The sequence below is a fragment of the Narcine bancroftii genome, chromosome 6, assembly GCF_036971445.1.
Source record: "Narcine bancroftii isolate sNarBan1 chromosome 6, sNarBan1.hap1, whole genome shotgun sequence".
In the NCBI taxonomy this organism is placed as follows: domain Eukaryota; kingdom Metazoa; phylum Chordata; class Chondrichthyes; order Torpediniformes; family Narcinidae; genus Narcine; species Narcine bancroftii.
Window position 1 is genome coordinate 35,378,447 of NC_091474.1, and position 72,089 is coordinate 35,450,535.

At 42.9% G+C, this 72,089-nt stretch overlaps 1 protein-coding gene across 2 annotated transcripts; it reads left to right on the forward strand.

The window, feature by feature from the left end:
• The first annotated feature begins 13,155 nt into the window (after positions 1–13,155).
• LOC138735940 (protein-glutamine gamma-glutamyltransferase 2-like) lies at positions 13,156–55,536 on the forward strand. Of its 2 annotated transcripts, none has more exons than XM_069884625.1 (13): positions 13,156–13,361; positions 34,194–34,382; positions 34,867–35,109; positions 36,322–36,440; positions 37,424–37,552; positions 42,308–42,485; positions 43,265–43,400; positions 44,985–45,088; positions 46,082–46,324; positions 49,160–49,429; positions 49,930–50,090; positions 52,648–52,784; positions 54,562–55,536. In XM_069884625.1, exons 1-13 carry the CDS (start codon positions 13,349–13,351, stop codon positions 54,728–54,730), a joined length of 2,091 nt encoding a protein of 696 aa, XP_069740726.1. In that variant the 5' UTR covers positions 13,156–13,348; the 3' UTR covers positions 54,731–55,536. The 2 variants fall into 2 exon arrangements, with proteins under 2 accessions (XP_069740726.1, XP_069740727.1); XM_069884626.1 differs by lacking the exon at positions 13,156–13,361 and adding an exon at positions 24,809–24,912.
• The last annotated feature ends 16,553 nt before the right edge of the window (positions 55,537–72,089 follow it).

Consider the following 72,089-nt stretch of genomic DNA (forward strand, 5'->3'; position numbering starts at 1 on the left):
AAACTCACAAAATTAGAATTAGAAGTCCAAGTGGAAGATATGGAAGTTATTAGGTTTTGAATCGAAGGAACTGACCCACACAGAGTTAATCGAAATAGAAGAAGGAAGAGTTCCAAAACAGGAGAGGAGGAAAGAGGAAGAGCCACAGAAGAAGTTCACTGTAAAGGGGTTGGAAAATGTGTTTTCCCAAGTGAATAAAGCCCTTGCCGATTTGGAAAGCATGGACCAGAATGCTGAAAGTTTGCCAAGGTTAATCAACAAATTCAGGAAGCTTTAAATTGCTATCGTGGGAAAAAAAGAAGCAAACAATGCAAACAAATTTAACCGTCTTCTTCAAACGTGTATGGCATTAGGATTAGGTGGTCAGAACCTGTGGAGCAGCGATGTGTCTCCACTTCCTGGTCTCTTAGGTCTGCACCAGTGGTAGCACCACAGTTAAAGCAGCACTGTTATTTTTCTCTTTTTCTCATTCCTATTTACAAGTTTATGGTTTGAGTTCATTCAGGTAGGTCTGGAGCCATCATATAATTTGAAGCACTTTTATTGGAGGAGCAGCATATCCTGTGAACATCCATTCCTTTTACCTTCCCATCTTGAGTTCCCCTATTAACTACAGCTACACAATCCTTTATCCGGATATCTAAAATCTGGAAAGCTCCAAAATCTGGCAATTGGGGAGAGTTACGGCAGCACGAGTCAGGCGGGCGAGGTGGGGGGGGTGGGGAGAGACCGGCAGCGCAAGGGAGGGGGTGGGGAGATGGCAGCGTGACTGGAAGGGGGGCAGGGTTGGATATGGCAGCGCAATTCGGGTGGAATTAAATCTGGCTTTCCGAAATTCAGAACACACCCTACACTGGCAGTGTTAAAACACATCTCCCCACTAACCTTTTGTCAATTATCTTCACAGGTTACTGAGCCTCCTGCCATGGCTGAGAGACAAACATTACCTCCAGTCTAGCTGTTTCTTGCACCCTTTGTGTTGTTGCTTTCATTGAACACTTGGCTGTTGACTTAGGAAGGTTTATTAAATTGCATTACCAATTCCTTGCACCTCTAGTTTGAGGCACTTGCTTGTTTCTGCATTAGGACACATCGCACAGGTATTGGGCTAACTAGGGAAGACGTTAGCCAGGATACCGGGAGAAGCTCCAGCTCTTTGTCGAGGCTTGTGCACCCAGAGAGAACTGGCGCTCACAGTGAGTTAATACAAGAAGCTGTTTGCCAAGACTCAGCAACCACATGCACTTCAGATAAAGGATTGTGTACCTGTACTAGTGGTGCTCTTGGTTAAGGAATTTTCCTTGTGTATCACCTGATGTAGCGTTAAATTCTGCGCTATACTTAATACTTTCTCCTGGTCCTGATTTTGAAAACGTTTATGATTGCACCATTATTTGGCTGAATGTTATTAACTTTTATCCTACTGAATGTCAGGAGAATGCAAGTCTTTTTGGAATATTACCTAAATAAAGGATTCTTGCTTCACAATGTTCCTGAAGACACTGCAGCAAACATGCGTGGGCTGTATGATGATTAAAAACACAGAAATGCTGGAGGAACACTGCAGGCCTAGTAGCAGCTAAAGGAGGTGAAGGTATACGACTGACATTTCGGGCCTGAGCCCTTCTTCAAGATATAAGTGAAAAGCAAGCTGGTGCCTGAATTCAAAGGCTGGGGTGTTAGATGTGAATTGTGGAGAAACGCATGGCCTCAATGCCTGTCTGGAATATTGTGGGATTGCAGATGGCCACGTGTCCTCCCTGTCTGAAACTTATTTAGAAGTCACATCACCTGTCCATCAAGGTTGGACTCCAGCCACCCATTAGTACACACCTTGCTGTTAGCTCATTTAAATTATCTTGGATCATTATTAGCTAGGCCAGATCAGAACTGAATATAATATCAATACACAGTACATTCTTTCTCTCTGCCTTGTGCTCCAAGCCACAGACATTGCTCCATGCCAGGTCGCTACTGTGGACATCACTAGAAGTGTTGCAGGTAAGGTGTGCACTACACTTGAGCGGAGTCATAGTACACGATAGATCAGTGTGTGCAGAGAGCGCTGATATTCCATTGGTACAGAAAAGCCGGAGCATGTGTTTAAGTCCTTGTCTTGTTAGAGCGTGTTAGTAACTGCATGTTACTTAACAGTGAGCCACACCCTGAGCTACAGTGATCGGAAGTGTCTGCTGCAGTGCCTGTCTTGTTAGACTATGTTACTAACCATATATTACTTAACTCTGAGCTGCTCCCCAAGGGACAGGGATTGGGAGTGTCTGCTGAATTCCCTGTTTGTGGGTGAGCAGAAGATAGGTGGCCACTAGTATTAGAGTCCAACCTGGGTCCGATATTGTTGTTAGTAATATCGTAATTGAGTATCGTTAACATTCTCCCTGTTTGTCTCCTGTGTGTTGATTAATGTTGCCTGTGATTGTGTCCACACTCATCTCTCTCTGAACCCACTGAACATGATACCCTTGCAAAACAGAACAATTGGCACTGTGAGCATGGTTCAAAGAGTTTTGGTTGGACACAAGTAGAGTACTAACCATGTGGGATATCATACTAATGAATGTGTGTGCGGGTTTCCTGTTGGATGCATGAGTTATTCTGTACCTGATCACCAATGGGGGAAGCAGGAGGCGACCCAGGGGTCAAAATATAAAATCCTTGGGTGGACCGATGACTGTCAGGGGTTCATCAATGTGGCTGGCAAGCCACGCCATGCCGTTTGACTGGATTGAAAGGCTGGACCCCCATGGAGAGAAGATACTGCACCACATGGTCTCCCTCCTGGAGAAATAGAGGGATGGGGAGTTCCTGACACCAGGGGGAGTCATGCAGGAGCCCAATAATTACTGATATCCCTACTTAGGCGCCAATGGGGTATCACGTCCGATTTAACTAATCAGCGTGCCCAGAAAGATGAGGAGGTTGAATCCCGGCAATATCGCTGTTGTGCACTATTGGAGGCAGTGCAGACTGCCCGAGTGCAAATGGCCAACCTAGAAATTAAAATCATGGAGGCAGCTTCCAAGCTGATTGAAATGCAGCAGTTGCAAAGCTTTCTGATCTATTTGACAGCTTGGCCTAGGCAAAGTTCAAGCCTTTGTCCAGTGGCGGAGGGTATCGACACATGGCTGGAGGATGGGTATGTGTGGATGGATGGTGATGGCCCATTCTAGAATGGGGCCTACACCGCCAACTGCAGTGACACATCATTGGCGTGGGGACACGGGTTGTTTGGAGTGGGCACTGATCATGGGTATTTACGGGGGTGCCTGTGAGCACAACATTGCAGGGAGGCTACTGATGCCTTGGTGGACTATTTAGTCACGACCACACGCCTAAACCTTAGGGGGTGGGGGGATGATCTAGCCTCTCATGGGGCTGGCGACTGGGAAATATGTCTGGGAAGCCAATAACCTCCTGGTCAGATTGGAGTACATGGAGTGCGGAGCACCCACTCAGGTTTGCTGTGTTGAGGCATAGTTTGGCAAAGCCACCCTGCTGGTGACTCACAGAGACATGTATGGTCTCTGAAGAGTTCATTGTGGGGGTAAGTCCCGTGGGGGTGGAGCTTCCAATGCACAATGCCCACTGACCTGGACCAGCCTCCCCTCTGGTCCTCTCCCACAGAATGTGACCCCTGACTAATCTATCTTTTGAGCTCTCCACACCATCACCCCCCCCAAGAGAAGACTATCCTTCAAGTTGTTCCTCTTCTCCTATATAAGTGTCTACCAAATGATCATCGAAACAGACTGCTGAGATTCCATAACTGATTCCAACCATCATCACATCATTCTGTTTAACCAGTAATGAGCTGTTGTCACTTATTATGCACAGAACATTTAAGGAGACATGGACAGCTTTTGCCATGGAAATGTCATCATTGAACTCTTGAGCTCAACAACAACCACATCTTTTGTTATGCACATTCCCAGTGCATTTTTTGTAAATGGACCTTTTTTTTTCTCTCTCTTTTTTTAATTTGCACCCTGAGTTATGGTAATGGTGTCTCTCAGTATATTCAGGAAATTGGAGTTACCAATCACTATTACAATGTTTCAGTTTGCTAGGTGAGTATTGTGTGTGTTTTGTTTCCACTCGACAATGGGAGTGGCCCTTCAGCTCTCCAATTAGCAGAAACTCATTCCTAATGAGTGCTTCAGGAACTTTTATTTAAAAACTACTAATTTGCCCATCTTTCAGTCCTGACTCCTCCTGGCTATTGCTACAGGGAACCTGTGGCACCCATTTAAAGGGAAGGCAAGCAGGAATGACATCTTGGTGTCAGATGAAAGTCCAGAAAAATGGGGCACCCCCAGGAGATAAAGGTACACCCTGGATATATGCCTGCTGGCCTTCCCCCTGACCCACCATGGGATAGCACAGCAAAAGGCTCTGGCATCACATGGATGACCCTGCACAGCCTGCTCACAGATGTTGGTAGCAAAGGTGCACACACATTTGCAATCAAGCTAGAGAAACCAAGCATGCCAGTCAGTGGCCAGACAATTTTCTTTCCCTTCCCTTACTTCTGACACTGGCAAGGAGCTTCCACAACAGCCTGCTCCATTGGGAACTCAACGATCCTATTTGGTCAGGGGGTGGGGAACTGGTGAGGCGCTGTTATTGAGTTTGTTTAAGTGCCTTGTCCAGCATATGGAAGGCACTTGTCTATATATTGATCCTCTTGGTTTGCAATGTTTTTAAACACATTTTTTTCTCTCTTTTCTTTTGTTTTATGTATATATAGTTATGTACATAGAGTTTATTGTTTAAAAACCAGTTATTGATTGTCTTTGCAGTAATTGCAAAGTGATGTGACTTCTGAGGGGTGGAATGTTATATATGGATTGTGGAGAAATATGGAGCCTTCCTGCCTGTCTGGAATATTGTGGATTGCAAGTGGTCACATGTCCTCCCTGTCTGAAACTTATTCGGAAGTCACATCACCAGTCAATCAAGGTTGGACGACAGCCACCCATTAGTACACATCTTGCCATTGGTTTGTTTAAATATCCTAGGATCATTATTGGCCAGGCCAAATCAGAACATCAATGCATAGTTTATTCTTTCTCTCTGCCTTGTGGTCCAAGGCCCAGATATCACTCCACACCAGGTCGCTACAGTGGACCTCACTAGTAGTGTCGCAGATAAGGTGTGCACTGCGCTTAAGCTGAGCCGTAGTACTGTGATAGATCAGTGCGTGCAGAGCGCTGTATCCCCATTGGTACAGGAAACCAGGAATGTGCGTTTAAATCCCTATCGTGTTAGAGTGGGTTGGTAACTGTATATTACTTAACACTGAGCTGTGGCCCAAGGTACAGGGACCGGGAGTGTCTGCTGAAGTCCCTGTGTGTGAGTGCGCAGAGTCCAAACTGGGTCTGATGTGAATATCTGTAGTCTTCTTTCTTTGGCTTGGCTTTGCGGATGAAGATTTATGGAGGGGTATGTCCACGTCTGCTGCAGGCTCGTTGGTGACTGACAAGTCCGATGCGGGACAGGCAGGCACGGTTGCAGCGGTGGCAAGGGAAAATTGGTTGGTTGGGGTTGGGTGTGGGGTTTTTCCTCCTTTGTCTTTTGTCAGTGAGGTGGGCTCTGCGGTCTTCTTCAAAGGAGGTTGCAGCCCGCCGAACTGTGAGGCACCAAGATGCACGGTTGGAAGCGATATCAGCCCACTGGCGGTGGTCAATGTGGCAGGCACCAAGAGATTTCTTTAAGCAGTCCTTGTACCTCTTCTTTGGTGCACCTCTGTCTCAGTGGCCAGTGGAGAGCTCACCATAGAACACGATCTTGGGAAGGCGATGGTCCTCCATTCTGGAGACGTGACCCACCCAGCGCAGTTGGGTCTTCAGCAGCATGGATTCGATGCTTGCAGACTCTGCCAGCTCGAGTACTTCGATGTTGGTGATGAAGTCATTCCAATGAATGTTGAGGATGGAGCGGAGACAGCGCTGATTGAAGCATTCTAGGAGCCGTAGGTGATGCCAGTAGAGGACCCCTGATTCAGAGCCGAACAGGAGCGGGGGTATGACAACGGATCTGTACTCACTGATCTTTGTGTGTTTCTTCAGGTGGTTGTTTTTCTGGACTCTTTTGTGTAGTCTTCCAAAGGTGCTATTTGCCTTGGCGAGTCTGTTGTCTATTGCATCCGATGAAATGGTGCAGCCGAGGTAGGTAAACTGGTTGACCGTTTTGAGTTCTGTGTGCCCGATGGATATGAGGGGGGGCTGGTAGTCATGGTGGGGAGCTGGCTGATGGAGGACCTCAGTTTTCTTCAGACTGACTTCCAGGCCAAACATTTTGGCAGTTTCCGCAAAACAGGACGTCATGCGCTGGAGAGCTGGCTCTGAATGGGCAACTAAAGCGGCATCATCTGCAAAGAGTAGTTCACGGATAACTTGATCTTGTGTCTTGGTGTGAGCTTGCAGGCATCTCAGATTGAAGAGACTGCCATCCGTGCGGTACCGGATGTAAACAGCATCTTCATTGTTGAGGTCTTTCATGGCTTGTTTCAGCATCATGCTGAAGAAGATAGTGAAGAGGGTTGGTGCGAGGACGCAGCCTTGCTTCACGCCGTTGTCAATGGAGAAGGGTTCGGAGAGCTCATTGCTGTATCTGACCCGACCTTGTTGGTTTTCGTGCAGTTGGATAACCATGTTGAGGAACTTGGGGGGGCATCCGAGGCACTCTAGTATTTGCCAAAGCCCTTTCCTGCTCACGGTGTCAAAGGCTTTGGTAAGGTCAACAAAGGTGATGTAGAGTTCTTTGTTTTGTTCTCTGCACTTTTCTTGGAGCTGTCTGAGGGCAAAAACCATGTTAGTAGTTCCTTTGTTTGCGCGAAAGCCACACTGTGATTCTGGGGGGACATTTTTGGTGACACTAGGTAATAGTCTATTAAGGAGAATCCTAGCGAAGATTTTGCCTGCAATGGAGAGCAGCGTGATTCCCCTGTAGTTTGAGCAGTCTGATTTCTCGCCTTTGTTTTTGTACAGGGTGATGATGATGGCATCACGAAGGTCCTGAGGCAGCTTTCCTTGGTCCCAGCAGAGCATGAAAAACTCATGCAGTTTGGCATGCAGAGTTTTGCCGCCAGTCTTCCAGACCTCTGGGTGGGGGGGGGGATTCCATCCATACCTGCTGCTTTGCCACTTTTCAGTTGTTCAATTGCCTTATATGTCTCTTCCCGGGTAAGGACCTCATCCAGCTCTAGACTCAAGGATTGTTGAGGGAGCTGGAGCAGGGCGGAATCTTGGACTGAGCGGTTGGCTCTGAAAAGAGATTGGAAGTGTTCTGATCATCGATTGAAGATGGAGATCTTGTCGCTGATGGGGACTTCGTCATCTGAGCTGCACAGAGGGCTTTGGACTTGGGGTGAGGGGCCGTACACAGCCTTTAGTGTCTCATAAAAACCCCTGAAGTCGCCAATGTCGGTGCTAAGCTGGGTTCGTTTGGCGAGGCTAGTCCACCACTCATTTTGGATCTCCCGGAGTTTGCGCTGAAGATGGCTGCATGCGAGACGGAAGGCTCATTTTTTTCTCTGGCCAGGAAGGCTTTGCAAGGTGAGCCTGGTGGGCAGATCGCTTCTTTGCCAGCAGCTCCTGGATTTCCTGGTTGTTTTCATCAAACCAGTCCTTGTTTTTCCTGGAGGAGAAGCCCAGTACCTCTTCAGTGGATTGCAGTATGGCCATTTTCAGCTGATCCGAGGGTTTCAGGAGATGTGTCCATGAGGCAGTTTGCATCCTTGAGCTTTGCTTGCATAAAAATATCTGTATAGTTGTTTGGTAATATAATAATTGAGTATTGTTTGTCATTCTTCCCTGTTTGTCGTTCTCTCTGTATGTCTCCTGTGGGTTCATTAAAGTTACCTGTGATTGTAATGCTTGCGTTCACATGTCTCTCTGTGAACCCACTGAACCTGATACTCTTCTAAAAATAACAACATGGGAGAAGGAAAGAAAAGGCAAAGGGAGGACAACAGACAATTTGTTAATTGGATATGGATAGGAGGACAGGGGAGGGGAAAGATGTCACAGGAGTTTCACACAGCTGATAATTTCTGTAGTTTTCAACAATACACTCCCTTCTGGTGTCTGCAGACGCACTGGCAAAAATGGGATGTCCTCACTTTTTCTTTCATTTAGTCTTATTACATTCTTTGTGGTGTTAGGTACTATCTCACTACAGCACAGGGAAGGTCATGTCAGAAGGCAGTCATGCTCTCACCAATGTTACGAGGCAACTACATTCTCACCCAATTCATTAGTCTTTTGTTAAACAGATTTGTTATACTTATTCTTTCATATTTCTTCCTTTTTTCATTCCATGATAGCCTTAGATAAACTTGAGACAGGAGTATAACGTGCAAAAACAGGATAATTACAGAGCTGCAAGTAGAATGATTGCTAATATGCATATCCTCTGGATAAAAGTGGCCCACCACCCTTTGAAGGTCAACAGGAGGGTCCTGAGGGGTTATAATTGTGAAACTATTTTGCTACCCTTTGAACATCTTGTATTTATTCCTGTTTACGGTTGACGAAATGAATGATACTTTCGGAGGGATATAGATACAACATTCATATCCCACTACTGCACACGTGTCTCCCTTCTCAAGCAGGCCTAAAGCCAGATTAAGATATTAAGATGTTGCATGACCTGTAGCAAATATTTTAAAGGGGCCGGCTGACGCATGCACGGTGAGGGAGGGTGGGGGAGAACTTGCACTGAAATTACACTGAAATTGCACCCCTATCCTCCCCTGTTAAACCTACTTACACATTTGGTTAAAACAAAACTTACAGCGAAGGTGGCTGCGGGTGGCATGCGAGATCAGTGACTGTATTCGTTACCCATAATTCCCCCATGCAGCTAGAACCATTCTGCGCTTCCCTGGCGCTGATACTGGCAGAGCGGTTCCAGCTGCATGGGAGATTATGGGTAACCAAGACAGCCATTGCCCCTGCATTGAGCCATCGCTGCGAGCTGCTGGGGAGAGTCTGTGTTAAGAACCTCAATTAAATTTAAGGTTAGCGATTTTAGCCAATTATCACCTTCAATCAGGGTTATTAACACAGACTCTCAGTGGAGTCTCAGAGATGCTGCACAAAGATGAAAATGAAAATGCTTCTCATAATCATGGGGGCATTGGCTACTCTCGCTACTAAGTTAATCCAGCCCTGTCTAAAGCCATCTGGTTTTGCATGGCTACCATTCTCAGAGCCACCATCTCTGCAGTGAGCTCATGCTTCGGTACCTGAATATTCTTTTCAATTATAGCAATGACATTGGCCAGACCTTCCAAGGCAATGGCCATAACCATTAAATGTTTTCAGGCCAATATGGTTCTGTAACTGTGGTTGTTAATTGTTTAATGGAGAATGTAATCTTTGAAATGTAAGCTCTTTGTTGCTTACATAGTTGTACAAGAAAAAAACATGCTATTATCTTTCATCTAAACCAGCATCCTCCTACAGATTTTACACAAATAATTATCAGGATATTCACATCATGGAAACGTTTTTTTAAATAACTTTTATCTTTAATCTGTTCATTTTTTTCTGTTATGGACATACAAAATTTTGTTCTTAAGAATCAGAAAGTCAGCTGCAAAGCTAAAAATCATGAAAATCATAGAACATTACATCTTTCTTCTTTGGCTTGGCTTCACGGACAAAGATTTATGGAGGGGGTAAAAGTCCACGTCAGCTGCAGGCTCGTTTGTGGCTGACAAGTCCGATGCGGGACAGGCAGACACGGTTGGAGCGGCTGCAGGGGAAAATTGGTTGGTTGGGGTTGGGTGTTGGGTTTTTCCTCCTTTGCCTCTCAACATTACATTACTGTACAGAAAACAGACCCTTTAGCCTTCTAGTGTGTGCTGAATTATTATTATGCCTACTCCCACTGACCTGCACCCATTCCATATCATGGCTTTGTGGTTGTGCCTCACGAGCTAAATAGAGTTTTTTGAGGAGGTAAGAAAAGAAATTGATAAGGGTAGGGTGGTAGATGTGGTCTATATGGATTTGAGTAAGACATTTGATAAGTCCCTCATGACTCATTCAGAAAGTCATGAGGCATAGGATCCAAAGAACCTTGGTTGTGTGGATTAAAAATTGACTTGCATGTAGAAAACAGAGAGTAGAAGTGGATGTAAAGCATTCTCCTTGGGGTTGATGCATTTAAGAAGATCAAGCCACAAGGCTGAGTACGGTGTTAATTGTTGGACATGAACAGAGGGAACTTTGGGACCAAATCCATACATCTCTCAAGTTTGCCGCACAGGTTGATAGGATTGTTACGAAGACCTATGGGATGTTAGGCTTTATTAATAGGTGGATTGAGTTCAAGAGTCGAGAGGTCATGTGGAAATTTTACAAGTCTCTGATCAGACCACACAGAGAATTGTGTTCTGTTCTGGTCTCCTCATCAAAGGAAGGATATCTGTAAGTCAACCCACACTGAAATAGAATAAACAGCAGAACCCATTAAGTAAACAGCTATCTCCTTTATTCAGCCTTGTTAATGCTAGTGGGAGTGAGGGATACAAAGAAAGAGTTCCGTAACTCGTTCTCTACACTGATCCCTACTCAAAGCGTACATTCATCCCATTTTTACACACCCTACAAGTTTCACATGAGTTCACACAGCTGGCGATTTCTGTTTTTACAACAATATATTACCTTGTAGTATCTCCAGACAAGCTGGCGAAAACAGGATATCCTCGCTTCTTCTTTTATTTAGTCTCACTACATTCTTTGTGGTGTTGGTTACAATCTCACTACAGCACAGGGAAGGTCGGTCATGTTAATGAACCCGTATCCGACTTCCACAATTGCCCTGCTATCCTCTCCTACTGCCATCAGATGAACTTGAAGAACTAGATTACGATTATTTACAGCGTAACCATTTTTTGACTTTGGCATGACGAGATTTAAAAGGGTCCCATTGATGGAGCTATGACTTGGTTTGTTAATGGGTCAGCTTTTGTTGATGATACCAGTCACTGCTGTTCAGGTTATGCAACTGTCCAGAATGCAGATGAAGTAATAGAAATGGCTGCCTTCCACCATCCATTGTCTGCACACCCATCTGAATTGTTTGCTCTTATTACAGACTGCATAAAAGGGAAAGTAATGTCACTTAATATTCATATGGGCTCTCATATGCCTTCAGTGTAGCATATGATTTTAGAGCCTTATGGCAACATCAGGGATTTTGATATCCTCAGGGACACCACTTCTGTTGTCCACCTGCTGAAGTCACTCTCTCAGCCTACCCACCTCACAATTATAAAATGCGAGACCCATACCAAGGCCCAGGACCCTGCATCCCTTGGGAATTCTTACACAGATGCAACTGCAAAAGCTGCTGCTATAACCAGTCTCCCCACCATTTATTCAGGAAGCAATAAACTGCTTGTAAATACAGTGGAATGGTCTTGCCTGATATGGGGGAAGTAGCAAAACATCAGGGGGATGCCCCTGTGAATTTGACAGAAACTCAATTATGGACCACTCCAGCTGGACAAGTTTGTGTACCTGTTGCATTTTTATCTGTGTTGCTTACCTATAGACAAACTATGAGCCATCTTTGCAAGGAGAGAATGGTGAAAGTAGCGCTTCAGATGTGGTGGCACCTAATTTAAATGCAGATGCACAGAATAAGGCATCTGAATGTACTATTTGTCAGAAAAATAACCTTGGTAAAGCTGTTAAATGTATGCTGGGAAAGGCACAACTGTCTCAGCCATGTTTGTAAGCCTGAAAGGCATCCTAAGGAACTCAAACAAACCAAACGGTGTGATGATGGCGGTTTTAGCAATGTCCTCTGCATGGACTGTGATTTGGTAATAACCACTGATGAGGCTGACCTTGGAGAATATCCGTGCTCCTTGTAAGTTTGCAGTAAAGTCCTGTATGTGGGGCACAGGTACCTGTCTGATGTGGTGACCTCGTTGAGGCGGTGATAATCCATGCATGGCCTCCCAGCTCTTTCATCTTCCAGAACTCCTCCTTTACGAGATTGAATTTCTCGGAGGGGGGGGAGGGGAGGAGGTGGCATGCCCTGACATGTAATGGGGGGCCCCTTAGCGAGGATGTGGTGTTGTAACCCGTGTTTTGGTTCTGTTGAGGTAAACTGTGGCCCCACAATGGAGGGCAATTCTGCCAGGATATGTGTGAACTCGTTATTGTTGGCAGTGACAGAACATGTGTGAGGGGCTGGTAGCTTGGCCTCCCCTAGGGAGAAAGTTTGTAAAGTCTTGGCGTTCCCTAACCACCGCCCTTTGAGGTCCACCATCAAACAATATGCCCTGAGAAAGTCTGCCCCCTGTAGTGGTGGTTGCACTGCTCCCTGGGTGAACGTCCATGTGAACCAGCTGTTCCCAAAGCAAAGTGGAATGATCTGGATGCCGAAGGTTCGGATGTTGGAATTATTTGCGTCCCTCAGGGCTGGGCCTGGTTTCCTATTGCAGGAGTCACAAGTTGAGGGTGGCAGGACACTGAGCTCGGCCCCAGGAACTGTGGCCCTGATAAGGAGTTCCACATGTGGAGAAGGCTGTCTCGTTGGTTGGCTGCTACAATCACTAGCGACAGTTGGCCGTGGCATTTCCCTGAAATGCGCAGGGAGGGCAGCATCGACGGACCTCTGAACCCCACCATTAGAAACAATACTGCTCGCTGAATGGGGGGAGGGGGGTGGGGTCCATTGGCCTGCTGGTCAGCTGTGGCAATCTAGTCATCCACTGCACACAAGGCTTTGCAATTTGGTCTATCTCGATGCTGGAGCCTCTCATCACTCCCAGAGAACATCTACTCGAGCTGCAATTTTCCTGGGGCTTCTGAAATCCTCCTCAGTGAGCAGCAGTTGGATGTCCTCTGGTAGTTGCTCCAGGAAGATCTGCTCAAAGAGCAGGCAAGGTTTGTGGCCATCGGTTAATGCTAACACACCATTCATGAGAGCGGAAGTGGCCCCATCCGCCAAACTGTCCATGTGCCAGAGTTGTGCTTGCATTTAGAGAGCCTGAAAGTATGGGTTAATAACTCCTAGATGGCTCCAGAGGCTGCCGGAGGAAGTCAACGACCTGGTGGCTGTGTCCTGGTTGAGCGAGCTCAGCATGTAATAATATCTTGTGGCGTTGTCTGTGATCTGTCAAATCTGGAACTGGGCCTCGGCCTGCTCAAACTATACCAGCGGCTGCAAAGTCCAGAATGTTGTCAGTTTCAGTGAAACTGCATGGCGTGTTGCTTGTTCCTCCATCGTTGGATCCAAAGTGCCGTTTGAACCAGTCGGGGTCACCAATGTAGCACTTGCTACAGCACGGCATGAAAGTAAGATGCTGACACGAGGTGAGTCTAGTGAAAACTGATTTATTGACAGTTTCCCCTGCTTAATATAGGCCCACTGGGCCTAGTTGACCCACCACTTCCAGCGGAAATGACGTCACTGGCTTGCTGTCCGCTGTTAGGCCAGTGTCCCCACCAGTGCTCATTGTGCGGCCTGCAACCTATGACAAAAGGCCATTTCATCAGCATGGCCCTTGCAGGATTGCCACGTTCAGCTGCCATCTTGTGTGCTGGGATGCCTATCAGGTAGCGGGCCTCCACAACAGATTGATTTTATTGAATTACCTAGAGTACGTAACTATAAATATGTTTTGTGTTGCTTGATCTTTTCAGTAGATATATAGAGGCTATCCCCACTCAAAATGCCACAGCTGAAACAACAGTAGGTGTTATTCTGCAAGAAATAATACCAAGGTTTGGGTTGCCAACCATTATCAGCTCCAATCATGGATTTTACAGCTAGAGGATACGAAGATTTATTCAAACATCTCAAGATTGAACAGCAATTTCACTGTGCCCACCACCCATAAGCATCAGGGATGATAGAAATGGCAAATGGGTCTTTGACAAATAAGCCTGTTAAACTAGCTGAGGAGACAGGATTGAATTGGCTAAAAGTACTCCCCTGGCTCTCTTTGAAATGAGAATTACACCTCATGGTGGTACAGGATTAATTCCAGCTGAAGGTTTATTTGGGAAACCATTATTACCCCTTGGGCAGCTGGTAAGAATATAGAAGCTTGTTTGGATTTTCATGTCCTGGGTGAAAGATGATTAGCTATGTTCGACAACTAACTGAAATTCTCCAGACTTGACATTTAGAGGTTCTGAACACTCAAGGAAAGGAAGTCGAACTGGGAACAACGTTACCTGGTATCCAGCCAAGAGATTATGTTTTGGTCAGGAATTTGGGACAGAGGAAGTTGGTACCTAAGTGGAAGGGTCTGTTCCGGGTATTACTTACCACACCCACGGCAGTATAGGCCGAAGAGCAATCCAGGTGGGTACAGACTGTAAGAGGATCAGCAAGAGAAGTTAGAGCTCGTGAAACCTGTCACTTATAAACAGGACACCATGGACATTGTATATATTGATGGGATTGCGGAGCTTTATTCTGGGACTTTTTTGATCATATTTCAAGTAGTAGGGAATGCGGGGGACAAGCAAGGAAGGAATAACACATATTTGCATATGTCTCTCATATACGTTAAGTCTATGGGAGTGTCTCAGTGTTGGGTTTGTTCTCAATTATCATCCCGTAGTGGTCAGGGAGTTCCTATGATGGTAATACCATTTCATCAAATGGAGCACTGAACTTGGAGGCATCACAATAATCTCGACAAAAATGAAATGAGCTATTTCTGAAACTGAATAATACATTATGATCCTTTTCCCTAATTATGGGGTTGAGAAAGCTGCCCGGGAGTTAATTAATATGGCCATTGTCTTGGAAGATCTGGCCAATGTCACTGCTATAATTGAAAAGAATACTCCGATATAGATCCATGAGCTCACAGCAGTGATGGTGGCTCTGAGAAAGGTAGCCATGCAAAGCCGGATGGCTTTTAACCTCCTGCTTGCAGAGAAGAGTAGCACATGTGCAGTAGTGGGACAGGAATGTGGTACCCATATCCCCGATGCCTCCGAAAATATCATTGATATGGTCAGCCATATACAGGAATAAATACAAGATATTCTAAGGGTAGCAAACCAGTTTTACAATTATAACCCTTCAGGACCCTTCTGTGTCCTTCAAAGGGTGGTGGGCCACTTTTATCCAGGGGTTATGCGTATTAGCAATCATTCTACTTGTAGCTCTGTTGTTATCCTATTTTTGCAAGTTATACCCCTGTCTCAGTTCCATAATGTTATCATAGAATGAAAAAAAGGAATGCGAAAGAATGATGAATATAATTAACAAAGGGTTAATGAATTGGGTGAGAATGTAGTTGCCTTGTAACATAAGGTGAGAAGGTGACTGCCCTCATGACCTTCCCTGTGCTGCAGTGAGATAGTAACTAACACCACAAAGAATGGTAGTAAGACTAAATAAAAGACTTTAGAACATTCTGTTTTTGCCAGCTTGTCTGAAGACACCACATATTGTAAAAACAGAAATTTCCAGCTGTGTGAAACTTGTAGGGTTTCATGCAAACCCCTGCTTGAAGGAACTGTGCATGCTTTGAGCGGGGATCAGTGTAGAGAATGAGTTACTGAACTCTTTTTTTTGTGTACCCCTCACTCCAGCGAGCATTAGTAAGGCTGAATAAAGGAGACTGTTGTACGCTTAATTAGTTCTCCTGTTTATTCTATTACCGTGCGGGCTGACTTTCACAGATATGGAAGCTATGCAGTGGGTGCAGAGGAAGTTTACCAGGATGTTTCCTGGATTGGAAAATAAGTCTTATAAGGCAAGGTTAGCAGTGCTGGGACTTCTCTCTTTGGAATGAAGAAGGATGAGAGGAGACTTAATAGAGGTCTACAAGATTCTGAGCAGCATAGACAGGGTGGACAGCCAGCACCTTTTCCCCAGGGCATGAAGAGCAAGCACCTGAGGACACATGCACCAAGTTAAGGGAGGGAAGTTTAGGGGAGACATCAGGGGTAAGTTTTTTTACACAGAGAATTGTGGGCAACTGGAATGCCTTGCCAGAATCGTGGTGGAGGTAGAAACATAAGGGGATTTAAGAATCTCGTAGGCACACAAAAGAAAAATAGAGGATTTAGTGCTTTTTTAAAATATAAGAATATATGGGTCAGCATCACATCGAGGGCTGAATAGTCTGAACTGTGCTGTAATGTTCTCTGTTCCATGATCTATGTTCCCATCCATATACCTGTCCAAATTTTTCTTAAGTATTAAAATTGAGCCCAAATTCACTGCTTAGCTGGCAGCTCGTTCCGTACTCTCACAGTCTCTGTGTAAAGAAATTGCCCCAGTGTTCCTCCTAAACCTCCATGCTTTCAGCTATAACCCATGCCTTCTGGTTTGTATCTCACATAACCTCAGTTTAAAAAAAATCCTACTTGCATTTACTCTACACCCATTATAATTTTATTTATCTGTGTGAAATCTCCCTTCATTTTTCTACATTCCAGGGAATAAAATTCCTAACCCGTTTAACCATGCCCTATTATGAAGTTGCTCATGTATCAGCCACAACCTAATAAATCTTTTCTGCACTCTTTCAATTTTATTGATCATGTTTTCTGTAGTTAGGTACCCAAACTACACAATATGCCAATTTTGTCCTCACCAATCTCTTCTTCAACTTTACCATAATGTCACAACTCCTATACTCAAATCTTGGATTTATGAAGGCCAACATACCAAAAGCCCTTTATAACCTGATCTACCTGTGACACCATTTTCAAAGAATTATGGATCTGTATTCACTACACTCCTCAGTGCCATACCACAGACTGTGCATGTCTTAACTTTGTTTGCCCTTCTGGAATGCAACACTGCACTGGTCTTCATTAAGTTCCATGTGCCATTTTGTAGCCCACTTTTCCAGCTGGTCCAGATCCCTCTGAAAGCCTTCCCTGCTGTCCTCCAATTATTGTGCCATCTGTAAACTTGCTGATCTAACTGACCACATTATCATCTAGATCATTGATATAGATGACAAACAACAATGGGTCCAACACCAATCCTTGAGGCACACCACAAGTCACAGGCCTCCAGTCAGAGGCAATCCTCCACTACCACTTTCTGGCTTTTCCCCTAAATGTATTGTTGAATCCTTACCATGAATACTGATCAGTTGAAGTTTCCTGACTAACCTCCCACGTGGGACCTTGTCAAGGTCTTACTAAAATCCATGGAGAGAGCATTCACAGTCTTTCCTTCATCAAATTTCTTGGTAGCTTCCTCAAAAATCTCTATAACATTTATTTAACACAACCTACAATGCACAAAGCCATGTTGACTTACCTGAATCAGTCCCTGACTATACAAATACTTTTCGTATTTGATCTCTTGGAACATCTTTCAATAATTTACCAATTACAGATGTCAATCTCACTGGCCTATAATTTCCTTAGTTCTTTTGGGAACTTTTTTTTAAACAGTAGAACAATATGAGCTACCCTTCCTTCCAATCCTCTGGCACTCCACCTGTGGCGAAGGACATTTTACATATATCTGCCCGGGCCCATATTCTGGCCACTGCCTGAGTTTTGGGTTCTGTCCTGAAACACTGAATGGCTACTTTTTTTCTGTGGATGGTGCCTGTGACCTGTTGATCTCCTCCAGAAGTTTGTGCATTGGCTTTGAATCAGTTTATTGTCATTAAGAAAATGTCATCGGTGTTCAACCATCATCATGCAAAGGAACACAAGCTTCATCAACTTTTTGGAGAGTGGATGAATCATTCCATTACTACATTGAATTGAGGATTTCATTTCTTAAAGCTTTGTGGATGCATTCAGACTCATTGTACCCCAGGTTGTTGTTTTCTAATTGAAAAGTAAACAGCAGAGGTAGAGTGTGTAAAATAATTAGTGAAACTTCAGCAGGTAAGTGCCCAACCCTTCTCATTTCTTTCAGATGAAAGGATAGTCATTGGATCCAAAAGCATAGAAACAGACCGTTTGCCACATTGAGCCAGAATTTAAGGCAGCTTCAAGCATCAGGCAAAATAAATCAAGGAAAATAAATATTAAACATTAAAATAATTAAGAAATTTCTTCTTTGGCTTGGCTTCGTGGATGAAGATTTATGGAGGGGGTAAATGTCCACGTCAGCTGCAGGCTCGTTTGTGGCTGACAAGTCCGATGCGGGACAGGCAGACACAGTTGCAGCAGTTGCAGGGAAAAGTTTGTTGGTTGGGGTTGGGTGTTGGGTTTTTCCTCCTTTGTCTTTTGTCAGTGAGGTGGGCTCTGCGGTCTTCTTCAAAGGAGGTTGCTGCCCGCCGAACTGTGAGGCGCCAAGATGCACGGTTTGAGGCGATATCAGCCCACTGGCAGTGGTCAATGTGGCGAAGATTGGAGCACATATTCAGCCAGCAGAGTGGCTTGGTCGTGCTTTGCTTGTAGCAGTGTTTAAATAAAGTTGTGTGAAGCAGCAATGGTGTCGCCCAGGATGAAGAGCTGGTTGATGCCGATCGTCATTGGGGTGACTCTCTTAAAATGTCTCCTTATCCCTGCTTAGTAAGAGCCGCCCCAGTCAGAGGCTTTATCTGTAAACTTGGGGAGGAGAGATTTAATTATGTTTAATGTCATTGTTCATCTTTTGGCGGCTCCATTAGGGGGTGGAACCTGTAGATGCAGCGACCGTTAAATGTTTTCAAAGAATGTGACTGAAAATAAAGTAAAATGTTTTAAGATTTATATATTCATGCAAGTGAAGACATTTCACAGTAAGTATAGTCTAGCATTTTTGTATTTCGTCGTTTAAACTATTTATTCTTAATGTGTGTATTAGTTGGGTATTGTCAGAGGAAGTCTCAAGCAACCAAAAAATACATTTATCTGGCATTTACCAATCCCCATAGATATTAGGAACTTTACTGTAATTGCATTTTATTTTATTCACCCCACATGCTCATCAACTCCCCCATATTATTCCACTTACCTACACACTAAGGACAGTTCACAGTGGCAAATTATTCTGAGATGCACAAGGACATTGGAACACCTGATGGCTGTTTATGCAACCACAGAGAGTAAGGGAAGAATGCACATGGGCTACAGTGAAGATCAGGAGTGAACATGCATGTTGAAGCTGGAAGGCAGGCACTCTCCCAACTGCATCAGCCCCTGCCTTTTATTCTTTAACTGTTCATTATAAAGTCCCTCGCTTCTTCAAGCCACACTGAACTATCAACCGTGATCAATTTTGTGGGTAGGTCAGAAACAGAAACGTGCTAGAGAAACTCAGCAGGTCATGCAACTGTTCAGGCCCAGGCCTAAAACATTGGTTACTCTTCCTTTCCTATGGACGCTGCACGTCCTGCTGAGTTTCTCCCGTACATTTATATACTACACTTGACCTGAGCATCTGCAGACTTTCTTGTTTATCTCTACTGAAGGCCAGTGTGGTGCACACAATAATCACATCGACATGACGGAGTGATTAAATGGCTTTAATTACCAAAAACCTGAGCATTTCTAATACACTACTTGGCCAGGTTCCAGGTACAGGAACAAGTCTGGGCATGCCTGCCTTTATTAGGAAATCCAGGGAGGAGTTAGGGAAGGTCAGGGAGGTTCGGACTGGCCAGTCCATACATTTATGCAAATACCTTTTACCACATTCACCCTTTCTTTGAGATAAAACCCGACGGGGTGATGTGGCGACACGGAGCACATACTGTACATATATACATCGTTCATAGTGTCCATCACAGCTTCAGCCTGTCTGGTGGTCTCGTGATCCTCTGTGACTTCCGAAACCCTGGGCGAGGCCCCTGTTGTTCCTGCACCGAGCTCATGGTACTGTGTACCGGTGTGGGTGGAATTTCGGTTACAGAGCCCTTTGCTGCCTGTTGAGGTGGACTCCTTGCTGGCGAGATCTCTGTGGGATTGACCACCATAGGTGCTTGACTGATGACTGGTGCTGACAGTGGAGGTTCTACAGTTATATGGGTGGGTGGGGGGGTGGGGTGGGGGGGTGGGGTGGGGGGGGGGTGGCGGAAGTACGTCAAAACCCTGGGACATGGATGGATGCTGTCTCGATGACTCTGGTTCTTCTGGGGGTCACCTGATCAGTATTAGTTTTCCCTGCCCAGGCCATGTCTCGTACTGACACCGTGCCCTCCTCCCGTCCTGGTACTGCACAAATGAGCATTGTGGGTTTGCGTGTACCAGATGCATTCTTTCCACCAGGGGATCTGTCTTGTGGGGTCTAATATGTCTGTGAAGAAGTACCGGCCCTGGTGTCATCAGCCAGACTGGCATAGTAGTTCCGGATGCCAACCACCTGGGAAAAGAAAAGAGTCTCTAGTGGGGGGTGGCATTTGTAGCCATGCACAGCAGGGCCCTGGAGGCATGCAGCACGTCTGATAGTACCTCTTGCCACTGGGAGATGGGCATCCCTTTTGACATGATGGCCAACATGATTGCTCTCCAGATTGTACCGTTCTCTCTCTCCATGCCCATTCCCACGGAGGTTGTGGCTAGTAGTTCTGCTCGTGGATATCCCCACCACCTGTAAGTACTGTCGCAGCTCCTGACTCATGAAGGAGGAACCCCTGTCACTGTGTATGTAGCTAGGGTATCTAAACATAGTGAATATGGTCCGGAGTGCTTTGATTACTGTGGCTGCAGTCATATCTGGACAAGGGATAACAAACGGGAGCCAGGAGTACTAATCCACTGCATTCGGGAAGTAGAGATTCCTGTTATTGGATGGGAAGGGACTCTTGTATTCCATACTGAGACATTCGAAGGGATGGGTTGCCTTAATCAGTTGGGCTCTATCCGGTCTGTAAAAATGCGGCTTGCATTCGGCACAGACCAAGCAGTTACGGGACAGTTCCCAAATATCCTCAACTAAGTAGGGTAAATTTCTAGCCCTCACAAAGTGAATCAGCCTTGTGACCCCGGGGTGGCAGAGCTTGTCATGCAGGAACTTCAGACGATCTGTTTGTGCGTTGGCACATGTTCCCTGGGACAGAGCATTGGGTGACTCATTAAGCTTCCCAGGCCGGAATAAGATCTCATAATTATACGTGGAGAGTTCGATTCTCCACCAGATGATCTTATCATTTTATATTTTACCCTGCTTTTTGTTGTTAAACATAAATGCGACAGCCCTCAGGTCCATCAGTGGGGTAAATGGTCTACGAACCAAATAATGCCTCTAGTGTCACACAGGTTCCACTATGGCCTGGGCCTCTTTCTCAATTGCCGAGTGCCTGAGTTCTGGGCCCTGGAACATTCTGGAGAAAAACCCACTGGCCTGCCTGCCTGATTCAGTGTGGCTGCTAGGGCAACATCAGAAGCATTACTTTCCATTAGAATGGGACAGATTCATCAATGGCATACATTGCCGCCTTGCCAATCTCATACCCTCGAAGGCTTTATGAGCCTCTGGTGACGGAGAAAATCTGTTGTTTTCACTAATGACCGGGCCTTGTCCGCGTAATTGGGGACCCATTGGGCATAATAAGAACCTGAGGCACCTTTTCAGGGCTTTCAGGTTCTCGGGCAATGGTAGTTTCCCTAGGGGGCGCATTCTCTCAAGGTCCCTCCCTCCACATCCCTCCCTCCCGCCAGCTGTGAAGTGTGGAACACGCACTTCTTCTGATTATACGTCATGTTTAGGATTTTTGCTGTGGTGAGGAATTCCATTAGGGTTCATATTGTGTTCCTCCATGTCATGGCTGCATATGGTGACGTTATCCAAATGTTGCCTTTAGTTTGTGATCATCTACTATGGTCCATCTCCCTTATGAACACTAATGGCGCCCCGCAGAACTGATACAGTCGGCTGTTGTCTTCAAAAACCATGTCTTTGGGATATGATGGTATGCTGACAAGCTCTATAGTAGAAGACCCTATATTGGATTATCTTGTTCACCATGTCAGGGTAGGAGGTAGGCATCCATTAACATAAATCTATTCACAGTCTGGCTGTTGTCTATTACCATCTGGTTGTACTCCCCCCCCCCCCACCCCCACCCTTTTACCACCAGCATTTGTGCTCACCAGGGGCTGTTGCTGGGCTCAATTCGGCCAACAACCTCTGGACCAGCTTTAATGAAACATCTGTCCTCCAGGCTATATCTCCTGCTTTTGGCAGCTATCAGTCTGCAATTCTCTGATAATTGCTCAAATAGTGGGAGCGGAGGGACCTGAAGGATGGACAGCCCACACATACAGCCCAGTTTACTCTCATTGGCTCAGCTGAATTCCTTGTTCTGCACCGTGATCAAGGGCTGTGGAACGTCAAACTGCATCATTACACTTTCCAGCTGACACTGGAAGTCTAATCCCAGGATAACTGGAGTGCAGAGTTTGGGCATTACCATGATTTTAAAATCCTTGTACTCCCTGCCCCGCACCCTTAAGTACTGTGACAGAGTATCTAGAGGTGGTTTGGGAGGAATTGTTAGAGCAGCTGGCACACACACATTTTAAAACACAGAATATTTGCAGGACTTTTGCAGAATGCTTTTTGCAGGAGGCAACAAAATATCGACAGGAGCTTGCCTTGGAGAGCATGTGATCTTTGTAGGCAGAGGAGAACAGTTTTGCTCTCAGAGAGGGAGGGTGTGAAACAGAGAGAGAGAGGAGACAGAAATCAGTTCCAGAAAGACAAGCTGGCAAACTTTGGTCAAAGGAGGAGATTGGTGGTCTGAAAGGTGACTTGAAAGAAAGAGGATCATCTGGAGAACCCTGAAGGGGGAAAGTTTCGTCAGCAAGACTGATTGAGAAGGAATCAGTTGTGGATGTCCTGGAAAAGGAATCTCTCTCCGAAAATCAGCAAGAATCTTCCTGAGTGGTAACCATTTGCCTGTTAAGCACCAAAACCTGGTGAACTTCGTTAATGCTAACTTCTGTGCACAGTACAAGAACTGCCTGCAACCAGTGAGATTGGACTGTGATCCAAAGAACTTTTCCAATCTTAAATATACATTACACACACTTGCGCTTAGTATTAGAGGGGGGATTGAGTAGTTAGGCAGGTTAAGTAATAAGTTAAAGTTTAATTCTGTTTTCTTGTTCAAATATAATTAGAAACAACTTTTGTTTAAGAAACCCTGTGTTGTGGTGGATATCTATTGCTGCTGGTTTTTGGGGTCCTCTGGACTCTGTAACGTCTCTGCAGACTGGACTTTAGACGCCAGGGATATTCAGCACGTTTTCAGAGACACCTTCAATGCTCAGCGCTTTATCAAGTCTGGGTGGATAAAATTTTCAGTGCTCCCTGTGTCAAACAAACAACCCCTGACGTGACCATTTACTTCAATGTGCATCATCAATCGCGCCAGCTGGTGAGCTCTGTTTGGATCCAGCGTCATGGAGGCCAGAGTTAGGTCAGATTCAGAGTCATGATGTACCATTCCTGTCGGTAATATGTCGGACTCGGTGCCTCATAAAATGGCTGGCCCCAGTAATTGCACAAGGCTGGACCGGAGGTGAAGTTAGCGATCGCTGATCCGAAGCCAGAAGTGATGTTACCGATTGTCGTCTTGGTGACCTCTCCCACAAACATGGCGACCCGTCCCTTGGATTGCACATGACACTGCTGGTAGTGGGCTGCCCCTGGCACATCTTCGCATAGTGCCCTTTCTTTTTGCAATTTGAGCACACCGCGTTCCTGGCCAGGCAGAATTTCCGGGGGTGCCTGACCAGCCCACAAAACCTGCACTTTCCGCTGCCGTCAGTGCCATATCCCAACATGGTGGCGCCCTTGTTCCCCATGAGGAAACGCCAATCGCCCATGGATGCAAACAGGAGATCGTACTTATCTTCAGCATCCTTTAGGTTGTGGGAGCGCATGAACATCTGCAACCCATGCTGCCACCTCTCGAAGGTAATGTCTGCGTTTGGCTCCCTGGGTTCAGTTGTGAGTGTGGTCGGCCATCTCCCATTACCCACTACAGAGTTGATGCAGGCCCCAGGGATGCGACCACAACTGCACCACCTGGTGCTCGATTCCACCATCTGCAGGCTGGGTGACAAAAGCATCTTCCCGATAGCTGCTGCTTTGTCCTGTATGCTGAGCTTCCATGGCTTTTGTTTTGGTAATTAAATTGTGGTGCACACAATAATCACATCGACATGATGGTGTGATTAAATGGCTTTAATTACCAAAAACCTGAGCATTCCAGGTACAGGAGCAAGGTGGGGGGGGGGGGGGGGGGCAAGTCCGGGCATGTCAGCCTTTACTAGGAAATCAGAGGTGAAGCCAAGGGAGGGGTTAGGGAAAGTCAGGTAGGTTCAGACTGGCCAGTCCATACATCTACTCAAATGCATTTTACCACAGCCAGAAAACTTTATTTTCATTTGGCCATTGCAGCTCAATGCTTTGCTACTGGGGGTCTGGCAGTAACACCATTTTTGATAGAGGATGTGTGATTCTTTGGCAAAAACAGTATTAATGTTCTAGCTTCTTTTATGAAATATTTTGAGTTTTACAAAGGCACTGCTGTAAGATCTGCTAAAAGAACATTCCAGAGATTCACCAAATGAAGGAGGAGGAATATAATTCCAGTTCTCAATAGACACAGGACACGTCCCTACAGGAACTAGTTAGCCTTATCTTTCCTAGGGTGGAGGTGGATTTGCAAGTTTTTGTTTACTTTACCACCACTAATTCTTTACTACTGAGTAGGTCAAACCAGGACATACATGACAGCATCCTGTTTTCTTAGGAAATATCAGGGTGGAATTGTGTGCAACACACTAATACATCTTTCACACCTACATGTAATAATATATGTCCCTGTTAAGCACTTCCCATAGAGGCGTGGTGATGTTTAGGTCCTGAGCCTATAAATAGGAATAAACAGTCACTGCATAAGCAGAAGTAGCTTCTAATCAGAAAGCGGTGATCTGAAAGAGAAAGAAAGATCATCTTGTTGCAACAGCATGGAGAGTTGTGAGTGTAAATTTCTCACGTTTAAGGATTATTTAACTTTATTTCCCTTTTGAATGTTCGTTACTGATAAGTGATTTCTTTGTTCTGCTTTTTGTCAATACGGATGTAAGCAATTGGCATGTAAGTAAGGTTGAAGAATAGTTGTCTCAGAGACTGTCTTTGCCATTTATTTGAACAAAGCTTTTTTTTTCTGAAACCATCTGCTCCTCTCACTATGGTATTATTTTAAATGTGAATGAAAGTTGAGAATTTAATATTTGCAGTTTTTTTTCCTGGATTTTCCTTTTTGCCATGGTACCATATCTAATAATTCAAAATTATTACTTCAAAATGTCATATAACTCTATAATATCACTCCTCATCATCCTCCACTCCCAGGATAAAAATCCCAGACTATCCATCCTCTCCATGTAGCACAAGCTTCTGCATTTCGTCAACATTCACATGAATCTTTTCTGCACCATTTCCAGCTTTATTAACATCCTTCCTATAATTGAGAAACCAAAACTGCACACAATAATTCATATGTTGACTTGCCCAACAACCTGAAACATATTACAAGACTTACAACTATTATTTATAATGTTGTAACAGTGTAAAAATATTAAAATGAGTCCTATTCTAATTGTTGTTTACCCATGTAATGTGATAAGATCGAACATTTGGTTTCTCATCGAAACCAACTTAAAGAGTGCATGAGATATGTTTCGCAGGGGATTTTTAAACTCCAAGGAAGTCAATTGCTGAGTGTGTAGACTGATACAAGAAGGGATGCACACATTTCAATCAAAGTTCACAGTTTTCCAAAAAGCAGTTTCTACACTTTGTAGCAGCTTAAAGAACAGTTGATTATGACAATCTTAAAGAGGTTAGAGCCTGAAAGCAAATGTTATTCACAAACAGTACTGTGTAAGCTACAAAGCATTTTACACTCTATTATTAATTTTAAAACTGAAAGCTTTGCTTGTTTGATCAAGGGCCAAATTTGATGAAGTAACCAGGGAACATAGCACAGAGGTGAATGGCCCAATTTAGTGCAGGAAACCAGGCAATGTCTGTAGTTTCTGTGCATTTCTCCACTGGTGTCACTAGTGTGGTTCCGGTACAGACAGCACAGGGTGACACCATCAGAGGGGGTGACACCAAAATGACTGTGTATAAAAATATTTTGTACAGTCTCAGCAGAAATTTATTATTTTTAATAAAAATATCCCTGTAGTTACCCTATATTTCGGCATTCAGTTAAGACGGGTCCCCAATTTCAGCCTGAATTTCATGATTTTTATCATAAATCAGGTGTATAAGGTGACCCCCAAAAATATGTGTGGTGACTGAACTGGTGTCGCATTTGACTGAGCTGTTGGGTGTGGCCGGAAGGTAGATGTTATCATGGAGCCTCCAGCAAAACAAAGAAAGTATGAAGCAAGTTTTAAATTAAAAGTCATTAAAAGAGAAAATCTCCTGAAATAATTTTTTTCAAAAAGTGTGGTATCTCTAGTGCAATGGATGGTACGGAAAACCATTTATTGTGGGACCCTGACGACGAAGCGGAAGCCAACTCAGCAGATTCATACTGGGACCCGTATGGTGACAGTATAAACAGTGAGGCTCTGGAAATGCTTGCCAAATTCCGTGCCTCAGACGGTGATAGTGATTTTGAACGATTTTAGAATGTGTTTTTTTAAACAATAAAAAATTCTTTCTGATATACCGGTAGCTTAAAAATTTATTGTAGGTTGGGGTTTAAGTGGGGGTATGGAATCAATCATGTAGTATTTTGAGTAGAATTTTTGTATCTGGCCTATAAGACGACTCCTGTTTTTGATGTGTTTTTTGGATGCTTCAAGGGTTGTCTTATACTGAAATATATGGTAGTTATAACAACAAAATCATATTTCGTAAGCCCATCTTACATATATCAATATACCTACAAAGCTAAAACTCCATGTTAATTTACTTTTTGAACCTTCTAATGCACTCCAGTCAGAGCCCCTCCACCCACATCCCTCCCACTCAGAACTGCCATTGCCACGCCGGACACTGTCGGACTCTGGCTTTACCTTACTCTTAATTTAGTCTATGTGTGGTCTGAGTCCAGCGTGTTCTTTGAATGAAGTGATAGGAGAAGGTATTTGGTTCAACAGTCAGTTTATTACACAGCACAAGAATAAAACTTAACAGAGCTCTGGGTCAGTCGTTAGTTCATAGGTCACCTGCACAGTGAGCTATTCCCCAAGACTGACCCCTATTGTCCAGTTGGCTCAGTTTATATAGGTCAACCTTATCATACAGAACAAAAGTTGGCTTCCTTTGCTAGATTTCATTATCATACAGAACAAAAGTTGTCTTCCTTTGCTAGATCTTTTTGCATAAGGGTTATCACAAGTCATCTCCTGTTTTGCAGATATCTGGGGTGTAGCACTCCCATCTTAATCCTCCAGGCCAGACTATCCTGTTGTGTTGATCAGAAATTAATTCATCCCCAGATATTTCTAATCACCATTCTGTTCTTGTCTGGCCAATTTCTGCTGTTCTCTTTAACACCTCCTCCTGCCTTAATCTTCCTCCTAGACTTGTTTTCCATTCCCTTTGTTTCTTACAGGCCATTCTTTGTTCTGATCTGGCCTGTGTCTCCTGTGCTACTCACCACCTCCTTCAGTTTGAGCATTCCTCCTAAATCGTTTTATGCATTTCCTCTCCCTGTATTTGGGAGCAGACCATTTTGCTCAGCCAACTTTGCTCCATGCTGTGATTGCCACTTAATCACATTCCTCTTTTTCCCTGAACCATGCAGTAAATATAAACTTATTAATTAATCATTTCTTTCATAATGTTTTAACCCCTAGATTCCAACAACACCCAAGGAACATGCCTGTTTCTTCTACGCTCGGTACACTCTTGCACTCAGTCCATGGTGGGGGTGGGGGTTGATGTCATGAGTTACCGTGCTGGGTGACACCAACCCTAGTGATGCCACTGTGCTACTCTTGATTCTTGTGAAACTCAAAAGTCTGCAGACGCTGTGATTGCAGGCAAAACACGGAGATTCTGACAGAACCCAGCTGGTATCGCAGCCTCCATAGGAGTTAAAAGATATATTTCTGACATTTCTAGCCTGAGTCCTTCCTCAAGCAATGAGCAAAGAAAAGACAGGTGTCTGTATAAAAGGGTGGGGTGGGGGGGGGTGGTGGGGGGAAGAGGGTGAATGAAAGGAGAAGGAGTACAGACCAATAGACTAAAGGTGTTAATTTGATATGATAAGAGGACAGGAGAGAGGAAAGGTGAGAATTCATTTTGTGAAAGGAGGCAGAGGGAAAAGGGGCTCAAGCCCAAAATGTCAGTTATGTATCTTCGCCTTTGCTACATAAAGGACACTGTTTGTTTGACCTGCTGAGTTTCTCCAGCATTTTCTGTTTTCACTTCCTCCAATTTGTGGGCAGTCTGGAAGTGCACGAGACCACGGACAGACATGTCAGAAAGGGAATGGAGCAGGGAATTGAAATGGCTGGCCACTGGGAAATCTACATGGTTGCAGTGGCGAGAACCAAGGTGCTCAAGATCTCCCAGTCTGCATCCAGTTTATCTGATCGAGAGGAGATCATAACGGGAGCACTCGATGCAGTAGGTGACCCCCTGGAGATTCACAAGTGAAGTGTTGCTTCACTTGGAAGGACGGCACTTCTCCCTCCCCACTTATTACCACTCACTCCTCCCTCCCACCTAACTCTTGGCACATACTCCTGTGACCATAGGAGATACTTCACATGTCTACACCTCCCTTGCCACCATTTAGGAACATAGAAATATAGAAAATAGGTGCAGGAGTCGGCCATATGACCCTTCAAGCCTACCCTGTCATTCATTTTGATCCAGGCTAATCATTTACTCAGTACCCAGTACCTGCCTTCCCATACCCCCTGATCCCCTCCGCCACAAAGGCCAAATCTATCTCCCTCTTAAATATAGATAAGGAACTGGCTTCAACCACTTCCTATGGCAAAGAATTCCACTGATTCACCACTCTCTGAAAGAATTTTTTTCTCTCTCATCTCAGTCCTAAAAGACTTCCCCCTTATCCCAGACCCCTGGTTATGGTCTTCCCCAACATTAGGAACAACCTTCCTGCATCTAGCCTGTCCAATCCCTTAAGAATTTTATATGTTTCTATAAGATGCCCCTTCAGTCTTCTAAATTCCAGCGAGTATAAGCCTAGTCGATCCAGCCTTTCTCCATATGTAAGTCCTGCCATCCCTGGTATCAATCTAGTGAACCTTCTTTACACTCCCTCTATGGCAAGGTTGTCTTTCCTCAGATAAGGAGACCAAAACTGTACACAATACTCCAGGTGTGGTCTCACCAAGGCCCTGTACAGCTGTAGTAGAACCTCTCTGCTCCTGTACTTGAATCCTCTTGCTGTGAATGCCAACATACCATTCTCTTTCTTTACTGTCTGCTGTACCTGCCTGGCCACTTTCAATAACTGGTGCACAGCGACACACAGGTCTCGTTGTACCTCTCCTTTTCCTAATCAGACACCATTTAGGTAATAATCTTCTCTCCTTTCTTGCCTCCAAAGTGGATATCCTCACATTTATCCACATTATATTGCATCTGCCATGCATTAACCCCCTCGCCTAACTTGTCCAAGTCATCCTGCATCCTCTACTCCTCTGCACAGCTAACCCTGCTCCCAGCTTTGTGTCATCTGCAAACTTGGAGATGCTGCTTTCTATTCCCTCATCTAAGTCATTGATATATATGGTAAATAACTGGGGTCCTAGCACTGAGCCTTGCGGTACCCCACTAGTCACTTGCTGCCATTTTGAAGAGAACCCGTTTATTCCTACTCTTTGCTTCCTGTCTGTCAACTAATTCTCTATCCACCTCAATACCATACCCCCAAAACTGTGTACTTTGTTTTTACTCTAATCTCCTGTGTGAGACCTTATCGAAAGCCTTCTGAAAGTCCAGATAAACCACATCCACTGGTTCTCCTTTATCCACTCTACTAGTTACATCCCCAAAGAATTCTGTAAGATTCGTCAAACATGATTTTCTCTTCATAAAACCATGCTGACTCTGTCAGATGATGTCACTACTTTCCAAATGTGTAGCAATCGCATCTTTAATAACTAACTCTAGCATTTTCCCCACTACCGATGTCAGGCTAACTGGTCTATAATTGTCTGTTTTCTCTCTCCCTCCCTTCTTAAAAAGTGGGGTTATGTTAGCCACCCTCCAATCCACAGGAACTTATCCAGAATCTAAAGAGTTTTGAAAATGAATCCACTATTTCTTGGGCTACTTCCTTAAGCACTTGGGGATGCAGACTATCTGGCCCTGGGGAATTATCTGCCTTTAATCCCTTCAATTTACCTAACACTACCCCTCGACTTACATCTATTTCCTTCAGTCCTTCCCTCACATTAGATCCTCTGACCCCTACTATTTCCTGAAGATTATTTATGTTTTCCTTAGTGAAGACAGAACTAAAGTAGTTATTCAATTGATTTTCCATATCCTTGTGCCCCATGATCAATTCACCTGTAATAGACCCACATTTGTCTTAACTAATCTCTTTCTCTTTACATATCTATAAAAGTTTTTACAGTATTTTTGTTCTGTTCCCTGCCATCTTTCTCTCATAATCACTTTTACCTTTCCTAATTAATCCCTTTGTCCTCCTCTGTTGAACTCTGAATTTCTCCCAGTCCTCAGGAATACTGTTTTTTTTTTCTAACTAGTTTATATGCTGCTTCTTTGGATTTGATATTCTCCCTGATTTCCCTTGTTAGCCATGGATGCACCACCTTCCTTGATTATTTCTTTTTCCAATCTGGGATGAACAATTGTTATTTTTCATCCAAACCATCTTTAAGTGATTGCCATTGCATTTCCACAGTTAGTCCTTTAAGTATCATTTGCCAATCCATCTTAGCCAATTCATGTTGTTTGGGGCCCCAAACAATCCTTCCAAGTGAAAAAAGACTTCACTTGTGAATCTGCAGAGGTCACCTACCGTATGTAGTCCTCCTTTTGTGGACTCCTCTACATTGGAGAGATTGGACACAGACTGGGGGATCGCTTCATTGAGCACCTCGGCTCTCTCTGCTGATCTCCCAGTGATCACCCATTTTTATTCCCATTCCATTGTTGAAATGTCTGCCCATCGGGTCAGTCCATGCCTGTCTCATACGTTGCCAGACTGAGACCACCTGCAAAGAACTTTTATTCCAACTGGATGGTATTAACACCAACTTCTCCCGTTTAAAACACCCCCCCCCCATCTTTCCCTGTCCTCTTTCCTTGAACTCTCTCTCTCTCTCTCTCTCTCTCTCTCTCTCTCTTCCCCCACCCCCACTTTTCCTTTGGTCTCCTTTCACTGAGCTAAAATGAACTCTCACCTTTCCTCTCTCCTGTCCCTTATCATATCCAATGAACAACTTTTGTCTATTGGACTGTACTACACCCCCTCCCATTCTTGCCTTCACCTTTTTAATTTCCCCAGCCATTAGGCACAGCCACTGAATAGCAAAAAATTTCAGGAAAATTTCTGCTCCAGTGGCAGGGTGAAAGTGTCAAGGCGGAATTTTTTATTCAAATTCCATCCTGTAATTTTTCCATTCGTACCCCTACATATTTTTATGGAGCGGCTGCGGTGTAAGTTGACCGCAGCCACTCCATAAGAAACAGGCCTAATGAATACGACGTAATGAATACGACGACCTAATGAATTCCCCCTCCGACAAACTCTGCAGCACAGGAAGGTTGTCTAAAAGTGACCTGTGCAAATGGCCACATCTGGACACACTTGAAGTAATTATGCTAATTTTCTTTTTGAATAATTCCAGAAGTTTCAGATGCCTGTCCTTTTGTGCTCATACTCTTGATGTTTAGCTAACTGGTTGATTGGTGGGGGTTGGATTATTCAGGTGGGTATAGAAGATGTGTTGTTGTATCTGGAACAATGATCAGCTATTATTCTTTTAGACTAATAGCTCCTTTGTCATGACTGAATTTAAAAAATGAGCAGGCCCCACCTCATGTTGAAATATTGCCAGATATATTTGGTGTCTCAAAGAAGGGAGGGGAGAATACTAGGTGTTGCTTAAACTAGACATAACAGAAACGCCTGCAAAACATATGGGTATAGATTTCCTTCATGAGATAATGAGGACAGGGCAAGAGCAGATAGGATTTCAATCGGGGGGAAAAAAACCAAATGAAAATGGTGGGGTGAAAAATGAACCAAACTGAAGCAAGAAAATATTTGAGAAGAAACAGAATAATGAATCTAAAAATTAAAGGATCTATTATTGGAAAGTGCTGGTGTATGCTTTCCATGGTGTGACTTTAAAAAAGTATGTAAATTTATATGTTAATCTTCCTTCAAGGCACTGCTTTTCAAACTGTGCTTGCTGGTGAATCAACCCAGCACCAAATGCATGATCAGATTTGATGAAGATGTGAAGAGACATTAGGCCCTCTCATTCAGTGAAAAAGCCTGACTGCAATCCCTCTCGGGGAAGGATAATCGGTGGAGTGCTGTGGTCAAGTGAATGTACAGCCGCTGCGGCTGACTAGGGTGGGCTGATGACATCGTGATGACGCCGTCAGCCAGCGACCCATCTCCCCCCTCTCTCCCACCCACTCACCCCTCTCCCTCCATAACCCTCTCAGGGCAGGGGGGCCGGTGAGAGCCATCAGGTCGTGGAGGTGGAGGGGGGGAGGGGAGTGTGGCAGGAGCTGTCAGTGCAGGGGCTGTCAGGTCAGGGGCAGCCGACGGGAGCCATCATATCATTAAAGATAAATAAAATGGATTTCTGTTAACAGACTCTTTAGCTACAATAGCCATCAAATAATAATTTACATGAATCCAAGATGAATCGTATTTTATTCTCTCCATATTGTCAGAAACACAAATTCTCACAAATGAGTCTCTTTAAGATCAGTGACACGACAAGCTTTATTCACAAGTCTGCAGAGTTGGACTCAACCGGCTTCTCACCAAGTCAAGCCCAGATACATACAGTGCATTGTTTTTTATACAATTTGCTTGTCCTTCGGCATCTCCACCTCACTGCTTTAATTGGTTAGTTTTTGCAGAATCATCCTGATTACTGTTAGTCACGCACACCACGATCATTCATGACCTCTGCTCACACCAAATCCTGTTTTTCACTCTTTATCAATCTTTGGCTCCTGCATGTCTCTCTGTAGTTAAATCTGTTGCAAGTCTGTTGTAACATTTTCCAGCTAAACTCTAGTGGTTAGCCCCCTTTTATGACTAATCATCACATTTTAACTTAAACCCTTTTTAACCCAAATTCTCTATCTATAACACATATTCCCATTAACTAGGCCTCTACACCAAAAGTGAATTATAGTGAACCCTAATATACCAATCAGCCCTGGCAGGGCAAGTCTACACAGACAGAAGCAGAGGTCAGGATTGAACAAGAGTTGCTGGAGGCATGAAGCAGCAGCTCAATTAGTTATGTTGCTGTTTCACACAAAGTTACTTACCCATGTTAAGAATGAACACCATAAGGTTGTTCTCCCTTCAGCGAGGCAGTAAAATGCTGCCGAAAGTGCAGCCGCTTCGCAACTCGTGACTCAAATCCATCTGTCATCACTAGCCCCATCTAGGTTAAATATACTTGTAAAAGAGTGGATTTTTTAATGTGGTCATCTAGTTTCTGAGAAACATTCACGTGACCACTGCACTCCACCGATTATCCTTCCCCGAGAGGGATTGCAGTCGGGCTTTTTCACTGCATGAGAGGGTCTAAAGTCTCTCCACATCTTCATTAAACAAATAGATTTTTAAAAATACAATTTGAATGTGCTTGGGGTTTTAGAAAATTTCAATTTTTTTAGCAAGTGTTTGGAAGTTAAATGTTGCAGCCGTCCAGCTATGGAACGTTTCAGCAAATTAAAGGGTATGTCTTGGGTAGATTTGATTCATTTCATTTGTGTCGGGAGTTTCATCTCCTGCCACACACTTGCTCATTACTTGAACTTGTTACTGCACCAAAAAGCCCTGTCAATATATGAGATAAGGTGAGGTGAACTTAATTCAGCATCAGGTATGAATGTGGGTGACGAACGTAGGCAGTGCACATGGGTAGCTCAATGGCATACTTCTATTCTGCCCCATTTGTTTCTGACCACTTCATTTTCCTTCTCACCTATTCTGATTGCCCCTTCTGGAGTTATAAAGTTCAATGTCGGGGAGCTCAGCACGCAACACTGAAAGCTCTAACTGTTTTTGTTTTAAGGTAAAGCATTGGCTGCATTGAATTGCCAAGTTGACTTCAAATATGAAAAGAATAACAAAGAGCACAGAACCATTGAGATCAGCAACAGGCGACTGATAGTCAGAAGGGGGCAGTGCTTCGACATTAAGGTGACCTTCACAGATGGATACAATCCTCAAACGATGGGGCTAGAATTGATTTTCAAGACAGGTAATGAGCCATGGACTTTCAAAGGGACTGTCATGCTTCATTGCAACATAAAAGAAATTAAAGGATATGTAAATGCTTTACACTGTGATCTTTTATTGTAAATGAACACGTGATGGATTTACTTGTACATCTAGTTGAGCTTGTCCCCACTAAAAATGCTCCCACAGTTGCTCATGTCAACAGCTGGCCAGTGCCTGCCTGCTGGGGTGGAACCCCTTTAGACCAAAGCTTGATCCTGTGCCCAGATTTGAACAGAAAATTTAGAATTGGTTTAATGTTTGAACTTAAGTGATGCTAAGGAGAATTTTAAGTTCTAATGAAACATTACCATGTATTGGAGTTAGTACATAATAATCTTATTGAATACTTTTAAAAATTGCATCGTGTTTGCAAAATAATTTGTTTGAAAGAGAACTACTGCTTTTTTAAAAAATACATTATTTGCATTTGCATTGTAACATTTAACTGTGCTTGCTTGCTTTAGGTCCAGTACCTCATAAAAGTAGAAATACCATAATTGAGGTTCCCTTGCATAGTGACTCAATAAATGTGAAAAGATGGAGTGCAGTAGTTACTTCTGCTACCTCAAAGGAATTGTGCTTGACCATATCACCATCGCCAAGAGCCATAATTGGTCATTACACAATACTTCTGCAACATTGTGCTAACAAGGATGTGAAGTACCATCTTGGAAACTTTGTTGTGCTCTTCAATCCATGGTGCCCAGGTACAACTCCTTTAGAAAAAACTATATGACTGCTAGTAGTGATTTCTTGTTTTACGAGCCCGAGGACTCCAAGACCCAGCAGCAGTAGAAATTAACTAAGACAATGGTTACTTAAACAAAAGTTGCTTTTAATTTTCTTTAAACATAATAACAGGATCAATCTTTAACTTATTACTATTAACTTAACCAAACTTAACCCCCTTATAATTCTAAGCGCACCTGTATGTAATGTGTGTATGTTCAGGAAAGTTCTCTGTTTCACTGTCCAATCATTTGCTTTTCACTTCTCCAAGTTCACCGGTGTGAGGCAATTCTCATACTGTGCACAGAATTCAACATTTATAATTTCCACCAGGCTCTGGTGTTTAAAGTTAAATGTTTACTGCTCAAGAAAGTTCTTGTTGGTTTCAGAGAGAAATTTGTTGCTCGCTGGACACACACAAACTGATGCCGAGGAAACTTGCCCCATCATTGGTTTTCCAAATGATAACCTCTCTTCCAGGTCATTACAGTTCCTCTTGTTTCCCTTATTTCAAGAGAAACACTCTAGCCAGCCATTTTCTCTTGTAAGGACCTCAAGGGAGGGTGGGGGAAGGGCTGAACAGGCTGAACGCACGACCCATCTTCAAAATGGGGTTTTCAACAAGCCTACAAGCTTGCCGTGTTGCAGCCTCAATGGTTACTGTAGAACTCACTTCTCTCCCTTTCTCTCTCTCTCTCTGAGAGAAGAATCCTGTTTGTTTTTTCCTCACTCTACTTGTAAAAACCAAATACTTCTCCCAAGGCTCCAAACCTAATCTTTGAAAGATGTTATCAGTATTTGAGCCTGGACTCTCTTCCTTTTTCACTTCCTTTTGAAGTTCTTTCCACAGCAGTTCCACTGTCTCTGCAAAATCAACCGGTGCCTCAATGTCTTGCTTTAGCAAAGCTCTTGCATTTTGAATGAGATCTTTTGTGAAGTGACCTACACTAAACCCCCACAATCTATCTCTTTTAAAGACATATTTATTCATAACCATAATAATATAGCCCGTAGCACTTGCTAGAGTTGCAATGATAGATCCCTAAAAATGTAATGTGATTTTGTCTATTTTTAATGGGGAGTGTTGGAATAGGTTTTGTATAAGCCTCTCTTGAATTTCTGCTGATAATATTTTACAAATAATGGTTTACAAATAATGTGAATGTTATTCTGTCTCCTTTGTCTGCCAGAGGATGAAGTTTTTCTCAATAGTGACACTCAGAGAAATGAATACGTGTTGAATGAAGATGGGGTTATTTACGTTGGTTGTAGTGATCACATTTTTGACCAAGCCTGGAATTTTGGACAGGTAAATGAGCATTCAGAAATATTTTATTGCCTTGCTTTGCCATGAGAATCAAATCACGTAATATGCATGTATTTCCATTTGGTTGGCTCTGTTTGAAGTCAAAGGATATTGTTGATGCGGTGCATCTTTCTGTTAAATTACTGCTTGTTACATACATTTAAACCACAGGAAAGGACACAAGAAAAAATGAGCATATTGAACATCTAGAATATTCTATTGCTAATTAATGATGGAAATTATGATTTCTGTAGAAAATTGGTGTTATATATATATATTGGATACATGTCTTAAACTATTAGATAACACATCTAAATATCTGACAAGCCCAAATGAGCATAAAAGTGCTTTGCTATTTACATTGCTATATTCAAAATAATGGAGATGCGTTAATTCTAAGAGATATAAACATATTTTGGAGTGCTGATTTGGGTATTTCCTGAATATTAAATGGAGCAACTTCCAAAGAGTGGCTTTTACACATTACATTAAATTATGTACATGGTGCTGTAAGAGAAAATTTGTTGATTGCCCCTTTGCTGTATGTTTGAATATTGACAATGTGAACACATGAATTTTATTGAGAGGAGCAGCACAGAATCTTGATATGCAAGAGAAAAATTGTTATCAATTGAATATTTCAGTAAGCTATGCATTTGATAGCTGAGTAAATTAGAGGAAATCCTCTGTGACTGAACCAAGAAGAAAATATAGATGATTCAAAAGATGACCTTGAATGTTGGTGTTTTAATTGAAAAGAAATGTTTTAAGACAAATGAACTTCATCTGAAACCTTGAGAAAGAATGAATTGCTTTTGGAATCAATGTTAAATAGCATTTTAAAAAAGTGGGAGATTTGAGAGCAGCTGAAATATTATTTGCTGATTAATGAAGAAAAATTATATTTAAGTGAAAAAAATGAGTGAATAACTCTGGGACTTAAATTGGTGCTAGTTATATAGAAATATTTTAATATATTTTTTCAGTTTGAAGAAGATATTTTGGACATCTGCCTGAAGCTATTGGATAAAGCACCCAAATATCAGAAAAACCCAAAGAGAATCCACAGAAAAAGAGCTTTGCCTGTTTACATTTCTAGAACTGTGTCAGCCATGGTAAGCATTTAGAAGTCAAGGATTGAGTCACACTTCCCCAGGGGAAGTGGCTATGGCACAAGCATGAAAGGCCCAAGATATGCTTCCCAATCTTAATCTTCCCAATCAATGAAAGGCCCATGAAAGGTCCAAGATATGCTTCCCAATCTTAATCTTCCCAATCAATGAAAGCCCCAAGATATGCCTCCCAATCTTAATCTTCCCAATCAATGAAAGGCCCAAGATATGCTTCCCAATCTTAATCTTCCCAATCAATGAAAGGCCCATGAAAGGTCCAAGATATGCTTCCTAATCTTAATCTTCCCAATCAATGAAAGGCCCATTGAAAGGCCCAAGATATGCTTCCCAATCTTAATCTTCCCAATCAATGAAAGGCCCAAGAAAGGCCCAAGATATGCTTCCCAATCTTAATCTTCCCAATCAATGAAAGGCCCAAGATATGCTTCCGAATCTTAATTTGATCATGCATAGAAATGCAATTTTCCACATCAGTTAAGTCCCATATTTTGGGCCATGGAGGGAAGAACTTGGTCTGGGTTAAGCTGTTCTTTGTTCCATTCATGTGAAGGTCTTTTGAGAGAATGAATACTACAATAATTTGCCAATTTTTGCCTTGAAGAAAGGCCATTTGAGTGAGGAACTGAAGAAAGCCTTGAAAGGCATTGATAGAAGCAACTTCAGGTAAGGAGGAGTTGACTAAAGGGAATGATGTTAGGGTAACAACTGGAGCTGATGCAATGCACATGAATAAAATGTGTACGGCTGTAATTAATTATACCTGAACACCCTGCATGCATCATCTCAGTGGTAAGACTGGATATTACTACAAAAAATTCATAGGAAACATTGATCAGAAGACTGATAAATGGGATGAGCATGGAACAATTGGTCATCGTAGGATGAAAGATCCATTTCTGGGCTGTGTGAGTATGTAAGGTCGTTAAATTAAAGTTAGATCCTAATTAGTGATCCCCTTGGATGCAATTGGATTCTAGTGGAAGAATGATGTTTTGCATCATTATATTTTTCCATTAGAAACATAACTTTTAAGATTTCAGATCTTTTCCTTGTTGTTTGGTCTGATCTAAAGCTACTCACCTCCACCCAAGAGATCATCTTATTTCTCTTTTCCTTTTTCTGGATTCGGGTTCATGATGATTTTTCAGGCATTATAGCACTATAGTTAAAGAGGGGAGGTTTGTGGTCCTCCCCGCCACCCCCTCACAAATAGTAAGATATGCAGGAGCTATGGAAATGCAGTAATAGAACATAGAACAGCATGATACCAGCCCATTAGTCCAAAATGTCCTTGCCAGCCATGATCAGAATCAGAATTTGACTTGTAAACTGATTCATTGAAGCCAAGATAGTGGAGTATAGCATAAATAAAAGCTCTCATGACTGGAGGGAGAGCAAATGCTTTTATTAGCTTATAACTGTGGATAGGGTCTCACAGTAGTCTTCAGAAGGGTTCTGGGGTTAGGTGGGAAACTAGAGTTATATGTGAGCAGATGGGGTCAGAGCCAGGAGGTGGGGCCTGCAATCAGAACAACACAATACCAGTAAATCTGAGTTCACTGCATTCACCCCTTCCAGTATAATTTAGGATCTGAGAATGAAGACAGAGAACATGGGTTCAGAAAAAGAAATGGTTGAAAAATATACAGTTATTTACAAATTTATAGATTTATGCAGTCCGGGGTCTGGAGATCCTGGTGGAGCACCTTAGTACTGGGGGAGAGGGGGGGCCTTGGAACCTTTGGGTCCCCTGGTCTGCTTGTGAGGGAGGAGAGGGGTGCTGGGTCTCCAGCTCAAAGGTTCCTCCTGAACCGGATCTCCCGAGGCCCTGACTTGGGGTGGCAAGAATGAGCTCCATGGCTCGCAGGGCACCTGAGACAACGGACCCTCTGTTCCAGTGGGTGCCAGGCCCCTGATAGAGATGATGTCCTCCCTGCCATCTAGGTACTCCACATAGGCATACGTGGGATTGGCATGAAGCAGTTTCACCTTCTCCACCAGGAGGTCGGTCTTGCTTTTCCTCACGTGCTTCCTGAGAAGAACTGGACCTGGAGTGGTGAGACAGATTGGGAGTGTAGTTCCTGAAGCTGACCTTCTTTCAAAAGTGATTAAGAGTTCGTGAGGAGTAATATTGGTTGCGGTAAATAGTGGCAACTGGATGAAATAGAGAGCTGTAGGGAGGACTTCCTTCCAATGTGAGTCTGGAAGGCCTTTTGACTTCAGGACCAGTTTAATAGCTTTCCAGACCGTAGCATTCTCCTTTTCAACTTGCCCGTTCCCCTGGGGTTATAGCTAGTAGTCCTGCTGATCGGGATGCCCCTCATCAGCAGGTACTGGTGTAACTCATCACTCATAAAGGATGAGCCCCAGTCACTATGAATATAGCCTGAACATGGCAAAAATTGATTTTAGGGCATTTATGACTGACGAAGTAGACATGTCTGGACATGGAATGGTGAACAGGAAGCGGGAGTACTCGTCAATGATCGAGAAGAAGAAGGTGTTCCCATTCGTGGAGGGGAGAGATCCCTTAAAATTGAAACTGAGCTGTTCGAAGGGCCTAGATGACTTGATCAGGTCCACCTTTGTGGGGCGGTAGAAGTGTGGCTTGCACTCCGCGTAGACCTGGCAGGAACTGATCATTTCACTGATGTCTTCCATTGAGTAGGGCAGATTGTGAACCTTGACAAAATGATCCATGAGGGTGACCCCTGGATGGCAGAGTTCATGATGTAGAGACTGCAGTTGGCTGGTATGTGCTGAGGCACATCTTCCTCTGGATAAGACATCTGGAGGGTCATTAAAGGCTCCTGGCTGATAATTGTAGGCGGAGAGCTCAATCCTCCACCGAGCAATCGTCATTCTTGATTTTGAACATGAATGTGACAGAGCGCTGGTCAGTGAAGAGCATAAATCTTCTATCAGCCAGGTAGTGTCAATGGCTTACGGCTTCTACATGGCTTGATTCTCTTTTTCCATCAATGGGTTCCGGAGCTCGTGGCCTTGTAATATCTGCGGAAAAAATGCAACCAGCCTACCTGCCTGGTTGAGGGTAGTGGCCAGGGCTATGTTCAAAGTGTCGCTTTCCATTTGGAAAGATACATTCTCATCCACCAGGTGCATGGTGGCTTTTGTAATGTGGTTCCGAAGATAGTTAAAAGCCATTTGGGCTTCAGCTGAGAGGGGGAAATTAGTGGCTTTTAAGAGGGCGAACCTTATCAGCGTATTGAGGGATCCACTGGGCATAATATGAGAAAAACCCCAGGCATCTCCTCAGAGCCTTTGTGGTCCTGGGGATGGAGAGCTCTAACAGAGGGCATATCCTATTATGATTGGGACCAATGATTCCATTCTCCACCATGTAGCCAAGGATAGCCAGCCGTTTAGTCCTGAACACGCACTTGTCAGAGTTATGAGTGAGGCTCAGGGCTTTCACCGCGTGGAGAAAACTCTGGAGGTTGATGTTATGGTCTTCCAAGGTGTGGCCACAGATGGTGATGTTATCGAGGTAGGGGAAGGTAGCCTTCAACCCATACTCATCCACCATTCTGTCTATCTGCCTCTGGAAGATTGAAATCCCATTAGTAATACTGAAAGGAATCCTCTGGAATTGATAGAGATGACCGTTAGCCTCAAATGCCATATATGGATTGTCCTCGGAAAGGATTGTCAGCTGTTGATAGGTCGCTTTCAGGTCGATGGTTTAATAGACCCAGTACTGCGCGATATCATTCACCATGTCCGAAATTCGATGGGGGGGGGGGGTGGTTATGCTTTCAGGAGCATGTACCGATTAATGGTTCGGCTATAGTCAATTACTAGCCTGGTCTTGTTTTCCCCTTTTACCACTACCACCTACGTTCTCCACGGGTTGGTGCTAGGTTCGATGATCCCTTTGTCGAGCAGACGTTGTGTCTCTGACTTTATAAAATCTCAGTCTGCTGTACTATACCTCCTGCTCTTGGTAACAATGGGTTTGCAGTCTGAGGACTGATTTGGGAAGAGTGGGGGGGTGGGGGGGTGGGTCGATATTCAGTGTGGGTTCTGATTTTAGGGGACCTCAATTCTGAATTGTTACTGGGTGAGGGGACCAGAATACTCCAAGGTCAAGCTTTTAAGATGACACAGGAAGTCAAGACCCAACAACACTGGAGCACACAATTCATCAAGTATATACAAGCGAAATTTACAGAACTCCACCCCCCCTTCAAATGACAGGTGCACTATACAATGTTGTTGAACATGCGTAGAATGCGAATCAGACGTGAGAAATATGTGGTAATTGGAAGGCTACATCTTCAGGGTGTATTTTTGCACAGTCTGTGAGTCTATGAAGCTTTCAGTAGAGCCTGGGTTGACTAGACATTTAGTGGAATGTCCATTTACCTTCACAGTCACTATGGAGTTGCTGAGCTGGTGAGGACTATCCTGATCTAGAACCCTGGAGACTCCATGCTCCGCAATCGAGTGGCCCCCTCGTGGCGCGGCAAGATGGCTGCCCTCCTTCCTCCTCCTCCTCCGACGATGATGGCACCGAGTTTGAATTTGAATATGGAGATTTAGGTGGTAATGTTGTGGAAAGTGAAATTTTCAAAAGAGCTAAAATCAGATGCAGAAAGGAAATGAGCTCCTTTGTAAATTGGTGCAAATTGTCCAATAAATATGGAGCCACTCATTTCATTAATCTGTTTTTTTTCAATATCTTCACAAAACTATCTGAACAATTTCTTCTTCCAGGTGAACTCTCAGGATGACAATGGAGTTCTGCAAGGTCAATGGCATGCACCATACACAAATGGTGTATATCCCGGACAATGGGCCGGAAGTGTTAAAATTCTTCGTAAATGGAATGAAAACAATTGCAAGCCAGTTCGCTATGGGCAATGCTGGGTATTTGCAGCAGTGACGTGCACAGGTAGCGACACCATCGGCATTTGATCTCACAAATAAAAGGATGCAGTTGAAATATATGTAAATTGCTGATTGACATTTAAACATTTTCAAGAATAACTAAAGTAGATTTTTTTTGCATCGAGAAATGGTTAGCAAAAAATAGTTAATTAATATTGCATTGAATTTTTCTGAATTTTGCCTGGAAATAGCATTTCAGGTGGAATGATATTTCACATCCAAGGAATTATTGCCCATCTTCCACTGATGTAATGATAGGAGGTTTTGAGAAGGCAATAAAGACATATAGGTTTATTTGGTTTGGGATCTGAAAAATAAATGTGGTGTGTGGAGTGGTTGAATCTCCAAATCAAAACCAGCAGAAGGGGGAAAAGGATGAAGAGGTCACGAATCCAACGTGTGCAGTAGAGACTCAGGTTATCTGTTGACATTCTGCCAACAGTGCAGGATGGAATTAAGGTAACCTGACCGATGTATTGCATTAACCCAATGGTGTGCCATGGCTTATAACAAAACGTTTGCTGTTCTGATCGTTCACATCAAGGTGGAAGGTTCTATCATTGCATTTTTTTCATTAGGAGAAAAGCAATTACTGAAGTTCATTCTTCATCCAAAATTTTTAAAAAAATGCAATTAAAATTTATATCTCTTCTGATCAAAATATGCAGCAGGCCTCTTTTATTTTTTAAAATAGCATTTTCATTTGCTCAGCTACAAAGATATTACGACATTACTGAAAATGAATGCATTGCACGTTAGTTAGTTAGTAAACTTTTTCTTCAGTTTTAAGGTGCCTTGGCATTCCGACTCGTGTGGTTACAAACTTCGACTCTGCTCACGATACTGATGCAAACCTGACCATTGATAAATACTTTAATATTGAAGGGGAAGATGTGGGAATATCCTGTGATAGTGTTTGGTAAGTTAAAACAGTTATAAACACTGAAATAGAGCAGTGCCTTGTGACCAAACGTTTTCCGAATTATATCTCAATATTATATACTTGTTGAGAATGTTACTGCAATGACCTCTGCTCCCACAGAGGAAAGAATGGATAGACATCTTTCATATTTAAAAGCAAGGTTGGCCATCGCCATTTAAATAGTCAGAAGGAAAACTGAAGGATAGCTCAAAAATAAAATTGAAATGGAAAAAAACATAAAACGGAAACAGAATAAGATCAGAGGGAAGGCAAAGGTGGAGCTAGGCTGGGAAAAAACTTTGGCAGCAGTGATGACTTTGTTAATAGTGACTATTTCACTTCAATATCAAAATGATCAGCTGCCATCATTTAGTGTATTATGCTGTTCTAGGCTGTAAAGAAACAAAAGTAATTCCTGTCAGTAGTACCTGTAAAATACAAAAGTCTACAGATATCGTGGTTGAAGCAAAAACCCAATGCTGAAAAAACACAGCAGGTCAAACCTGTCAGTGTGTTGTCATGCATATTTCTGGATTTATTAATGTGTGAAACATTTAAGTCTATGTGGGATTTTTGGAGTGGGCAAGCACTTACTGACAGAAGTTCAACAATTACAATCAAGTGTTCACCAGCGATGCTGGTCATGAAAGATTTAGTAAAGCCTTTCTATTAAAAACATTAATTTAAAAAACGTTTGTATTTTAATCTAGATTAAAAGATCAACACAATATGTTAATACGGGAAGAAATTGTTTTGCATGTAAAATTTTGAATGCATTGATAGTTTGGCCACAGCTACATGTGCCCAAGGAAGACACAGTCTGGCTTACTAACCTCTACATTTTGGAGGGTGATGCCAAGCCTAGAACACTTCCTCATATCTGCCTCTCAACCAAGACCCATCTAAATATCATCAGATCATCTCCCAGACTATCATGGATCTTATCACTTCCAGAGATCCCCATGCTCCAACTTGATAGTTCCCCAGCCCTGCACTGCCTTACTTCTATTTCCTTCCCAAAATTCACAAACAGAACTGCCTGGGCAGATCACTGCAAACTTTAACCTATGGCCTCAGTGTGCTCCTCCCCCACCAAATTCATCTCCATTTATTCTCATGGATGTTATCTGACCCATTGGATTCCACCAGCAATTCTTTAATTGTACCTCGATACTTTTTTTGGAGTAGTGAGTGACCAACTATTCTAATCAAATCTTAAAGTACTCCAAAACAAGCTCATGAATGTGGATCGTTTAAATTAATCAATGGAGGCTAATTTGCATTGAATTTATAAATGGTTTATTAAAGATATCCCTTTGGCATAATATTGTAGAGACATTCTTATTTGGATCAGTATTTGGAAAAGTGTCCGCATGTGTGTGTTTTCTTGTGCATGGATTTTTGGATTTATTTATATTTATGGGTACCCGTACATAGCATTTCAGGCAGTGTGACTTGAAATTCGAGCTTCCTGGTATTTGTTCTGGTTCTTCAATGTAAGAAAGTTTTTAAAAGCCTTGATTATAATGTTTTATTTTCTCAACTAATAATTGAAACACATCTCTATTTTCTTTAATTCAGGAACTTCCACGTTTGGAATGAGTGTTGGATGCAACGTAATGACATAAAGGCAGGATATGATGGGTGGCAAGTAGTGGATGCCACACCACAGGAAGAAAGTGAAAGTAATAACTGAATTCATTTTTGGCCACATTGCATGCGTTGAGGAAGTAATGATATCACAATGGGGGCATGGGAATGTGAGCAGGCTTCAAGCTCCCTGGAGTCTATGTCTGGTCGTATATGTATTTAAACACTAATGTTTCATTCTCTTCTCCAAGAAAGATTTTGGAATATCAGTCTTGAATTATCCAGGTGACCTAATCTCACTTGCATACTGTGTTTGAAAAGAAAAGCTTCCCAATGTTACTCTACAGTGGCTGACCCTCAGTTTTCACACAATGCCCTCTGTTTGGGCTTTAATCAAAAGGAAACTGGTTTTGAATATTTTCTCTATTATATTCTTTGATCATCATACATAACTCATTTGCCAGTTGTTAGTGTTCTGCACTTGTGGGAACACAATCGAATCTAAGGAAACTATTCCCATAATTTAAGTCCCAGTGTCAAACTGTTAAATATCTTTGAAATTATTAGAAAGAGGATAATCGAATGCAATGGTCAAACAGCAAGAGCAATTGAATTGCTCAATGATAAATCAAGGGAATGTTGTATGAAATTGGTATATGAGAATTCAATCATGGCCTGCTATCCTGCAGTTTTTTTTAGAGAGGTATCTCATGCATTGGTACAGTATTTCATAAAAGTTGTATTTAAACTGCATTTTGCTTGCATTCATTTAGAATTATTGCAAAAATCTTTCCTGTTCCTTTGTGTCAACTTATCTGATAAAGAATGGAATTCCAGGAGAGATGGTCTTTGAAAATGATCCACAGTAATTTTTTATTAGTATTTCAGAATCTCTTGCATTAATTTGACTCCAGTGTTACTCTATGCAAGAGCAAGGTTCCAGCTACAGCAGATATATATCTTCTGCTAGGAGGCATGTCACAGATAGTCTATTTATGCATAATATGGAAACAAAGCCTTTCGGTAAACTGTTAGATTTACATTACTAGCATTTATTAAAATTCTTTTTTATTTGTTCACACATCAAGATGTTTACTGCTGTGGTCCGTCTTCGGTGACAGCAATCAAGCAAGGAAATGTGGATGAGAAGTATGATACCGAATTTGTTTTCGCTGAAGTGAATGCCCATTGTGTGAACTGGCTGTTGTTGAGTGATGGAGCAAAGGTTAAAATGGATATTGATACAGAACAAGTAGGTCACAAAATAAGCACAAAGAAGTGTGGTGTTGATGAACGTGAGGACCTGACACATCTGTACAAATATCCTGATGGTAAGAAGAATTAGCACAAAGTAAAACATGATGAATGTACTTCTATTTGTTTCATTATAAAATAAGACAGAATTCAATAGATTGTATTTTGAACTTTGCTCCCTTTACGAATCCTTTGCTTCCGCCATCAAATCCACAACCTCTGAAAGAACATATAAAGGGATTCTTGGCTGTAATCAATAACTCCATCATTAAATAAGGCTCTTTTTAACTGATGTATGCTTCATGAAGCTTGCTATCTCCCAGACTCAAAGGATGCACCCATTCTCTTTTAGCCGTATGCTATTTGGATATCCCAATGACACCAAGTAACTCAAAGCAAAGGAAATCATTCATTCTTAGCCACTCTGGTTCTGTGTGCTTCCAAATCAGACACCATACTAGACTGGATTGCTTCCCAAGTGCAGGGCAATTAGGGCTGCTCAATAAAATATCAACATTGCCAGCAGGATCCATTTACATGATTAAATAAAACAAAATCAAGTGTTTTGTGTTCATCAATATTGAAGAGGGATTTGCTTGAATGGTGTAGGTCTTCATTAACAAGTGATTGTCAACAGCATCAAGGATTGCAAGTACAGTGGTAATAATTCATTGAGTTATTGAGGACAGAGTCAGCAGGGCCCTCCTTAACTACCTTCAGCAATACAACCTTTTAAGAACTTTACTCTTTTCCATTTCGTGCCCTGTAAGCACCTCAGTTATCTTTGCAACATCATTGGCAGATTGTCTTCACTTATCTAGATACTCTTCTCTTTGTCTTGGCTTCGCGGACGAAGATTTATGGAGGGGTAAATGTCCACATCAGCTGCAGGCTCATTTGTGGCTGACAAGTCCGATGCGGGACAGGCAGACAAGGTTGCAGTGGTTGCAGGGGGAAATTGGTGGGTTGGGGATTGGGTGTTGGGTTTTTCCTCCTTTGTCTTTTGTCAGTGAGGTGGGCTCTGCGGTCTTCTTCAAAGGAGGTTGCTGCCCGCCGAACGGTGAGGCGCCAAGATGCACAGTTTGAGGCGAGATCAGCCCACTGGCGGTGGTCAATGGGGCAGGCACCAAGAGATTTCTTTAGGCAGTCCTTGTACCTCTTCTTTGGTGCACCTCTGTCACGGTGGCCGGTGTTAAATTAGCATCATAGCAAACTATATACTGCATATATCTGTATCAAATTTTACCACAAATATCTTCTGATAAACACCTTATTTGCTTCACTGTGTTGAAGTGACTACATGTTATGGTTCATTTATTGATTCTGCTGCAAATGCTCAGATTTTCTTCATCAGAGATCCCAGTTTCTTGTTTTTAATTACAATAATGGATCTATACTAACCAATGAGGAATTCTAGTAAAATAAACTTGACTAAGTTTCCATAAAACTATAGAAATAGACAATTTGGCCCAGCGAGTCAGCTCCGCCATTTGAATCATAGCTGAGATATTCTTCTGTTCGACCCTATTGTTATGCTTTCCCCCGTAACCTTTGATACTCTTACCTATCAATCCCCACTTTAAATCTACTCACTGACTTGGCCTCCACAGCTCTCTGTAGCAGTGAACTCCACTGATTCAATACTCTCTGGCTGAAGACATTTCATCATCTTTGTTCTAAAGAAATTATTTCATTCTGATGCTATTGTTATGGAGTCCAGAGGACCCCAAAAGCCAGCAGCAATAGATCTGCTCCACAACACAGGGTTATTTAAACAAAAGTAGTTTTTAATTATAATTGAACAAGAAAACAGAATTAAACTTTAACTTATTACTTAACCTGCCTAACTACTTAATCCCCCCTCTAATACTAAGCGCAGGTGTGTATAATGTATATTTAAGATTAGAAAAGTTCTTTGGATCGCAGTCCAATCTCACTGGTTGCAAGCAATTCTTGTACTGTCCACAGAAGTTAGCATTCACAAAGTTCATCAGGCTTTGGTGTTTAACAAGCACTCAGGAGGGTTCTTGCTGGTTTTCAGAGAGATTCCTTTTCCAGGACATCCACAACTGATTCCTTCTCAATCAGTCTTGCTGACAAAACTTGCCCCCTTCAGAGTTCTCCAGATGATCCTCTTTCTTTCAGGTCACCTTTCAGACCTCCAGCCTTCTCCTTTGACCAGGCAGCCTTCCAGAGTTTGCCAGCTTTGTCCTTCTGGAACTGATTTTTGTGTCTCTCCTCTCTGTTTCTCTCCCTCCCTCTCTGAGAGCAAAATTGTTCTCTGCCGCCTGCAAAAATCACATTTTCCTAAGCAAGCTGTATGTTGATACTTTGTTGCCTCTTGCAAGAAGCACTCTGCAAAAGTCCTGCAAATCCTGTATTTTAAAATGTGTGTGTGCAAGCTGCTCTAACAATTCCTCCCAAGCCACCTCTAAATACTGTGTCACACTAGGCCCTCTGCCTTCTGGAAACATCCACATCCACTCACTTCAGCCCATTCAATATTCAGTATTTCTATTTTTTTAAAAATTAGGCTTACCATGTAATGATATCCTATCAATGGTCAATTTTAGATTTTTTTGGTGAATTTCAAAAAAGTATATTTAAATCAAGTGTTTAAAACATAGTATGTTATAAAAATGAATGAATTGAAATGAAAGTTTGAAAATAACATTAAGACCACAATACAATGTTTTTTTCTTAGTTTACAGAGATTAAATTTAATTTTTTTAAAACAAAACTACAGTGATTCTTCATTGTACAGTAACCAACAATCAGAATGTGAATCATAGAATATGTTGATCATGCCCTAAAGACCACTTAAGGTCACTTGTTTCATATCACAATTATGAAATAAAGCCAGCAAATGTTTTTGTATTTTCACAATGACACTTTTTTTTTTAAATTCCAAGGCTCAATTGAAGAAGAAGAGATTTTTCGAAATGCTAACATCATACAAAACATTCCACAACCCGAAAAGACGCTATATGTGTCTCTGATCAGCGACCAGCCCATTTACAAGGGAAAGCCTGTATCAGTCACTGTGGTCATTTCCAACAAGTCTTCGGTTGAAAAGGTCTGCAATGTCAGATTTTGGGCTAAGAAGAGGAAGTATAATGGAGAATCAGGGAGCCAATGCATCAAGAAATATAAAAAGGAGCTCACCATCCCCCCTAATGAAGGTAACACAAGGTCTATTTAAGGAAGAAATAGTATTAGACATTTTAAGGAGCACTTGGATTATTTGCCAAATAAACAGGGATTTGGTTCAACAGGGACTGTTTAATTCTTGGAATAAAATAACGAATTCAACTACTGTACTGCCTGTTTGGCCTGGAAGAACTGAGCTCTGACACGAACCCATTTGAAAAAGAGACTTCTGTTAGGCCTTTGGAAACATTTATCATTCTGATATCACCGCCACTTCACATAAGCTTCCTGCTTTGTTCACATGCATAGAAAGTAGCCCCAGCACTTGAATCTAACCATGATGATACTTTGACACTGTTCTGTATTTTATCTTATTTAACATTTTTATCAAATTTCAGGCGTAACTTTCATAAAATAATAACCTCTGCGAAAGCAACGTGCATAAACATTTAGATATTTATTTCTGTCAATATATTATGAGATGTCATATTATTGTTAAGTACATCAGTTTTTATTTCTTGGTATGCCATAGATACAAAAATTCCTTTTGAAGTGAGTTACAAAGAATATGGATCTTTCCCTGACATGTTCAACCAGATGAAGCTGATGTCTATGATCATCGATACAAAATCTCAGGATAATGCACTTGCTGTGAAGAATATAATTCTGCTAAACCCCATTATCGAAATCAAGGTAATGTTCAGGAATTGTCGCGCTCATTGTATTTTCATCATAAAAGACTAAATACGGTCGATAAAAAGGAAGAGGAGATGTCATGACGGTGGGCTTTATGATGTTGAAGGGAGTGTCAAAGAAATTGTACTTTCAATGCATATTTTTCTGACAAAAGTACAATGCATGAAAGTCAATGTACAAGAAATGTACCTGAACAGAAAATTCAATGTATTAAGATCAAATATTGTTACAGTTTTGAAACGTTGCTTGGGAAATGTGTCTTTTATGTGAGAGATGCCTTTTTTTCACATGAAATACTCTCCCTCCTTTAAGATTGTCAAAGTTAAAGCATTGGTACTGTGACAGAGGTGTTTGGGAGATAAATTGGGAAAGGTTTGTTAGAGCAGGTCACCTACAAACAATTTAAAGCACAGAATTTTTACAGGAGTTCTGCAGAGTGCTCAGGGACTTCATTGATGGAATGTTATTTGGCAAAAGGCGGCAAAGTAGCAACATACAGTGGCAGTTTGTCTGGAAAACAGTCTGCTGTCTGGAAGAGCATGTGATCCTTGCAGGCAGAAGCCGGACAGCTTTGCTCTCAGAGTGGGAGGGAATGAGAGAGAGGAGAGACCCAGACTTCAGTTCCAGAGAGACAAGCTGGCAAGCTTGGAAAGGTGGCCTGGTCAAAGGAGAGGACTGGCTGCCAGGTGTTTCCCTTGGAATAGGAGAAACAGAAAGGAACTCTTGTGGTGAACTGAAAGAAAGAGGATATCATCTGGAGAACCCTGAAAGGGGAAAGTTTCGTCAGCAAGACACTGGAGTGGCTGTCTTGGAATGAGAAATCTCTCTCTCAGAAAACCAACAAGAACCCTCCTGAATGTTAACGATTTACCTGTTAAGCACCAAAGCCTGGTGTACTTTATTGATGTTAACTTCTGTGCACAGTACAAGAATTGCCTGCAACCAGTGAGATTGGACTGTGAACCAAATAACTTTTAAAAACTTATATACACATTACACACACGTGCATTTAGAATTAAAAAAGTTAAAAAAAACCCAGACTGGACAGACTATCCTAAGAATTTAACAATAAAAATTAATCTTCTGGTCTTCACCAACCAAGAGAAAAGAATTAAGACCTAGTCTGGAAGGGAAAATAATTATACTAACTAAGCCATGTGGAAATAATTTATAAAAGGTCACCAAAGTCTCTTCAAACTTAACAGAAGTATTAGAAATGCTACAACTAGCTTTCTCTAAGCTTAAACAGGACATAATTTGAGAGAGCAACTGAATCAAAGTAGGTTGATTAGAAACTTACCATTTAACTTCTAGCCAACAATGTAGAAAAAGCTACAACCCAATGTGTGGAAGCGGGAACTCATCCCACTTTCAGAGGTATAATTCCAAAAAGAGCAGTTGTTGGTTTAGGTGCAAAACTGATATCCAGTATAGCTGACAAAGTCTTAAAAATATCTGTCCAATACCTCTCCAAAGTCGGGCATGACCAAAACATATGAGTTAGAGAAGCCACTTCTGATTTACATCTATCACAAATAGGGCTAACATTATAAAAAATATGGGCCAACTTGTCTTTCAACATATGAGCCTGGTGTACCAATTTAAATTGAATGAAAGAATGATGAGCCCATATTGAAGAGGTACAGAAGTTTCTTCAAAGTTGTAAGAGAACCTGCCTCCACAACCAATGATTTTGATTTCTCTTGAAACGGTGTCATACACAGGCTTTCAAAGTTGGGCAGAAATTAAGGGGTTGGCATTTGGCTATCTGCTGGAGCTCTGCTGGATTTTGGGCTTGCCATCTGCCATAGAGCCAGGCCTCAACAATCAGGCACTGTCTTCAGACTCTAATTTGCTGCAATAGGGGAGAGAGGGTGATGAATTAATGAGTGTAGGCAATATGTAAGGCATTCAGGAGAGAAACAGACCGGGGATGTTATACTGTGCACCATGAGTTTAAAATTGATGACAGGACTTGGTTTTATAGGAACATTTGAGAAGCTTTAAAGCAAAGCAAGACCAGCCATCCAAAGCAATAGGCAAACGTGATGGAGAAACTCAGCAGATCAAGCAATACCCATAGGAAGTAAAGGGTAACCAGCGTTTTGGGCTTGGGGCCTTCATTGGTTACTTCCTATGGATACTGCATGAGCTGCTGAGTGTCTCCAGCAAATTTGCGTATTGCACGTGACCCCGGAATCTGCACACTTCATTGTTAAACTCTACCTGACTTTGTACTTCCTACACCATCTTGGTTAAACCACCAATCAAATTTACCTGAATAGCTACTGCCACAAATAACTTGTCTGAAATTTGCGATAATGATTTTGGGTGTCTGACATATAGATTTTTTTTTCAATGGTCAGTTGCCAGGCATCCTTCTCTGAGCTGCTTCTCATTGACATTGAAAACAGCATAAAATACTTTTGTGTGTTTTTGGTTGATTTCCATTTCATTTTAAATTGAATCATGAGCAAGGTACATTGTGATATTGTTTGACTTATTTTTATGTTTCAAAACACTTGTGATTTTAAATATTGATTTGCTTCATCAGATGCTGAATTATTCTGCTGAGGTGAATAAAAAGGTATTTTTGGAGATCAGCTTCAAAAACCCTTTACCTGACACTCTAACGAAATGTGTCCTGACTCTGGAGGGAAAAGGTCTGATCAAAGATCAAATAACAATGCAGTAAGTTTGCAATTTGAATAACCAGACATATCTGTAACACCTGGCTATTAATTATTCTCTTGTTGGCCTCAATAAAATATTGAAGTGAATAAAAAAGGGCAAACAAGCTTTGAAACTTTCCATTTAAGGACTAGGAAGTGTGCACAAAATATGATTAAATGTAAAATTTCAAATGCCTCTTGCATCTGCTTAGTTAGATGGAAGCTTCACTCTCCTGAGCCTTGGCTGACATCTGGTCTCAGAGTTTGCTAAGCATCAGCATGGAGTCTAGTGCTGTAAGCAATGCATTTGGCGTAACAGACTTCCTAACACTGAGACGGGAAGCCCTGCCAGCTGTGTCTGTGCTAAGGTAACCTGGAATGAGCCAAATGATCCTTTTGGTCTCATGGGCACACTGAGCATAAAGAGAAACTTGTTTACATATTTATTTCAGTCAATAAAAGAAAATGAATGTTTTGTGTGTTAAGGTTTCAAAAATTAAAATTGTAATGGTATTTTAGCAAAAAGGCTTAAGCAGTTTTCATATCTGAGAACGCCATCCTTAGAGGAAACTGGTTCCTTTGACTCGGCAAGTTCCGAGGCTACGTTGAACATTATGATTAGCTAGCAACTAGCTTCCGAAAGGAAGACTGCACTGGGGCATGCTGGAAAGGCAAACCCTCCAAGGGCACTTGTTGGAGTTCAGGCTTTTTGTCAGTCAACTCAAGATCAGGGCCTAGCTAAGAGGAAATGATGTGGGAGTCTTCTCTCCTGACAATTTAGTTAGTGCTACTGAGTATAAACTTTTCATTATTTTAGGATTCTCTTGAAGTCAATATGTTCCTTGAAATTTTTCTAAGCTGAAAATGGGATACTTCAGCTACATTCCCCTGCCTCTGCTCTGTCACATCTAACAACTGCGAAAAAAAAATAAAACCCTTAATAAAAAAATTACAAAAACTGAAGCCACTTACTTAGTGTGTCATAGACTACTGCAACTTGCCCAGAGAGCAAAAGGATGGGGAGAAAAGATTCCAGAAAAAAAAAATTAACGGTGGAATAGGATTGCTCTCTGAGCTGACATTGATTTGATGGTCTGTAAGGTCTCCTTCCGTATTTAGGGGAATTCTTAACATAATCAATTACTGCTGCAGCAACTCTTCCTTCCAGCCTGCCCCAACAATGAACTGGCTGCTTTCACGATTTCTGCTTTTTTCTCAATACACTGTGCGGTACCAATACAACACATTCCTTACTTCATATCTACTACACCAGTTTAGCTAATAGTGTGATAAGATGTGGTAACATTTAAAAACATTTCAAAGTGCAATACCCCTGAGGTGCCAATGTTAATTCATTATACATTCACTGATTATTGCACACACTCACTCCATTCAATGTAAAGAACAAAGACACCATCATATTCTACAAGCTTCTGGCCTTCCTTCATCCATCAGTAGATGTTATTGGAGTGGGTAATTAATATAGTGGATAGTGCTTAAAAAAAAATGATTGGATTTTTGAAACACATAGGAGGGGCAGAGTGAAAAATCTGAATTTGGAGAGTTGTGGCCCAGGTGCTTTTGTTTGTTTTGTCAGCCATAGCATTACATTTCCTTTCAAATATTCAAACAATTAAGAAGTAGTTATTGACAATAATTGGCCAAGCATCAGTATTGTTTATAAACTGTATACATTTCAGACCAGAGGCCGCTCAGCCCATTGAGTCTGATCTGCCATTCAAATCTTGGTGGATGGATGAAGGGAAGATTAATCTTGTTCTTTTGTTTTTTGTTAGATGTGAGGACGTGCCTGCGAATCAAGTCACCAAAATTAGGCAAGAAATTAAACCACATAAGGAAGGGAAACGAAAATTGCTGGCGGATTTTGACTGTTCTCTGCTGCAAAATGTAAAAGGCAGCTTGATGATTGATGTCCAAAAAGATAAAGAAAAATGTGAACACTAAAAGATCTTAAAATCTGTTATTTTACTTAGTAAATTTCGAGAATTTTTATATGTTATTGCAGGTCTTCTGTTTAAATATGTTGGGTATGAATATTTTTGGTCAGATTTGCTTCGGTGAATGGTATTGTAGGTGTGAGAGAATTTTGTTGGAAAATGCTTTGTAGTATTAATCCTATGTTTCGCTCGCACATGGAATATTGGGAGATCGGAGAGTCACTCAACTCGTGCAAATAATGTTCAACGGCATGAACTTTTAGATATTTTATTGCATGTGTGTATTCTCTTAAGAGGACAACAGTTTAATCGAAGGTGAAAAACAAGAAATTTCCCTGCTTACCTATCCAAAATTCTTTCCATGCTGCTTCACGGTGTGAGAAATATAACCTATGGGTATCGTTAATTGTCATCCGTGGTACTCTTCCGTTTCAAAAGCTTGAATTGGTTTCCGATTTTTGAAGGGGCAGTACTCTTGATGTACACTTTGAGATATAACAATATAATGAACTTGTTCCAAGTCTCTGGCACAATAACAAATATCACGTTTTGCCAATCCTCTGCCTCTTCACATACATTGTTTTGTTTTTCAAACCACTGGATGCCTTTTGACAGTTCTTAATGTACCCTTGTATCAAATGCAATTCATCTTTGGGCCTTGGTTCTGAATAGCACCCAGTGAACTTCATCCCCAAATTTGACATGCACCATCAGGGCATCTTACAGTTACCTTTGTCAATCTTTGAGTTTTATGTTACTCTGAGAAACGTTACTTTTATTCATGAGGTAATAAAATAGATTTAAAAATTCAAATCTCCCAGCAATGGGAATCAATTGTATGTTCATGCTGATCTTGCATTTTGCCAGTAATAATTTAAACGAATTAAATGTATAGTCTGGTAAACATCTCCACTCTTGCTCCTGCATTTGCAGTTAATAATTTAATGCTGGAGTGCACACAGTGCTGGAGAAGCACAGAAGATCATGCAACATACATAGAAATTAAAAGGCAATCAACGGCTTTGGCCTGAACCCTTCTTCAGCAGTGCTGAGAATCAGGACGGTGCCTGAGTAAAAGGTGTGGGGGGGGTGAGGGGGGGCGGGGAGAGAGAAGGGAGGGGATCACAGGCTCACAGCTGGGAGGAAAGAGTCGAAAGAAGCTGAGATGTGATAAAGTACAGGGTGGAGAGCTAAGGCTGTCTGAGAAGAGAAATAAAGGAAAGGGTTAAGAGTGGAGGAAGGGAGATAAGGAGGAGGAAAGAGGAGAGATTGGGGGAAGAGGTGAACAGACATTGGAGGTCGATATTGATGCCGTCTGGTTGGAGATTGCCAATACTTAATGTTAGGTGTACCTCCAATTTGCGAGTGGCCTCTTCTTGGCAATGTATGAGTCCATGGATAGACATGTTAATGTATCACTGGGATGTGGAATTGAAGTGGTTGGTCACTGGGATGTCCTTGCTGTTGCAGTGGACATAGAGAAGATGCTCAACGAAATGAACTTTCAGCCTGCGACCAGTCTCCCTGATGTAGAGGAGGCCGCATTGGGAGCATCAGATGCAGTAAATGATCCCTGCAGATTTACAGGTGATGTGTTGCTTCATTTGGAAGGACTCTTTGGAGCCACAAATGGTTACGAGGGATGAGCTGTGGGAGAAAGTGTATCATTTCTTGTGGTCACAGGGTAGGTATGAAGGAGTGATTGGTGGGACAAGATAAATGGACAGGACAATCATGGATGGAGAGAAGAGATGGAAAGATGTGTGTGGTGGTGGAATTCTGCTGCAGGTGGCAGAAATTGTGGAGAATATGTTGGATGTGAAGGTCGATTGAGGGGTACATAAGAACAGTTCTTGTTATGTCTGGGGGTGGGGGGTGGAGGAAAGGAGCAGGTTAGATGTTTGGGAAATAGAGGAGATGCAGGTGAGGGCTGAGTTAGTGGTAGTAGAGGGAAAGAACATTTTTTTGATGTCCTGGAATGGAAAGCTTCATCCAAAATTCTGTCACTCTTTCAAATGATTGTCGAGCAACCCATAGCACAACTCTGAAGGACCCTTATTCAGGGTGTCAGGATAGTCATTCAACCAACATTTGGTTGACATAAAATAAGGACAATCCTTCCATCATTGGTCACACGATTCCCATATTGCATAATGGAATTCCATTGAGAATGAATCAATTGAGATTTGCTGAGTATGTGAAAAGCTGTCTTCAAATGTAAATCTCTCCTTTCTGTAAGACATCCATGTTTTTTATTCAAAGATATCTCTCCCTCACAAAATTATTTTAGTATCCTTCGTTGAGATATTATTCCATAGCTCAAGGTTCCATACATAATAGGACAGACTTTCCAAGTGAAAGTGCGCATAGACATCTTTGCAGTGCTAATGGAGAGAAATGGGAGTTTGCAGATGATAGAGAGAATTGAGAGAGCTGTGATTGTGGATTGGGATGGTCTGACTGGGCAATCGTGGAGGAAGCACCAACCTCAGCATAGAGCTCTGTCCCTTGCAATGTGCAAGTCTGCACCATAAGTTTTTGACAGCTCCTTATACTCAAAGGCCAGCAGGTTTTATGCTGACTCAATGTGTTCCAGCAGCAGTTAATATTTTTCTTTCAGCATTTTCCTCTGGAACAAATCCATAAAACAGAATTATATGTTATGCAGCTGTTCAGAAAGAATGATAACAAAGGGCATGGCATCTCTTTGTTGGCAAAAACTCACTCCAGATGGAGGCAGATGATGGTTCTCATTTGTATCCTAACCATCTTGATCATGTGACATGATTGACAATACATTCTTCCCCTTTATGGAAGGGCCTTCTCACCACCATCTAAGCCAAGTGTTACACTGAGGGATATTGCCAAATGACTTTGGGTTTTGGCTTAGGAAACCAATCCACCCATACCTTCTCCAGCACAGTCTCCAAGATATTCAACACAGAGCACTGCCTGATTAATATGTCATCAAATCTACTTTCCTGCAGAAAGATTACTCAGAAAAACTGATTCAAAAATATAAAATAATGGGTAATTTGTTCCCTCAGCCACTTTCATGTACAGGTACACAATCCTTTATCCGGAACCCTTGGGGGGCAGTGTGTTCCGAATTGCACATTTTTCTGGATTTCAGAATGTCAGATTTAAGCCCACCCGAATTGTGCTGCCATATCCACCCCCACCCCCTTCCAGTCGCCCTGCCATCTCCCCCCACCTCCCCCCTCACCCGCCCGATTTGCACTGCCGGTCTCATCCCCCCCTCGCCTGCCTGATTGCGCTGCCGGTCTTCCCTCCCCTTGCCCGCCTGACTCACGCTGTCGGTCTCCCCCACCTCGCCTGCCCGACTCGCGCTGCTGCCTCTCTCCCCACTTGCCAGATTTTGGAGCTTTCTGGATTTTAGATGTCTGGATAAAGGATTGTGTACTTGGAGTAGCATACCTTAATTTCTAAATAAATGGAACAAAGAAGAATTTGCTTCCTGATCACTTATGGGTGTATTTTATGCATTTTGCACTTCTGATCCCAAAAAATCACTTTAATATTTTCCTATCACATACCGTAATTCAGATATAACCTATTTTTGTGATTTTCTGTCGTACTTGAGTCTACCTCAAGCGTATAAAACCATGAAGTGCATTATGTCATTGAAAATTATTTTTCTGTAATCGCACTTGGACTTCTCCCTGCTGATCTTGGTGAAAGGTTTCACCAGGACATTGCGATCATCGAAAAGCAGTATCAGGGCAACTGGAATCCATCAATGCTGGCCAACTATCGTTGGAAACTGACATGAAAGTCATTAGATGTTGAGTACAAACAAAAATCAGTGACAAAACATTTTTAGTTCAGTTGAATTAATACACTGTGTCAGCGTCATTGTTCCAATTAAACATGCTAAATTCAATAAAAGTTAATTTGATCTTTCTTCAACTTCCTACGTGATACAGCAAATCTAAAATTATCTTTGTGTTCAGCTTGAAGTTGTCTATCATAATCCCCATTTTTTTTCAGGAAGCAAACCTTATGAAAAAAAATAGTTTGCCAGTGATATCTGTCCTGTATTGCTGAGCCTTTACAGATATCTTGGTTAGTGAATTGTAAAGTTTCATTGTGTCAGATAAATTTATCTCACCTCACTCCTAAATAGCAAATCCCTAAGCTTGTCTTTGATATCTGGTCCCAGACATCCCAAGCAGAGAAATATCAAAACACAAATATGCTGGAAAAACACAGTGTCCATAGGAAGTAAAGGATAACCACTGTTTTGGGTCATGCCCTTTGTACCAGGCCTGAAATGTTGGTTACTCTTTACTTCCTATGGATGCCGAGTGACCTTCTGAGTTTCTGCGGCATAATTATGTATCACACTTGACATTTCCATCTGCAGATGTTCTTGTTTAACTTCTTTTTCAATGCATTCAAGGATCTCAATAAATTTATTAATTGTAAATAGTGGGTTATTTGATAAATAGGTGGAATAATTGACTATATTTAAATAGGTATTTATATAGCTGGGAGCTAAGCATCCAAGGATACACATCTTCTCTAAAAGATGGTGTAGTGCGCGTCAAAAGAACCAAAGACTTGTTGATCCAAACCAAAGCTTTTATTAACTAAAAGACTGGAGCATATCACAAGTAGGTCGACCAGTCCAGAATCACCTGGTCTGGCTAGGAGCAATCCTTTAAGACCTGCCAGTAGTGTGGCTACACTCTCGGCCAATCACAGTCATCCTATACTTCTTCTTTTCTTCTTTGGCTTGGCTTCGCGGACGAAGATTTACGGAGGGGGTAAATGTCCACGTCAGCTGCAGGCTCGATTGTGGCTGACAAGTCCAATGCGGGACAGGCAGACATGGTTGCAGCGGTTGCAGGGGAAAATTGGTTGGTTGGGGTTGGGTGTTGGGTTTTTCCTCCTTTGTCTTTTGTCAGTGAGGCGGGCTCTGCAGTCTTTTTCGAAGGAGGTTGCTGCCCGCCGAACTGTGAGGCGCCAAGATGCATGGTTTGAGGCGATATCAGCACACTGGTGGTGGTGGTTAATGTGGCAGGCACCAAGAGATTTCTTTAGGCAGTCCTTGTACCTCTTCTTTGGTGCACCTCTGTCACAGTGGCCAGTGGAGAGCTCGCCATATAACACTATCTTGGGAAGGCGATGGTCCTCCATTCTGGAGACGTGACCCACCCAGCGCAGCTGGATCTTCAGCAGCGTGGACTCGATGCTGTCGGCCTCTGCCATCTCGAGTACTTCGATGTTAGGGATGAAGTCGCTCCAATGAATGTTGAGGATGGAGCAGAGACAACGCTGCAGGAAGCGTTCTAGGAGCTGTAGGTGATGCCAGTAGAGGACCCATGATTCGGAGCCGAACAGGAGTGTGGGTATGACAACGGCTCTGTATACGCTTATCTTTGTGAGGTTTTTCAGTTGGTTGTTTTTCCAGACTCTTTTGTGTAGTCTTCCAAAGGTGCTATTTGCCTTGGCGAGTCTGTTGTCTATCTCGTTGTCGATCCTTGCATCTGATGAAATGGTGCAGCCGAGATAGGTAAACTGTTTGACTGTTTTGAGTTTTGTTTGCCCGATGGAGATGTGGGGGGGATGGTAGTCATGGTGGGGAGCTGGCTGATGGAGGACCTCAGTTTTCTTCAGGCTATTTCTTTCACAATAAGACCAAACATTTTGGCAGTTTCCGCAAAACAGGACGCCAAGCGCTGAAGAGCTGGCTCTGAATGGGCAACTAAAGCGGCATCGTCTGCAAAGAGTAGTTCACGGACAAGTTTCTCTTGTGTCTTGGTGTGAACTTGCAGGCGCTTCAGATTGAAGAGACTGCCATCCGTGCAGTACCGGATGTAAACAGCGTCTTCATTGTTGAGGTCTTTCATGGCTTGGTTCAGCATCATGCTGAAGAAGATTGAAAAGAGGGTTGGTGCGAGAACACAGCCTTGCTTCACACCATTGTTAATGGAGAAGGGTTCAGAGAGCTCATTGCTGTATCTGACCCGACCTTGTTGGTTTTCGTGCAGTTGGATAACCATGTTGAGGAACTTATGGGGGGCATCCGATGCGCTCTAGTATTTGCCAAAGCCCTTTCCTGCTCACGGTGTCGAAGGTCAATATAGGTGATGTAGAGTCCTTTGTTTTGTTCTCTGCACTTTTCTTGGAGCTGTCTGAGGGCAAAGACCATGTCAGTAGTTCCTCTGTTTGCGCGAAAGCCGCACTGTGATTCTGGGAGAATATTCTCGGCGACACTAGGTATTATTCTATTAAGGAGAATCCTAGCGAAGATTTTGCCAGCAATGGAGATCAGCGTGATTCCCCTGTAGTTTGAGCAGTCTGATTTCTCGCCTTTGTTTTTGTAAAGGGTGATGATGATGGCATCACGAAGGTCCTGAGGCAGTTTTCCTTGGTCCCAACAAAGCTTGAAAAACTCATGCAGTTTGACATGCAGAGTTTTGCCGCCAGCCTTCTAGATCTCTGGGGGGATTCCATCCATACCTGCTGCTTTGCCACTTTTCAGTTGTTCAGTTGCCTTATATGTCTCATCCTGGGTGAGGACCTCATCCAGCTCTAGCCTTAGGGGCTGTTGAGGGAGCTGGAGCAGGGCAGAATCTTGGACTGAGCGGTTGGCACTGAAAAGAGATTGGAAGTGTTCTGACCATCAGTTGAGGATGGAGATCTTGTCGCTGAGGAGTACTTTGCCGTCTGAGCTGCGCAGCGGGCTTTGGACTTGGGGTGAGGGGCCATACACAGCCTTTAGGGCCTCGTAGAAACCCCTGAAGTCGCCAATGTCCGTGCTGAGCTGGGTTCGCTTGGCGAGGCTAGTCCACCACTCATTTTGGATCTCCCGGAGTTTGCGCTGAAGATGGCTGCATGCGCAACGGAAGGCTTGTTTCTTCTCTGGACAGGACGGCTTTGTAAGGTGAGCCTGGTGGGCAGCTTGCTTCTTTGCCAGCAGCTCCTGGATTTCCTGGCTGTTATCGTCGAACCAGTCCTTGTTTTTCCTGGAGGAGAAGCCCAGTACCTCTTCAGTGGATTGCAGTATGGTAGTCTTCAGCTGATCCCAGAGGGTTTCAGGGGACGAGTCCGTGAGGTGGATTGCATCGTCGAGCTTTGCTTTGAGGTTTGCCTGGAAGTTTCCTCTCACTTCGTCTGACTGCAGGTTTCCAACATTGAACCTCTTTCTGGGGGCTTTACTGTTCCTGGGCTTTGGCTTGAAGTGAAGGTTGAGCTTGCAGCGAATCAGCCGGTGGTCAGTGTGACATTCCGCGCTGGGCATGACCCTGGTGTGGAGCACATCTCGTTTGTCTCTTTCTCGCACCAAGACATAGTCCAGGAGGTGCCAGTGTTTGGATCGGGGATGCATCCAGGTAGTCTTAAGGCTGTCCCTCTGCTGAAAAAGGGTGTTTGTAATGACAAGCCGCTGTTCTGCGCAGAGCTCCAACAGGAGGCGCCCATTGTCGTTGCACTTGCCGACACCATGCTTGCCCAGGATTCCTGGCCAGGTTTCTGAGTGTTTGCCGACGTGAGCGTTGAACTCGCCAAGGATGACAACCTTGTCGGCTGTAGGGGTGCGTTGGATGAGGTTGCGCAGGTCAGTGTAGAACTTGTCCTTTTCTGCTGGTTCCGCCTGAAGGGTTGGAGCATAGACACTGATGAGGGTGATGCGATGCTTGTTATGAAGGGGGAGTCGCATGGACATGATTCGGTCCGAGTGGCCTGTCGGGAGGTTTTTGAGTTTGGAGGCAATGGAGTTCTTGACCATGAAGCCTACACCAGATAGGCGTCGTTCATCCAAAGGCTTGCCAGACCAGTAGAGTGTGTTATAATACCATCTGTACATATGTACACATTGGTGATAGAATCTGTACTATCACAGACGGTAGATGGGAAGATGGGGAGATAAAAAATGAAATCAAATCTTTGGTGAGAAGGGCCATGGGATCAGAAGATGTAGGTGGAATTGAGAAATGGCAAGGGTTAAAAGATCCAGCTGAGAGTTACCTTGAGGGCTCTCAATGGCAGTCAGGATGTCGGGTGCAAGTTCCAACAAGAGTTTGAGAAGTTTTTCCATTTGACTTGGCAATGTACCTTTTGGATACAAATTAAAATAATTTTGGAGAAAATATTAGAAGTAAAACTCCTGTTGGATCCGACGTTATATTTATTGGGGATTATTAAAATGGTCAGTGTAAAATTAAGATTATTTATCAAATTGAATTTTACGATAAGCTTTAGCTATTTTTAGTAAATGTGTAGCCATTATTTAGAAATCAGATATGGATTTAGAAGATGGAATATCAAAATGAGATCTTGAAAAAAATAACATAGTTTACAGGTAAATATAATTTCTTTTTGAAAATATGGAGCCCATATTTACAATATATTGGTTTGAAAATTTAAACTATCAATAACCTGTCCTCGTGTTGATTTTCGGTTTCACAGCAGTTGACTTGAAAATCTCCTTCTCTTCTTTTCTTTTTAGGGGGTAAATGGGGGGGGGTAGAAGAGGGTGATGGAGAGGGAGGGGGGATTAGGGTAATATATACCACATGTATTTATATATATTTATAAAATTTGTTATTAATTGAAAATGTAATGTGGTTTAAACCCTTTAAAATAAAATATTCAAAAGAGTTTGAGAAGTCACATAAAAAAGGCAAAGTTATAGGGGTCATGGGGGATTTCAATATGTAGGTAGACTGAAGGCTTCTTCAGGTTCATTCTCCTCCAAGAATGTGCCTGCAGAAGTGGATGCAGACCTGTGGAATGGTCGTTCAGGTGGCAGCGCTGAAAGTGCAGTGCTGGCCATCTGGAGGTACAGCTTCACGGGAGGCGCCTTGGAGCGCACTCCGGCTCCTGTACCTTCAGGCTGTCAAGGTTGAGGCAGCCAGCACAGGTTGTCAGTGCTGGGGTGGCTGGCACGGGCTGTCCCAATACTGATCCCACTTCCGCGCTCTTTCCCCACACCCCCATGTGGGGGCCGACATGAGGCTATGGGGAGAGAACATAGCAGTGGGATCACGGTGGGGATCGACATGGGGCTATGGGGAGGGAGTGGGGCAGTGGGATCAGTGTGGGGATCGACACGGGGCTGTGGGTAGAGAATGGGGAAGTAGGATCAGTATGGGACAGCCCACGTCAGCCGCCCCAGCGCTGATTGCCCGCGCCGTCTGCCCCTGCCCTGATGTCCCGTGCTGGAGGGCAGGGACAGAGAGGAGGGGGGCAGTCAGGCGCTCGCCAGCTGACTGTCATCCCCTTAGTAGCCACTTTCAGGCGGCTGTATTCAGGTGCCTGTGGGGGACCACTGTGCTGCGCCAATTATCCCTCCCAGAAGAGGGTTACAAAATTTGTATCGCATGCACCTCCTGTGCTTTCAAGTAGCCTCCCAACAGCTTTATATGGGCATAATATGCGGCTTTACATCAGGGGATTTTAGCCACCTAAAAGTGCCTTGAGAAAATCAGCTTGGTGCTGGATCCCAAGACAAGGAATTTGTGAAATGCCACAAGGTGGCTTTTTAGAGCAGTTTGTGCCCAAGGGCACTAAGAGAAAAACATTTCCTGACTTGGTTCTGTGCCACGAACCAGATTAGATTAGTGATTTTAAGATTAGAAAAAAACCATGAGGAGGTAGTAATCACAATATGATCGCATTCACTTTGCAATTTGAGATGAAAGAAGTAAAAATTGGATGGTTCAGTACTGAAGTTAAGTAAAGGGAACTACAGAAACATGAGAGAGGAGTTGGTTGGATGGGAATCCTGGCAGGGAAAGTGGTAGAGCAGCAATGGCAGAAGTTTCTGGCAATAATTTGAGAGACGCTGGATTGTTTCATCCCAAAGGGAGGGCGAGGCAACTGTGACTGACGAGGGAAGTCAGACACAGCAGAAAAGCAAAAGAAAGGGCATATTGTGTTGCAAAAATTAGCAGGAAGCCAGGGGAGTGGGTAGCTTTCAAAAATTAACAGAAGGCAATGGACAAACAATTTTTTGCCATTTCATTTAGAATACTTGAATAAATCTTGTAGAAAAGTACAATGAAGATAAATCAGAGTGAGTTCCTGACATCATTGCAACAGGCTGATTATTTCAAAAATCTGCACGAGAAAAAGGTTTGAAATGAGAAATTACATTCTGCAATGTTTTCATGTGCAGTGTGAGGGAATATAATTAAAGATCTAATAATTGGATATGATTCAGTACTTTGTGCGCCCCTTGGAAAATTGATGCCAGGTGCTAAGTATACTTGATGCACAAGGTTGCTGGACACAAGCAGTCATTAAATGTCGAGCAATGCATGCTTTGGATTCAATTCAGCAAGTCTTTTGTATATTATTTTACACGGCAACGTTGGAGGAAGCTTCAGTTGAACATTTGAGACCAGAGATGGGGTTAGGTCATGAGGTTGAATTTGACTGATCAGCTTCAGGGGTGCACATCATCTCCTTTGCCTGTGTAGAGGCTATTCTCTCATGTTCTTAGTGCTTGTTCCCTGCTTATGACATCCCGAGCTCCAGCTTGATAACTTGTCTCGCCTTTTGAATTCTCCTTCTCTGACACAGTCTAACACACAATGCTTAATATTTTTTTCCCTGTATCTTCCCTGATGGTTTGAATGATCCCATTACTCTCTTTCTTAATATTTTCAGTATCTGATTCTCCCTTCCCATGGTGTTTCCAGTTCTCAGTTTCAGATGTGCGAAGGGATGGGGGCAGCATGGTTGGCGTAGCCTTTATAGCGCCAGCGATCGGGGCCAGAGTTTGAATCCTACGCAGCCTGTGTGGAGTTGTACAGGTTAATTGGTCAGCAAGGACTTGTGGGCCGAAATGGCCTGTTACCGTGCTTTATGTCTAAATTTAATTTATGAATTAAAGTGGTGGTTTCTGAATGGACTGCTGGGTGTGGGGTGAGAGGGGGCAATGGCAAAACTGGCCTTGGCCCTGTTCCAACAAGATATCCCTATAATTTCCATTGCACAATTCTCAAACGCTGAAAATGTATATTTTAGGCACCGTTCGCCAAAGTGCATCATTGAATACCATCATCCCCTCAAAACTAATCAGCAAACGCCAAGATGTGGGGTTCAATACCCCACTGCTGATCATAGATGCCTCTATCTTGGATCCTGGATTTCCTCACCTCCAGGCCCCAATCAGTGAGGATTAGTAAGAACATCTCCTCCACAATCTCCATCAGCTTTCCTTGCTCCCTATTCTACTCACTTTATACTGATGCCTGCGTGTCTCGGTATGTCAAAAACACCCATCTACAAATATTTTGACTGTACCACGGTAGTCGAAAAAAGAGTCATGAGTGGAGAGTGATTGATAACATGGCTGAATGGTGTATTAACAACAACTTCATACTCGATGTCACCAAAACCAAGGAACTGATGGTTTACTTCAGGAAGGGAAAACCAGAAGATGTGTGATCCAATCATAATTGGGAGATCAGAGGTGGACAGGATGAGCCAATGTAAGTTCTTGGGAGTCATTATCTAGGAGGACCTTTCCCAGACCCAATGTCATGATGAAGATAGCACGCCAGCACTTCCACTTTCTTTAGAGTTTGTGGAGGTTTGGTTGACATCTATAGATGTTTAGTGAAAGGTGTGCTGACTAGCTAGTATGGGGATACCAATACCTCTGAGTGGATAAGTAGTGGACACAGCCCTGTACTTCACAGGCAAACCCCTCCCTGACATAGAGAAAATCTACATGAAATATTGCCATCAGAGAGCAGCAACAATCATCAATGCGGCAATTGCAGACCTTCCAATTTATAATCCCGAATCAACCTTTCCATGGAAGTTGTAGCCATCTTATCATTCCACATGAACTTTTTGACACATCCACTGAGCACCTTAAAGAAGCCCCGAGGCAATGGAATGGGCAAGGACTGAAATAGATAATGTAGTCTTGGCATCACTTTCATTTTAATACAATTAACCCTGCCCACCAAATTGTGGGCAGAGTACTCCATCTACCTTCTCAATCTTCTGGAGCAAAGGGAGATAATTAAGTTTGTATAAATTGCATAAATCTTTATCCACTTCTATCCCCAAATATTTCATGCCCCTTTGCACCACTTAAATTGACTCCGTTGTTGGTATCGTCTTTTATTCCCTCTTTTTCAAGGGCATATCCAAATTTATCTTATACCCAGAGAACTTGCCATAACCCTCAGCCTGGGCAACAACCCTCCCCCCACCCCATTCTGGGTCAGTCAAATATACTAACACATCATCAGCAAATAAATTGATTTAATGCTCCTCCAGGCCCAGTTTGAACCCCTTTATACCTGGCGGCTGTTGAATGGCTTCTGCCAGTGGTTCAATAGCTACTATAAACAACATTGGGGACAGTGGGCATCCCTGCTGGCTGGAACACTGGAGACATTTGCCCATTTGTGATGAGTGTAGATTGGGCTTTATGGTAGAGCGTCCATATCAAATTAATAAATGGTTGTTCCCATCCAAATCGCTCCAGTATTTTCAAAAAAAGACCCACTTCAGTCTGTCAAATGGCTTCTCTGTCCAGTGCTTCTACCACGCCTGGATCCATCCCTGACTGTGCTGATAGTCTCTTGTGTACAAATCCAGTTTGATCTGGATTTGTTAACTACAGTAAATATTGAGCCAACCTATTGGCCCAATGCTTTTGTTGTAATTTTATAATCTACATTCAATAATGAAATAGGCCTTCTCTCTGCTTCTTAACCAGATCCCCATTATCCCTCAAAATGCCAGTTAACTTTGCCTTTCTTTGGCTTGGCTTCGCGGACGAAGATTTATGGAGGGGGTAAAAAGTCCACGTCAGCTGCAGGCTCGTTTGTGGCTGACCAGTCCGATGCGGGACAGGCAGACACGATTGCAGCGGTTGCAAGGGAAAATTGGTTGGTTGGGGTTGGGTGTTGGGTTTTTCCTCCTTTGCCTTTTGTCAGTGAGGTGGGCTCTGCGGTCTTCTTCAAAGGAGGCTGCTGCCCGCCAAACTGTGAGGCGCCAAGATGCACGGTTTGAGGCGTTATCAGCCCACTGGCGGTGGTCAATGTGGCAGGCACCAAGAGATTTCTTTAGGCAGTCCTTGTACCTTTTCTTTGGTGCACCTCTGTCACGGTGGCCAGTGGAGAGCTCGCCATATAATACGATCTTGGGAAGGCGATGGTCCTCCATTCTGGAGACGTGACCCATCCAGCGCAGCTGGACCTTCAGCAGCGTGGACTCGATGCTGTCGACCTCTGCCATCTCGAGTACCTCGACGTTAGGGGTGTGAGCGCTCCAATGGATGTTGAGGATGGAGCGGAGACAACGCTGGTGGAAGCGTTCTAGGAGCCGTAGATGACAGGAACATACAAACTTTGTACTCTCAAAATTTCACTTTTGAAGGTCTTCCACATACCTTGCACAACCTTGCCAACTTATCCCAATCCATGCATTCTAGATCCTTTCTCATTTCCTCACTAATGGCCTTTGTATTGTACTGCACTGAATTGTATTTCATTGAATTCTGACAATAAATCTGAACTTTGAACTTTGAATCACTAGCATCAAGTTCCTTATTCTACAATAACTTGATAAAACTTTGCCTCCAAAGCTGGCAACAAACAACTCTGAATCAGTTGCTTCGTGCCATGAGAATCAAGAATTAGTTCTTTCTTCCTGAGCCACAGTGACCACAGGTTTTTGAAATGTTTTCCTTGTAACATCAAAAGGTGGCATATCTATATTTGCAACTGCTTAGTAGCTGAACATTGCAGTAGATAGAAAGGATGTGGGTGCTCTATCAATATCTGTGCAGAATGTAATGTGAAATAAAACTTTTGTGGCTGTGGATTTTTCTCACAGCACTGAATATTTTAAAACTAGCAAACAGTATGGTGAAACATCACAAGCCGCCCGAGATCATGGGAAAGGTATGAACTGACTAGTGGGCCTTCCTCATTTATTGAGTGATCCAATTCAAAATAAGGACAGGGTTGATATTGTCACGAAAAATGAATTGGGAAGTTAAAAAATAAGCCTAACTGCTTTTGCAGAGTGAAAAGAAATTGATGCGCTATCAATAACTCCAAAGACTAGAAGTTACCTGACTGAGAGGCTTTTGTTGCCATAAACAGAGGGCACGTCTCATGTTGCTGACCTGAGCTTGTTCTTGGGGAGGGTTATGGCATTTCCACCTTTATTAGGGGAATCAAAGGGGAGGAGCCACAGGTACAATTAGCAAGGGGCAGGCCAGCCATACACTTACAAACAGTATTAACAGTGGTTCCACTACACAAGTATGTATTTATTTTTAACATGTGCAGTGAACAGGAATTCGCTGGCTGTGTGTAGTTCAGATGGCTGGCTCCTCCTTTGACTCTTCCCTCACCGACCCCAATATAAACCCTGTTTTTCCCACCTTACCGCAGATTCACCTGAGGACTATTGCATATACCGGTCATTGATTGTAAGTTAAAACATGTTAACCTGTTCTGAGTCCATTATCGTCCAGTGTAAATTCTTCTCCTTATTGGCAAGTGTTTTTTTTTTCCTTTTGTATGTCTTATAACATTTTCCTTGAGATACAAATGAGATTCCAGTTAACTGCTCATCACAAATAGCAAAACATACAGCATCTTCAGTCATTCAGTAAGATTAAGGGTTAACATCTGTTTCAATTCCTCTGTATACCCATGTCCAAAACCATGTGTTAGTCCTAAAGAACATGCTTACCTCAGAAAGAATACAACAAATGTTCACTGGACTGATTTTACAATGGTGCGCTGGAAAGGACAGGCAGATCCATACAAAATCTAGGACCATGGAGCACCCTCTTGATGGCAGCCATGAAAACCTGGTCATTATGTGCAAGGTTCTTTGGTGTTGCTGGATGTGGCACAGGTATGCCCCATTTTCGACTCCACCACATGGCAGACACCTGAGTCACCTTTTATTTCACCTGGAGATCCAGGAATGTAACCAAATGCATGTCTCCAAAGAGCACAGTAACAAACATATTTGGCATTGGCCTCTTTCTAGTGGCTACCCTTGCATGTGGTTGCATCAAGTAGTGCATAGAACTGAACTATGCAAGCACCAGGTATCACCATGTGATGAAGTTCCATGAGTTCCCAAGGGTTGGACAGGATGCACCTGGCCTTGTTGCCATGGAACATTCCATGCAGTTAGATTTTGCAGCTCTAACTGTCCTTTACCGAATAGCATCTGCGGAAAACCATCTTTCTCCTCAAATCCTTCATTATGCTTTAATGCCTTCTAGGCCATGCAGGAGAGGACACGATGAATCCTGCGGGATTTTTTCTCAGAGCAGACAGTCAAAATAATTTGGCAGAATATTTCATGCAGTGTTGTTAAAAAAAGCTTTTATGATATTTGCCTTAAATCAGGGGTCTCAAGCTTGTGGCCCGCGGGCCAATTGCGGCCCTCGGGACGATAGTTTGTGGCCCCGCCTTAATATGAAAGTTTAATGTTAGTGCGGCCCGCGAGTTTGATATGATTGGCTCTTTTCAGTGTTGTGTGCAGAGCTGAACGAACCTACCAATCACGGTGGGGTATATTGCCCTCGGGGTCGGGACATCAGCTGGGCTTATTGCAAATATAAGCATTTTCTATTTGTCATTATATGCACACGGCACATGCGCAATTTCCGCGGCCGCTCCCGCTTCACGCACTTCGGCGTCCAGTCTGAACCCGGAAGTTGTTGCTCAGCGGGACAGAAAAAGAAGCGAAAAATATGCATCGGCTATACACTGAAACTTCAACGCAACAGTGTCACCAAGTGGAATTATATATATTATACAGCCCCAAACATGTCTTTTTCAGAGCCTTCAGTGAAGAGAAAGGTTGGTGATGAGCACAGACAATTTCAGGAAAAGAGGGAAGTGCAATATTTCTTTGTTGAGCACAGGGGTATCCCGACGTGTCTTATTTGCACAGAGAAAGTTGCAGTGCACAAAGAATACAATTTGAAACGTCAGTACACAGCTAGACATGCTGAGGAGTATGCAAAATACCAAGGAGAAGAGAGAGCCAAGCGGGTGGCTAATCTTAAAACATGTCTAGTGAGGCAACAAGATTTCTTTAAGAAAGCAACGAAAGAGAATGATGCAGCAGTTGAAGCTAGCTACGTGGTTAGTGAGATGATTGTTAAAGCAGGAAAGCCATTCACAGAAGGTGAATTTGTCAAAAAGTGCATATTACAGGCTGCAAGTATTGTCTGTCCAGAAAAGAAAGGTCAGTTTAGCAACATCAGCCTTTCTGCCAACATCGTGGCAGAGCGCATTTCTGACCTGTCAAGTGACGTTTATGATCAACTGTATGAGAAAGCAAAATGTTTCAGTGTATACTCAGTTGCTCTTGATGAGACCACAGACATCACCGACACTGCCCAGCTCGCAATCTATGTTCGTGGTGTTGATGACAATTTTGAAGTCACAGAGGAGTTGCTCACAGTAATTCCAATGCATGGTCAGACCACCGCTTAGGAGATATTTTACCAGCTGTATGATGCCATTGAGAATGCCGGTTTCCCATGGAAAAGGTTTGTTGGAATAACAACCGATGGAGCGCCATCAATGACAGGGAGGAAAAATGGACTGGTGGCACTTGTTAAAAAAAAACTGGAAGAGGAGAGTGTGGAGGAGGCCATTGCTCTGCACTGCATTATCCATCAGCAGGCTCTTTGCAGCAAATGCCTGAAGTTTGACAATGTGATGTCTGTCGTTGTGAAATGCATCAACCAAATCAGATCCAGGAGCTTAAAGCACAGAAGTTTCCGTGCTTTTTTAGAGGAAATGGAGTCAGATTATGGGGATGTGCACTACTTCACCGAGGTACGTTGGCTCAGCAGGGGAAACATATTGAAGAGGTTTTTTGAGTTGAGAGCGGAAGTGAAAGCCTTCATGAAGAAAGATGGGGTTGCTGTTCCCGTGCTAAGTGATCCCAAATGGCTCATGGACTTAGCTTTTCTTGTTGATATTACACATGAGCTTAATGTACTGAACAAGAAGTTACAAGGCCAGGGGCAACTTGTCAGTGGTGCCTATGACAACGTGAGAGCATTCTCTGCGAAACTTATGTTATGGAAAGCCCAGCTTTCTTAGACAAACCTTTGCCATTTCCCAGCATGCAAGGCACTCATGGATTCAGGCATACCATTCAGTGGTGAGAAGTATGTGGATGTCATTTTGAAGCTACAGAAGGAATTTGATCACAGATTTGCAGACTTCAAGATGCACAGAGCCACATTTCAAATTTTTGCGGACCCCTTCTCCTTTGATGAGCAAGATGCCCCTCCTGTGCTTCAAATGGAGCTCATTGACCTGCAGTGCAACTCTGAACTCAAAACCAAGTTCAGGGAGGTGAGTGGAAAA

Excerpts from the sequence above, each read along its gene's own strand:
- LOC138735940 (XM_069884625.1), top strand. Across the intron at positions 49,430-49,929 it reads CACCATCCCCCCTAATGAAG|ATACAAAAATTCCTTTTGAA; the intron begins GTAACACAAGGT and ends GGTATGCCATAG. Across the intron at positions 50,091-52,647 it reads ACCCCATTATCGAAATCAAG|ATGCTGAATTATTCTGCTGA; the intron begins GTAATGTTCAGG and ends TTGCTTCATCAG.